This window comes from Taudactylus pleione, unplaced genomic scaffold (assembly GCF_031769625.1).
Source record: "Taudactylus pleione unplaced genomic scaffold, aTauple2 ptg000201l, whole genome shotgun sequence".
In the NCBI taxonomy this organism is placed as follows: domain Eukaryota; kingdom Metazoa; phylum Chordata; class Amphibia; order Anura; family Myobatrachidae; genus Taudactylus; species Taudactylus pleione.
Window position 1 is genome coordinate 45,414,878 of NW_028284603.1, and position 72,089 is coordinate 45,486,966.

General features: G+C 44.0%; 1 protein-coding gene across 1 annotated transcript; it reads right to left on the minus strand.

Moving 5' to 3' along the window:
• Nucleotides 1-6,447: 6,447 nt before the first annotated feature.
• On the minus strand, nucleotides 6,448-35,491 carry DSTN (destrin, actin depolymerizing factor). Its single transcript, XM_088477586.1, has 4 exons — nucleotides 35,311-35,491; nucleotides 13,182-13,453; nucleotides 9,042-9,118; nucleotides 6,448-6,991 (listed from the first exon to the last, which is right to left on the minus strand). The coding sequence occupies exons 1-4, from the start codon at nucleotides 35,311-35,313 to the stop codon at nucleotides 6,882-6,884; spliced, it is 462 nt and encodes a 153-aa protein (XP_088333712.1). The 5' UTR covers nucleotides 35,314-35,491; the 3' UTR covers nucleotides 6,448-6,881.
• Between the last annotated feature and the right edge of the window lie 36,598 nt (nucleotides 35,492-72,089).

Here is a 72,089-nt window from a genome sequence, read left to right on the forward strand (position 1 = left end):
GCGGCTAGTGACGTCATCAGTGGATGCCTAACTTCCGGACCCAGCTGTGCTTGTTTCACACGTGGTGTCTGTGGGCTATAAGGTGGGTGTGTTATTATGCATTTATACCCTGATGATGATATAGTAAATATCAAAACATTGGATTTATAATATGACTATGTCTATACTGAGTGCCACCGCTATTAGATAGTATAGAAGGGCTTCTGTGTGAGCATCTGCAGAGGGCACCAGGACTGTGTTTTAAATTGCATGGGAGTATAACCCGACCAGGAGTGTCGTGTCTTTATTTTGAAATATTGTCTGTATGATTTAACACAGGCACCAGGGCCAGTTGTCTTTAATTTTGGAGTGCCAGCAGTCTTGGAACTATATGGATTGTGCTGATCAATCAGAACCTGTTGCTTGGCACCATTGTTTGTATTGAGGATGATAACGGCATTTCAGTGACATACTTCTTGTGCTCTGTTGTGTAATTTTTACCCACTTTTTACCCACTTTTGGGATTTTATCAATTGGGTCTGAGTGACAATGATTGATTCATGGATACAGCATCCGGGCTAGCAGCCTCACAGGACACTATGGGCTGCCGCATTTGTAATGTGCCTATTGGTGAAACTTTCAGTTATTCGGCTGCAGAAATTGAAGGATCCTACTTAAAGATGCTTTAACCATCACTGACCCCAAACATAGGGCCTGATTCAGACCCGCTTGCGAGCGCTCAGCGCTCGCAAGCGGGTCGATGGTGCCCTAGAGCGCATGCGCACGACGGAGGGAGCTCCGTCGTGCGCATGCGCGTGACCCAGATAGCGACAGCCAAGCTGTCGCTCCGGGTCTCGCACCAAAGGGGGCATGCTGTCGATGTTGAGTGACAGGATGCCCCCTTTGGTGGGCGTGCCGGGGGCGTGGCTGCCAGACGGAGGCGTTCCCACAGGGACAGATCCCAGCACGGAGACGTAGACCGTGGCAACCTAAAAATTCCCAGGTTCGCAATCGCAAACAAACATATACCAGTCAAAGCGATAGCGATTTTCTTGTATCCGAATCTGACGAGGCATCCTTACCACAGTATGCCCCATTAGGTCAGGCAAGCCCTGGAGTGATTTTGGCTCTATCAGAGCCAAAATCACTCCCACTGACATCACTAGTGATGTCAGTGGGGCCGGACCCAGACGGTAGGCGTTCCCATGGGAACGCCTCCGTCTGGCAGAAATCAGCAACTCGGCTGAAGATCTGCCACCTGCCGGAGGGGGTTCATAACCAGAGGGGGCAAAAACCACTTCCCCCACGGAGGAAACGTTGATCTTCAATTTGTCCAAACATTAAGATTCAGGTTTTAAAGAAAGGTTTATCCTTTGTGTCCGCAAACTTTCATGACAAAATTACTTGGAAAAGGGACCACCATAGATTTTTTGCATCTGAAGGAACACTTTCAAAATAAACCAGCGGCACTTGAATCATCTCTTCTGGACAGTTCATTAAAAGAGGCTCTAGATCTAACTATGACCCCATATCTACAAATTCTTTAACCATTAATAGGCTACTGGATGATGCAGTAACTAGATTTACAGCAGCACCTGGCAAAGTACATACAAATTTTATCAAAGCTGAGACAGTGGCATTACAGAGCCTGAGCACATATCAAGACATCAGCATAAGGCCCACTGACAAAGGTGGTGCCATTATGATTCAGGATATTTGTGATTGCTGAGAGGAGATTTCACGTCAGTTGGTGGACGAAAACATCTACAAACGCTTGATGGTGGATCCGACTAAACAATATCAGTTGGAATTAATAAACATCCTAAACAATGCCTTGGAACAAAAGAAAATATCAGCACAATTAGCAAAAGCACTATCTAATGAACACCTCAAGGTTCCAGTTTTGTACACACTCCCGAAGGTTCACACGGACAGTTTGAAGCCATCTAGGAGACCGATTTTATCGGCTCGTGAATCATTATATCAACCGGTTGCTCAGTTTTTAGACTCTTTATTACAACCACTCTTATTGAAGCAAAGTTCTTTTTGAAAGATATCACCAGCTTTTTCAAGCTATTACAAGATGTAGAGGAGGTACCAGAGGGCACCTTATTGTGCTGACTTGACGTGTGTAATCTATATATTTTAATTCTCCATCAAAGTGGTTTAGTTGCCATGAAAAATTTTCTGAACAAGCACGATATGGCCAATGTGTCTGACCTGGATCATTTTATGGTTCTGCTTGAATTGACCATGGTTTGGAATTATTTTCTGCATGATGGCCAGTATTTTGTGCAGTTACGTGGTTGCGCAATGGAGTCGTCAGTGGCGTGCTCATAAGCGAATATTTTTATGTTTTTGAATTGCCCGGAGGTAGATTGTCATATTAAACTGTAACACGTTGTATTGACGATGTCTTCCTATTGTGGACTGGTGGGCTAGATATATTTCAATCACTGATGTACAAGGTCAATGAATTAGATTCAACCATTAAATTTACATAGATGTGTGACACTCTAGCGGCTAATTTTCTGGATGTAAAGATCAGTATTGTGGATGGATTAATTGTGACCAATGTTTATTATAAGGATGTTGACAGGAATACTTTTTTCTTAGCATCCAGTCATCACCCTACAGCCTTGAAAAAAGGTTTGCCACTTTTGCAGATGATGCGAGTGGCAAGGCTTATGAGTGATAGTTTCAAGATATCTGCTCGACTGGATGAACATATTGTTACATTTTTGGCAAGGGGTTATGATAAGAAGTCTTTGTTGGCACATATGCAGAGAGTTCTATAGATGCCTAGAGCTCAGTTGCTGCAACCCAGAACAAGGGAAGATAATAAATCATTCCCTGGTCTAGTAGTTTTACTGTGGCCAGTCCAGTACTTAGACATGCCACTAAGGCATTGTGGCCTATTGTATCATCGGACCCAGATTTACCAGTATTTAAAAATAGTAGACCAGAAGCAGCATTTAGGAGGGGTCGTAACCTGAGAGGAGGGCTGCCGTCAGAAAATATGGGGCCCGGGACAAACAAAATAGGCAGGGCCCCCCGAGCCCTGGCCCCACCACAACCCCAGACACTTGCCTTAGTTACCTCACACACACACGCACTTACACACACACACTTACATGCCCCTCCCCCCGTCTCTAACTGCCACAATGTGTACTTTGCTCCCCTCCACCTGTATGTTCCTGATAGGGCTCTCCTTCCTCCGCCCGCGATTCGTATCATGCTTCCCCAGGGTTCAGGACAGTAGCCTTTTCACCTGCCAAGCATTCCAGTTCATTCTGTAAAAACCCGGGCGGCTCCTATTAGGCATTGTCGTTGCGTCATGATTACATCATGAGCGCAACATTGCCAACTGCCGAGAGCTAGTTGTAGCTGCCTGGTCTGCTGAGAGATCATCGGCGCCGGCTGCTTTTAGGAAGGAGCACCATGCTCCTGTGTAGCTTTAAACACCCCCCCCCGAATGTCCATCAGCGGCATCAGTATCGGTAGGAGGTGGAGCGGGTGGTGTCCCTGGGCTGGGCCTGTCAGCTACTCACTGGAGTCACCGCTATTGTGCGTCAGCAGTGGTAGTGGGGTAGGAGCGGGTGGGTCCCCAGAGTGTCCGGGCCCGGGACTACAGTCCCAGCAGTTTCCCCCTGATGGCGGCCCTGCCTGAGAGATCATTTGATGGTCACTGACATCACAGGTAGGGGCATGAAACATCCACCTAATGTCTATGTAAAACCGCCAGGATGTTATATTTGCCATAATTGCACTACTTGTAAATTCTTGGTGCCGGGTAGATCCTTCAAACATCCTTACTCACATAAAGTATTTGATATCTGACATGTGTTAACATGTACAACGTCTTTTGTAGTATACCTAATAATGTGCTCTTGTGGCCTATACTATGTAGGTCAAACTACGAGGAAGTTCCGTGACAGAATGGCGCTGCATAGGTCTGCCATTAATCTATCCCTATCAGGTAGAGAGATCGATCAGCCGGTGGCACAGCATTTTAAGGAAAAGGGTCATGCCCTATCTACATTAAAACATATGATGATCGACCATTTGCCACAGTGACCTAGAGGTGGGGATAGAGGTAAAGCTTTACTTCTTACTGAAGCCAGGTGGATCTTCAGACTGGACTCTACTAGCCCTAAAGGCCTTAATGAAAAGATCAATTGGAATAGTTTAATATAATATTCTCATGGAGTAATACAGATTGGATATATTTATTTTTGATATATTTCTCCTTAATGTATTTCACCACCAATGCAGATGAGGTGTGATTATTTATGGAATTGTGTACTTTGGATCCTGTTTTTCAATAATGCAATACATGTACTATGTATTGATAGTATATTATAAACAGTGTGTTTTCTCTTGGATCATGTTACACTGTTTATTAGGTATAAACTGTATATTTAGAAAATTACGTGGGTGTATTTATGTATTTGCTGTAGGAGAATTAAAATATATAGATTACACACGTCAAGTCAGCACAATAAGGTGCCGTATAAGGCCCCCGGAATCATTTGATTTGGCCCCCGGAGCTTTTTTCTGCTAGCCTCATCTGGCTAGCAGGGTGGCTAGAATCTATGCAGCAGTGCCGCCTGGAGCGTCCTTAGGATGCTTAAGATGGTCACACCGCTGCCCTAACAGATCCCCAGAGCATCTCAGGATGCTCCAGGCATTGCTGCAATCACCGGCGATTGTGGCCCCGCCCCGTGTGATGTCAAACGGAGGGTCGTGGCCTACATCAGGCCCGCGAATAATGTTATCTATATCAAAATGGCCCTCGGCAGAAAAAAGGTTCCCCACCCCTGACCTAGAGCATTGATGAGCAACAGGTGGTCCTAGTGCCCCTCTAAGCTGTCCCCTGAAATTTATTACATTACCCATCATAGGATGCGGCAAATGCATTATTGGATGTGCATTATAGTGTCTACTAGCACTGAAGTGAAAAGGCAAAATGTCAGAGCAGTGCACAGATGGAAAGGGGAGATGGTTAGGTACAGTACCACTAAGATTTTACTACTACTTGCACCACTGCTTAAATGCCCCCCAGGTTACACCCCCCTGTGATCGTATATATTGTCAGACCAACTGCTAATCCTGTGTGTTCCAGGCAATATGAAACCTCTGTGGTAGAGAGTAACCAGGCAGACAGACAGTGCAGGATTAGACAGAAGAGGATCCCATTGCTACATACAGCCAATGAGTTACAGTAAGATGGTCATACTGTAATTTGCCATTATCAGATGTACAGTATGAAGAAATCTTACACAGATTTATTCTCCAATAGTATTTGCAGGGACTTTAACATAGTTCTGCAACAATAACACATTAGTTTTTAGTGCTTCATGTACATTTGCATCCAAAAAAGTATTTATTCATGTTACTGATATAATGTAATGATACAAGCGTATTCATGCCTATAATTAATTACACATTGCCATAAGCAGTGCATTTAATATATATTAGTAAGTTGTGTAAAATATAAAAGTCTGTCATTTTTATAGTAAAATATTTGAACTAAGATGCTACAGTATACACATGGCCTAAGATGGACCAGAACCCTCACAATATGTTAACATCCTATATAAAAGCAGTTATCCATGTAGTACAACATTGTTAAATTACAGTATACCGGCTGCCACTTACAGTTTCTACTAACTGGGGACTTTCATGATTTAGTTATAAGGTATGTAATGTATATGTGTAAATACAATGCAGTCAGTGGAAGTAATTTATAAATCACACTCGATATCTTTGCAAATTCAAAGTGCACACCTGCCCTCCGTTGTCATGAGACAGTTCCGCAAATTTTAAATTTGCCTAGTTGAGCACAGGATCACCAAGACTTCCAGCGGCCCAGGTGGTGGAGCGTGGGCACAGGAGAGGGTGAGGCAAAACCACTTATTCAGTACCCTCCCCCTCTCCCTACACCCAATCCTCTCTCCCAGGTGCCTAAACCTAACCTCCCCTCCCTGCATCCAAAACATAACCCTCCACCCTTAGTACTTAACCTTAACCCTCCTCCTAGTGCCTAACCCCACACCCTAACCCTCCCCCTAGTGCCTAACCCTGACCACTAACCCTAACCCTCTCCCTAACCGCATTACTTACCATCGGGATGACAGCACCGGCATTCTGACAGGTGTCAGGATTCTGGCACCGGCATTCTAAGCGCCAGCATCCCAACTGTCGGGATTTTGACCGGATCCTAGTTGAGCACAGGGTCGCCAAGACTTGCAGCGGGCGCAGGTGGTGGGGCGTGGCCACAGGAGAGGGCAAGGCAAAACCACTTATTCAGTACCCTACCCCTAACCCTCCCTCCCAGGTGCCTAAACCGAACCTCCCCCTCCCTGCATGCAAAACATAACCCTCCACCCATAGTGCCTTACGTTAACACTCCTACTAGTGTCTGACCCCACACCCTAACCCTCCCCCTAGTGCCTAACCCTGACCACTAACCCTAACCCTCTCCCTAACCGCAATACTTACAGTCGGGTTGCCAGCAGCAGAATTCTGACACCGGCATTCCAACTGTCGGGATTTTGACCGGATTTACCCGCCCCCCCTTTAGCAATGCACTCATTCTGCCCAACTCACCCCTCAGCCCGTGCAGTGATAGAAATCGGAGGGATTTGCACAAATCAAGGTGCACAACAAGACCAAAGCTGCTTTTGCGCTCAGCGGATGCTTTTTGTTTCATAAATGACCTCCAGTGATTTGCACAATATTGGAAAATTTCGATAGAACTGATCTGACGCCTAAGAAAATCCAGCACGTTAACCCTCCATTATACTGCATAGCATATTAACATTTATTTGCAGAAGGTTTAGTTCCACTTTAAGCAGCTCTGCTTAGCTTGCAGGCTGTCCGGTACTGGCACTGAGCATCTATAAAAGGTGACCCTCCAAAGATTTTATTTTGCCATTTGTAAGTTTCTGCGCCAGTTGGTCAACAGTAAGGTCGTCTTGGCTGTGGAGCTCCCATTGTTTGTTGACTCCTAAACAAAGACAGAGATTGTTTTGTTATTGCCGAGCAAACTCTTCTTTCTGCAGAATTAATCAATGCTGATTCCTGTAGCTGAACTATAAACTAAGCAATACAAATGTTGTTGTGATAGCAACCACATGATAAAAAAAACAATAAATAAATTACTTATATATTATAGTATAGTAAAATCGATCCTCATAAAACAGTTCCTTTTCTAAAACCGTCTTGAATGTTCATAGTAATAACACTAAAACTGCATAGATATTATAAGTAATAATTGTACTGGATATATTTAGGAGTCAAGGTCAACTATAATGGTCAGAAAATGGCGACACTCCAATGGTGTTATATAATGTGGTTAAGAAAAGAAATACTTCCATGTGTCTGAAGTTGTCTCTAAGCTTGGAGAGCGATAAAATTGTGAGTTATATAAAATATTAACCAATCAGCTTGTAACTTACATTTTACAGGTTGTGTTTGAAAAAGGACAGTTAGAGCTGTATGGTTGTTACTTTATTGGTCACAATTGTATCTCTCTCTAAGCTTTGCTAAATACCCCCTAAAGTATATGCTTACTAAGGCCTGATTCACTACGGTTCACAATTCTGCTTATATTAATGCACAGTTGCTAATATCAGTGGTGCTGTTTAAGTGTTTGCATTCACATTGCGAAAGCAGCCAGACATAAGGACGCCCACTTCCCCTTACTCACATCTGTATACTAGGGTAACATAGCGAAACCATTGGTAACATTGAGTAACATCGGACCCATAAGCACTAGGGATGTGCGGGCTCAGATTAGTTCTGATTTTTCCCGACAAAAATTGGGTCACAGGAAGAGGCAAAACGTCATCTTTCATGGACAAACATCATCTTTCATGGACTTTTGTCCAGGAATGATGATGTTTGTCCATGAAAGATGACGTCATGCCTCTTTTTGAGACCCGATTTTGGCGGGAAAAATCCAAACTTGGCGGGAAAAATCCAAACTTGGCGGGGAAAATCCAAACTAATCCGAGCCGGCACATCCCTAATAAGCACACTTGCACAAGCCCTGACCTTACTTAGAAATTGCTAACATCCATACACGCTATCAGTGATATGGCTGCTTATGGCCACGCAGTGGATAATTTATGCATGCCTCTGCAGCGGCGTTGCAACGCCCGACCACCCCCCCCTTCACCCCAAACGGTACTTCCTGTCAGTCACTCTGCTCTGGATCTGCGTATTCTGCTATCGCAATTCCCATTGCTATTGCTAGTTCGTGCATGCACAGAATGCAACAATCGACCGATTGCGAAAGGTCTTTGCAACTGCGATCCATGGTGAATCAGGCCCTAAGTTACTACACAGATAATAAGTCTATATGCTGGTCTTTGAAAGGCAGGCTGTTTAGGTGATATCAGATAACAGAAATCCTTGCTACATTGTTATGGACCCCCTGCTTCATCTGAGTATATAGATACTATTTTTACCTTTGGGAACTTCATCTCTATTCTGCTGAGTCTATACTCTATAGTCCCCTAATTCCCAGCTATATCTCTGTAGAGGACATGTGTCTCTGAATAACAGTAATAGAGCAGAGCTGTCAGCCAATAGTAAGCTGACACTGACTTGTCCATATTGCTTTCATACTTACCTACTCGTGTCCACATTTCAGGGAGCTCTCCCGAGATCCTAGGAGCATAGAAAGCCCTCCTTCCTGATGCAAAAGTGGATGGGGTGTAATGACATGATTCATGTCACCATGGCCAAAATGCAGCAAATTCCGCTATTTTGCAGAGAGGATGTGGCCATGATGACGCAATTCAATGCGCTAGGAAGCCCCTCTCCCATGGCAGTTGCCACTAGCACCTCATCCTCCAAAATCTCCAGGACGGGAGGCACAAAGATTGATCTGTAGTTCCATCCAGGACTGGATTCCCTATCATATTTCTTTTCTTTTCCATACACAGGACAGCTTTGGCCCAATCACAATGCTCATATATGTATAAAAAAAATATTATGACACAAATATTATATAGATGTTTAGAAGCCATGTGATTTTACTCCCCACATACCTGAGAACGCTTGTTTTAAATATGGTTTTGAGCTTGCAAATAGTAATTTTTCTTTGATCGGTGCATCCTCCGGGGCCCTAAATAAAAGATATTTCAATGCTCAGCATGTTTATAATTATTATAATTAACACTTAGGACAGACTTGTAAAATAGCTGTTACAGTATATGTGATTAGAGGTAACACTCAACTGAAAAAATTGGACAGCAGAGACACGTCTGTATAGCACATTGGGAATGTGTGCAACATAAAATGCGGGTCTTGTTTGTTTAATGTAAGCATGGTTTTACACAGCCAAATACATATTGGAAATAATAATTATTCAATACTGCTATAGTCTATCAGTTTTATAAGGAGGATATACATGAGCAAGGCAGACGGATAAGCCATGCAGACTACAAAAGACTATAAGGACAGGGCCACAAGCTACAGCACAGGGCTACAGGATAGGCAGAAGCAGGGATGGAACAGTGCATCACTGGGCCCCTAGCAAGATTTGGACAGGTACCCACCAATGTCACTCTTGTGACCCGGAAAACCCGCTTTGCACTGAAAAGAGCAGAAAGGGGGCCTCTTATGAACATGCCTGGCTGGCATATGCACCAAGAGGGGGAGGGGGACCTGCGCTCAATTAATATGGGCTAAAGTATGTGGTAGATGCCTGCTGCTGACCTCTATGGGATTACCCAACCCATATAATAGATATAGCAATAAATAGTGGGGGTCAGCGCTACACCTGATGAATATTAAACCAAGGGGAATCAAATGATTTATGTTATAACTCTATTTATTAGAATACACATATAAAGGGTCACAGTGCCCCTGTAAAACAATAGGAGGAAATGGGGTGAGTGTGTGGAAATGGGGATGCCTATTAAAGTATATATGCCAATACTAAATGTAAATAAGTGCTGGCAAAGTCAAAATAGAGAATGATTAAAAATGAAGATGAGCAAAGTAGCCAGCACTGTAGTGCTAATAGGTCTCTTGATGTATTACACCAATAGTACACAGTGGTGTGGTGATGGCAGGGTATGAATACGCGGGGTGTATAAGTTGTGTCTGGCAGGGCGGCGTCCCGTATCCCACAGGTGCACAGACTTACCCTCGGCGTCCTTTGACGGTCACCTCCAGGTGACCGTGGTCCTCTTCTCCGTCCTCGTCTCGGGTCCTGGCCTCCTGGTCTTCCGCTCCGCTATTCCTGACAGCGCGTGGTGATAGTCGCGTGCTGTCTGGGATGCAGAGACCGCACCGGTGCCCTGCGAGACTCCTGGGTAGCTGTGCTATCGCGAGATAGCACAGTTCTCCGGGCTCAAACAGGTATGACGCGGTGGCTCGACTCGGCGCCGCAAGGAGACTTAGGAGGTGGGATGCAGCAATGTAGGTAGTGGAGATGGTAGGTCTGTAGTGTCTCCAACGCGTTTCGGCTATTAAGCCTTCCTCAGGGATTCCTCAATCGCGTATTCATATCCTGCCATCACCACACCACTGTGTACTATTGGTGTAATACATCAAGAGACCTATTAGCACTACAGTGCTGGCTACTTTGCTCACCTTCATTTTTAATCATTCTCTATTTTGACTTTGCCAGCACTTATTTACATTTAGTATTGGCATATATACTTTAATAGGCATCCCCATTTCCACACACTCACCCCATTTCCTCCTATTGTTTTACAGGGGCACTGTGACCCTTTATATGTGTATTCTAATAAATAGAGTTATAACATAAATCATTTGATTCCCCTTGGTTTAATATTAATCAGGTGTAGCGCTGACCCCCACTATTTATTGGCATATGCACCACTCAGAGTTGGTGTGTGCTCATTTTTCAGAGCAGAGTGGTGGCCTCAGAGGCTAGAGTTGTCACTGTCCAACTTTCCCTCACCTCAAGTTTCTGTAATGGCTGTACCCACTGAAGTTACACCACTGAGCAGAAAGCTGTACTAGGTCCAAAACCCAGGGCCGTAGAGAGCCCTGCCTGGCCAAGTAACAGAGGGGGACGTGGCTAATCGCGGGAGGTGTGACCATGCCCCCTTGAACAAAAATAATAAAAAGAAACACTTTTGCAGCGCCTCGAGAGAGAAGGGAGGGAGGGGTGGTGCCGAACCCGGGCCCCCGCCGGGCCCCTCAGGCAGCCCGGGCCCAGGTAAACAGTACCCGCTCCCCCTCCTTCTTGGCGCCCCTGCCAAAACCTTAGTGAGCAGGAATGTGATTGAAATATCCCGGCGGCATCTCTTCCGGCTGTCTATTAACTACATCCTGAGTGAGCCAGTCAATACTAAGAGAGAGGGATGGGCAGACATATAAAAAAACTGAAGGAAGACAATTAGAAATGAGTTGCAGATTGTTAGTGGTGCAGCTACATGCAAGAGCATAAACACCAGTTCCCTGTACCTTGCACCCGCCTGTGTGAGTGAGGAGAGACAGGGCGGGATGTATCAGGCATCGCATTTTGAATGCAGTACATCCCACCACTTTACCACATGCATAGCTATGTTTAATAACGCCGTCTGCATGTAGATTTGAGTTTAAAACTGCAAAGGACAGTTCTTCCGATAAAAGCTGACCTTTGCGTTGTGAGGACTTCCGAGTTTATGACCTGGGAGTCCTTCTGTACATGCGTTGCCATTATCCAGCAAATGTGCGTGTCACCGGGGACACTGGGAGGGATCCTATTGGATCCCTCTTGGGGAATGATGTGAAAAGAAGCCCATAGGCTTCTATTAGGCAGCTCCATCTATATACTTTATGCCTATCGCCCACAGCCTGACTGCAGAGGGTCTTGGATTAGACAATCAGGGGTTGCGACTATAATCAGCTACTAATGCTAGTATTATTATTATTATCCTTTATTATATAGCGCCACAAGGGGTCCGCAGTGCCTTACAAGGTACATACTGTAGATAGAAACGGATGGGGGAAACAGTGAGCAGGGTGCATGGAGTAGTGGGTTAGGATGAGAGCTGGAACGCTTTGATAAAGAAGTGGGTCTTGAGAGCCCATTTGAAGTTTTGTAGACAGGTGGAGAGTATGATAGGTAGATAGTTGCAGAGGAAAGGAGCAGCTCGGATTTGTCTTGGAGACGAGAGTGGGAAGAAGTAATCAGTTGGGTGGAGCAGCGGCATTTATTTCTGGAATGACGGCGGGTGAAATAGAGATAAGGGAAGATTATCAGCTCAGTCTTACACATGTTAAGTTATAAAAATTCGTTAAGACATCTAAGAGGAAATGGCAGAGAGACAGTTGGAGAAACGAGTGAAGAGAGAGGGGGAAAGGTCAGGGGAGGAGAGGTGGATCATCAGAATAGAGATGATACTGGAGGCCAAAAATGCTGATGAGCTCATCTAAAGAGGATATATAGAGGGAGAATAGGAAAGGTCCAAGAACAGAACCTTGGGGGACACCTACTGGTAGAGGAAGTGGGGGAAAAGTGGAGTCATGAGAGAAGAGAGAGAAAGAACAGTCAGAGAGGTAGGAGGATAGCCAGAAGAGGGCAGTATCATGCAGACTGATGGAATAAAGATTTTGCAGGAGTAGAGGGTAATCCACAATGTCAAAAGTAGCAGAAAGGTCAAGGAGTATGAGGAGGGAGTCATGGCCCTTGGATTTGGCAGCAAGGAGGTCATTGCTGACTTTCGTGAGGGCAGTTTCTGTGGAAAGGACGAAAGCCAGACTAAAATGGGTCAGGCAGGGAGTGAGAGGAGAGAAAGACTGTAAGGTGGTTGTAGACAATCCGCTCAAGGAGTTTGGAGGCAAAGGGAGGAGAAAGATGGGCCTGTAATTAGAAAGAGTGTCAGGGCCAAGGATTGGTTTTTAAGAATGGCGGAGACAAGAGCATGCTTGAATGCAGAGGGGACAGTTCCTAAAGAGAGGGAAATATTGAAGAGATGGGTAAGATGGGAACAGGTATCAGGAGAAAGGGGTAGCGGAGGAGGTGGTAGGGGATAGGGTCAAGGGGGGAGGTGGAGGGGGGTACCGGATTAGGGCCATTACTTCATATCCAGAAACTGGGGAGAATTAAATTAGAGATGGCAAAATGGATGGGGAGGATGGGGATAGGCAGGCTGGGAAAGAAGGGGATGGGGTGGTGAGGGTCTGCTGGGATATGATGTGCTGGCGTATGGTATCCATTAACTTACCACATAACAAATATCAGGTCTTGTTTCTTTGATTCGCCTGTAATGTAATGAATATCCAGCAGGGCATAACAACATTTGTTTTCAGGGAACAGCGCTTTCAAACGGGGGAAAAAATTAGCACAGTCGTCTGACATAATTTCTTTGCCCTCCTCCACAATAATGTATTTCTCATCTCTGCTGAAACCAAAGAAAACTGCTTTCTTCCCAGACTTCTTGAGCTTCATTTCTTGGAACAATAGGATGACAGAGTTATCTACCTGGACACCCGATGCCTGTGTAAACAGTAAGAACAGTTATTGATTAGATTTAGGCACAAAAATCAAATGTCTCATCAAAACATTGTTAAGAAATCTGTAAAAGAAAGTCACAGTTTACTGTAATGCCTTTGTACTGCCAGCAGGTGTCACTTATGCTATTGATGGTGAGATTTTGACACCAGGTAATTAGAACTTGTTCTAGGTAATAAAGCCTTTTTAATTATCACTAAAATACACAAATTTCTAAATCATAATAACTGAGCATTTTGTTGTTAAAATAGAGAAAGACATGCAGGAATTTATGCTACCAAAATGGTAAATGGTTTAGAATAGCTAAAGTGGTTGAATGCCTTCAGTAGGCTAAAATCCATTGGTTTGTATATGTAATCTTGTAACTTGTACTAACATGAACAGTGCTGGCTCCACCACCAGCTTTAAAGTTATGTTTAAGCTATGGGGTCTATGTATTAGTAATTAACAAAAGGTAAACTGTGGAGAATTCATTGACTTCTACGGTCCCTCAATTTTCACACATTACCGCAACCCCTATAGCACTACTAGAGGGGGCATTACCACCGGGGGGCATTACCCCTGGGAGCACTACTACTGGGGGCATTTCCACTGGGGACACTACTACAGGGGGCATTACTAATAGGAGCATTACCACTGGAGGCACTATTACTAGGGCATTACTACTGGGGGCACTACTACAGGGGGCATTACTACTGAGGGTACTACTATAGGGGGCATTACTACTGAGGGTACTACTATAGGGGGCATTACTACTGGGGACACTGCTACAGGGGGCATTACTAATAGGAGCATTACCACTGGGGGAACTATTACTAGGGCATTACTACTGGGGGCACTACTACAGGGGGCATTACTACTGAGGGTACTACTATAGGGGGCATTACTACTGGGGCCACTACTAATAGGGGCATTGCATAGGGGGCACTGCATAAGGGGCAACACTCCTGGGGCACTGCATAAGGGGCACTACTACTGGGGGCACTGCATAATGGCACTACTACTGTGGGCTCTGCATAAGGGGCACTACCACTGTGGGCACTGCATCATGACGTCTCTACCATAGTTCCAAGAAGTGGGTGGCCAGACGGACGGCAGCGGATGCAGGAGTGGGGCTTAAGGTAAGTGTTGTGTGTTTTTTGTGTAAGGGGCACTACTAATGGGGGCACTACTAATATGGGCATTACTACTGAGGGCATTACTACTGGGAGCACTACTACAGGGGGATTACCACTGGGGAGATTACCACTGGGGGCACTACTACAGGGGGCACTACCACTGGGGGCACTACTACAGGGGGTATTACTACTGGGGGCACTAGTAATGGAGGCATTGCATAAGGGGCACCATTCCTGGGGGCACTGCATAAGGAGCACTACTACTGGGGACACTGCATAAGGGGCACTACCACTACAGTGGGCTCTGCATAAGGGGCACTACCACTGTGGGTACTGCATAAGGGGCACTACTGCTGTGGGCATTATGTGTAAGCACTATTGCTGTTGGCATTGTATAAAGGGCACTACTACTGTGGGCATTATGTGTATTAGGGGCACTACTACTGTGGGCATTGTGTAAAAGGGGCACTACTGTGAATAAGAGACACTACTATGTGGTGTAATGTGAATCAGGGGCACTATGGGCCTGATTCAGCAGCAAGTATCGCTGATGTGGTCGCGGCTGCAATCGTGCACGTAGTTCTGCTATGAAAGCATGCTAATAATTGCAATCGCAAAGCACTCACACAGGCAATATGCAGATGCCCACTTCCCCTCCCGCACATCCGTAATACCCTGCAACCCATCCAAAACATCTGCAACATCGAAGTACATCGGAGCCTCTCGCACAATTACGGCAGGTCAGACCTCACTTAGAAATTGCTAACTTTCCTGCACGCAGTGAGTACTCAGGCTGTGTATGCTGTTGCAGGGGCTAATATATGCACGCCCCTGTAACGGCGTTCAAACACACTGGCACATCTGCATTTCTCAGACCGCCCCCTCCCCGTCACCATCCCCAAATGCTCTCTTCCAGTCAATCACTCTGCAATTGCTCTGCGTGATATCCGTGATCGCACTGTGATGCATACGAATAGGCAGTATGCAATAATCGTCCGTCTGCATATGCGATTGCAATAGCGTCATTTAAATTGGGGATATTATTGTGTGACCACGCCCCTTTCACTTTGAAACGACACCCTGTTTTGAGACCACAGTCCCTTTATTAAATCAGGGGAGGGGGGGGGGATGTGAGTTCTGCCACTTATCTAGGACCACTTTAAGCACTGCTTAGACAGCACTACAAAACCTATGCTCTATGTGGAGTATCCTTAGGAGCTATGTATCTCATGTCATGTCTCACATGTCTGTCTTCTACAAATAACTATATTTAATTGTCTAACGGGCTAAGTCAAAAAGTTAGCTTACTGCTCAACTGCCTTTCTTCCATTTATTTTCTTAAACAAACCTTCTCTTTGGTGGGATTTGTATCAAGCCTTGGTGGAGAGAGCAAAGTACCAATCTATCACCTTCTAACTGTCATTTTTCTAGCACAGCCTGTAAAGTGACAGTTAGGAGCTGATTGGTTGGTACTTTATCGCTTTCCACTTTATCTCTTTCCAAGGCTTAGTACATCTCCCCCTTTATATCTCTGAGGCTTGAGCCAACTCCCCCTTTGTCTCATGCCTGAGCAGTTTACAAGATGCATACAGTCATTTTACCTTGAATAATGCACTGACCCCATTCTCCCAACTGACAGATACTTGTGGACTATCACCTACACAATTGCTTGTCTCAGAATATATTGAGGGACATAGGCTTAGAATTAAGGCTGGGGCTACCATTAGGGGAAACTAGTTGGTTGCCAATATCCACAGCAGTCTGGGGAGCTGAGTATTGCCCCAATGTCCTGTAAGAAGCAGTGAGCAGGGCGCCACCTAGGGCACCCCTATGGCTTGTATAAAAGTCCTGCATTGTGGGCCTGATTCAGAGCCGCTCCTAAGCGGCCGCTCGTTCGCTCTGAGCGATGTTCGCACAACTGCGCATGCGTATGGGTCGTAATGCGCATGCGCAAACCAGTCATTGCGGTCGGTAATCGTGCGCTCGCAAAACAGCGAGGGGCTGCTAATGTGATTGACAGAATCTACCGTTTGTGGGTGGTAACAGGGGAAGGTGCTTGAAAACGGGGGAGTGGAGATCCGAACGCAGGCGTGCCTAACAGTCAAAAGGGCGTTTAATGGTTGTGCATAATTAGTAAAGGAGCGTCATCGACTACGTCACTTTGTTGTCTTTTAGCCTGAACTGCTCGCAGTGATTGCGGTAGGAAAAACCTACCACAAGCACTGCGAGCAGTTCAGATGCCTTTCGATGTACCCGATTAATCTACTAAATACCGGAGATGATGTGTGTTGCGAACGGCAAAGGGGCGTCTTTACAAAATAGCGAACGCATTTTTCATTCGCTCGCTCAGACATAGAGGCATCAACAAACCGCAAAGAGCGAGCGCTCAATTTAAATAGCCGGCCCCTTTTTTGGAACGACCGTCCGCAAATAGCGTCCGGCTTTGAATCAGGCCCTGTGTCTCTATGACAGTACAATCTTACAAGATCCTCGTTTGCTAGTGTTATTCCTCTGAACATGTCCACATTCATGTTTTAAACTCCATTTCTCCTTTGGTACCATGGCTGGAGCAACTACTTACTGTACTGGTGTGGAGAATGCAGTTAGCTAAACATTATAGGAATTCTGGTTCTGGGTTGTTCTCTGATGCTTTCATTTTTTTTAACCATTAAACAGAGGTTCAACAAACTATACAGTTTTATCATACAAAAAGCCTTTTTTCCTGTCTGTCCCATAACCTTTGCCTATGCCTGGACTTATTTATGTACATTCCTATAAAATGCATTTTTTCTACTTTTTTATTATTTTCTGTTTCTATACTTGAAATGTAAACTTTCTGTTTATAAACAGTAACCTAACAGTTCAGCCAGTGGTTCTCCGGTTCCCTGCTATGTGCTGACCGAGCCCTTTGTGGAATCGAATTAATCCTGTTTTTCCATGAGTCCCAAATCCGACCAATTCAGGAAGTTCCTTGGTTACTTAAACCCTTGAGTCTCACACAGCCCTTGCTGGTGCTACAGGTTACATTGCCGAGCAAAGGTGCATAGAATTTTATTGACTTCACTTGATATCCACCCGCCCTTAGTTTAGCTTATTCTCGAGTCTATTTCATTGCTGTCTGACCTTTGGCTTGTCTAGTATTTTAGTGTATCTTGTGATTTGGTATTTTACTTGTTTTAAATTCCTCCTTGTAGCCCTTCCCTGTAGCTGTCATCTGACTATGCAACCCAAATGAGCTTGTGCTAATAACTAGTGGCACAATGTTTCCAGTTCTTCATATAGGGGTCTATTCATCGTCACTTAATTTCTACAAAAGCAGGTAAAAATAAAATGTTTTACCTGCTTTTGTAGAAATTAAGTGCCCGGGCCATTCATCAAAAAGGTAAAGCAGGAGATATCACCGGTAGTGCCGATGTGGCCCGCTGTCCCCATACACTGGTATGGGGACAGCAATTCATCAAGCTCTGAAAATACAATATTTTCAGAACTTGACTACAGGAGCATTCACCATCTTCAGATGGCATTTGCTCCCGCTCGCAGCGCACAACCCGCTAGCGAAGAGGGATCCTTTTCGGATCCCTCCGCCCCTGTCCGTCTCCTTCTGCCGACGTCGGGGCTTTGCGCGCCTGCATGAACTCAGCGATGATTTGTTCTGGCACTCATGGCAAGTTAGTATGTTAATTACCGGGGTCCGCTCGGACCCCGATAATTAACATAATGAATAGACCACAATATCTTCTATTATTTCTATCTTTTTGCTCTGGCTCCTTAACAGAGGGACTGGTGACTGGTAAATCAAATTTGTATGCACTTGTTTAACGTTTTTCAAATGATATCACCAAGTTAAATATTTAAATAACAAATAATTCTTCCTATGATATCATATGTCATATATCATATTTCTGGAAAATAGCAAAGAAAGCCATATACTGTATGTTGTGGTTTCATGGGAATCGGTATGATATACCGCTGGACGGGATGCCGGTGGTCAGAAAACTGACAGCGGCATCCAGATCTTCAATATCCCGACATGGGCCGGTAAGTACCCTTACCCTACTCCTCTCCTTCCATCCCTCCCTCGGTGGTGCCTAACCCTAACCTCCACCCAGTGGTGCCTAATCCTAATTCCCCATTCCCGCACCCCAAACCTAACCCTCCCGGGGTGGTGCCTAACCCTAACCTCTCCCTGGTCGTGCCTAACACTAACCTCTCCTCCCCGCAGCCTAAGCCTAATCATCCCCCTAACCCTAACCCACCCCGGGAGGTCACTAGTCCTAACCCCCCCATCCGCGGGCTAACGATAGTATAATTACCTTCGACATCCGGCATCCCGTCTGCCGGCATCTTAACCACATCCTGTTTCATGGACTGGTATGTGCATCATTAAGTGGACACAAGCACAGGGTGATGTAGCAATGTGACCTTAATTGTCAGAGGAGAACATTTTCATTCTTAGTACAGTATGGAAAGAGCTGGTTAGGCAACGACAGTTTGGGGTGTTCCAAGCAGAATAAAGGATAACTGCAATAATGCAGGATGATCTGTACATAAGTACCAAAATCATAGTTGCCTTCTTTCAGCTCCCTCCTTCCGGGAGTGAGCTGTGAGGCTTCCACAAACGGGGGGCGTGATGCTGCAATGATGCTTCAGTGGGGACGGAGTATGGGGCGGGACAGCGTGACTGCGTCATCGTGACCCCGCCCCCTTCACAATAACAGCATTGTGAAGCAGGAGGCGGAGCCATTATGACGCAAAACGCGTCACCCCCCCATTTTCCCGCTGTGGGGGTTTCTAGTGTAACCGTGGAGGGGTGGATGGGTCGACAGCCACCGGGAGTCTTGCCTGCCTTTCCGGGTGGCCGGGAGCGGCACCTGATTTCCAGGAGGCTCCCAGCCGAATCGGGAGGGTAGGTAACTCTGGACCAAAAATGAGATGTAACTTTGTAGAGTGTGATATTCTAATGAATGAGGTAGAGACTGTGCATACTGTACTAGGATGTGCTTTTAATACATTATTATAAATGTATTAATCAGTAGTTCAATTCTTTTCGCTTGCTTACTGCCCCTCATCTATTTAATCCATCAGAACCCTGCCCTTGTGTGAGAAGTACAGCCTGTTCTGCTGACGTTAGTGACTAACAAGACAATGCTAGAGCAGGAAATGAAGATGGTGTCAGTCACATATACATCCTAGTAAAATGAACATGCTGCATCCATCATAATAACAGACTGCAGCCAAACAACTCAATTCCTCTGAGTATTCTAGGAGAGATCTCATACTGTGAGCAAGAGCCCACCCTCTTCTGCAATTATACAAATTAGCACTCAGTGGTTCAGCTTTATTATTAACAACCTGCTCATTGTTCTCATTGCATGTTTGCATGTTAGAACAATACAGTCTTTCTGCCCAACATAGATCATTTAAATAATAACTAATTTAATGGCTAGTTAAACTGTAGATAATCAATACAAATACAAGGGAAATAGATATCGCTACCATCAATTACCTGGTGCATTTTAATCCTGTGTATCTGTTGGTTCTATATGGAAATATTGGGATGGCAGCATAGATGCATTGTGGGTAACATGTCAACCTGACAGCACCAAGGTCATGAATTAAGGGCCTGATTCAGAGGCGCTCGCTGTTTGCGAGCACTCGCTCTGAATCAGGGCAGGGATTTATTTATTTTTTTCGGCCTCCAGGTGACCTCCCACAGCTTTTCCGAGCTTCCTGGCGATGATCGCAATTATCGCGGCCATCGGGCATGTGAGGAAACCCTGTTGTAGGGTCTCAGCTCTCGCAATCCCCAGTGGACTTCCTGCTCTAATAGAGCAGGATGTCCACTACTGACATCACGAGTGATGTCAGTAGGGCCGCCCACAAACGCCAGGCATTCCTAAGGGAACGCCTGCATTTGTGCAGCCACCCCCTTTCCCTGCCTACAAAACAGGGCGAGATGTCAATCAACATCGACAGTCGCCCCGTCTTGTAGCGAGACCCGTTGCAACGGAGCTGCCGTCGCAGTACGGGTCTCGCGCATGCGCACGCTCGGTGGTGCATGAGCAGTCGGGGACCATCGACCCACTTGCGAGCGCTGTGCGCTCGCGAGCGGGTCTGCATCAGGCCCTAAATTCCTAACCAAGGTTCTAATTGTGTGAGGTTTATATGTTCTCCCTGTGTTTGTGAGGGTTTCCTACGGGTGCTTCAGTTTCCTCCTACAATCCAAAGATGTGAATGACTAAATACTTTCTAGTGCTGCAGAATATGCGTGCGCTATATAACTGTTAATATATAATCCAAATAATAAATATTTTGAATGATGGTATATGAATGTATCCTTGACTTAAAATCCCTACAGCAGACTATTTTTTTATAACTATAAGAACCAGTACCGCTTGCTAAAAATACAAACATACAGTAGTAGCAGAATTCCTATGAAGATTTATTATATATTACCTGACTATACTTCAATATCATGTCTCCCTACACAGTGGGCCTGATTCAGGTCGATGGTGGCCCAGTGCGCATGCAAACCGTCGCTCCGGGTCTCGTACCAAAGGGGGCGTGCTGTCGATGTTGAGTGACAGCACGCCCCCTTTGGGGGGCGGGGCGGGGGCGTGGCTGCCCAGACGGAGGCATTCCCATGGGAACGCCTACCGTCTGGGGCCGGCCCCACTGACATCACTTGTGATGTCAATGGGAGTGATTTTGGCTCTGATAGAGCCAAAATCACTCCAGGGCTTGCGGCAACGAGACCCTACCACAAGCTATGCGAGCGGACAGGAGGCTGCTCTGAAAAACAAGAAGGACGGCCCTGATTTAGAGCGAGCGCTCTGTCAGAGTGTCCGGCTCTGAATCAGGCCCAGTGTTTGAAAAGATGTCTAAGGCAGGGGCTCCCAAACTCCATTCCTAAATGCTCCCCAACAGTTCAGGTTTTAGAGATTTCCATGGTTGAGCACAGGTGACTTAGGCCCTGATTCAGAGCCGGACGCTCTGACCAGAGCACTCGCTCTGAATCAGGGCGCACCTCCATAATTATGGAGCGTCCTCCTGGATGCTCGTATAGCTGTGGGTCACCACCCACAGCATATACGAGCGTGCAGGATGATGGTCGCGATGTTCTTGACCATCGCGACCATTGCCACTGCAAGCCGAAGCCTGCAGTTGAGTTTCTCAACCGCAAGGCCCGGAGTGATTTTGGCTCTATCAGAGCCAAAATCACTCCCACTGACATCACTAGTGATGTCAGTGGGGCCGGCTTCTGACGGTAGGCGTTCCCATGGGAACGCCCCCGTCTGGGAGGCACGCCCCCGGCACGCCCACCAAAGGGGGCGTGCTGTCAATCAACATCAACAGCACGCCCCCTTTGATCAGACACAACGAGCGAAGGAAAGTCCTTCGCTCGTCGCGTCTCGCACATGTGCACGACGGAGCTCCCTCCGTCGTGTGCATGCGCAGTGCAGAACATCGACCCACTTGCGAGCGGATAGCCGCTCGCGAGTGGGTCTGAATCAGGCCCTTAATTAGTACCTCAGTCAATTTGATTTAACCACTTGTGCTCATCCATGGATATTTCTTAAACCTGAACTGTTGGGGAGCCTTGAGGACCGCATATGGGAATCTCTGGGCTAGGGAATAGACCGATGTTGATGAAATGAAGAACTTAATGGATTTGAATCCGATGTTGATGAATTGATTAACTTGATCAGTAAGGAACCGATGTTGAAGAATTGAAGAACTTAATTGATATGAGTCCAATGTTGATGAATTGATGAACTTGATCGGTTGGGACCGATGTTGATGAATTAAAGAACTTCATTGATAAAAATCCGATGTTGGAGGCATCGGATGGGACTGATGGTTGGAGGTATCGGCTGGAAATGATGGAGACTGTGGGCCTGATTCAGACCCTCTCGCGAGTGCTCGCAAGCGGGTCGATAGTGCCCTACTGCGCATGCGCACGACGGAGGGAGCTAGCGACGGGCTCTCCGTCGCTCCGGGTCTCGCACCAAAGGGGGCGTGCTGTCAATGGTGACTGACAGCACGCCCCCTTTGGTGGGCATGGCTGCCAGATGGAGGCGTTCCCATGGGAACGCCTACCGTCTGCGGCCGGCCCCACTTACATCACTAGTGATGTCAGTGGGAGTGATTTTGGCTCTGATAGAGCCAAAATCACTCCAGGGCTTGCGGTCAATGAGACCCTACGGCAGGGTCTCGTCGCAAGCCCGATGGTCGCGATGGTCTTGACCATCGCGACCATCATCATGGACGCTCGCATAAGCTGTGGGTGGTAACCCACAGCTATGCGAGCGTCCAGGAGGACGCTCCCAAAAAAAACAAAAAAATGCCCTGATTCAGAGCGGGCGCTCGTTCAGAGCATCCGGCTCTGAATCAGGCCCTGTAAGAGCAAGATTGGTGTGCAAGTTGGTAAAGGGGGCCTATTTACCAGATTTAAGAAGTGGATATAACGGACTGGGACCGTTCAGATACAGAGTACCTGGAAGCTCAGCACAGAGCAGTAACTTCAACAAGAAGCGACATTGTACTGGCAACAGAGGCCAGTCAGGAAATGGAATTTATAGGGGAGGATCCCCAGGGATTGGATGCTGCGATCATCTGGTCTAGGAGCAGCGCTCTGAGTATCAGGTGACAGAGTCCAACATGGCTGTGCCCATACTGTGGTTTATGAGGGAACTCTGGCTTGCAGCTTGTGTGCCATCATGTTGGGAAGACATGCTGTGAGCAAAGAGCTGCGTAGAGCCATCTCCATGCTCAGTGACAGGACACTGAGCGGACGGGGCAGGAGTAGCACAGACAGAATTCAGCACCAGCAGGGAGCGATGTGCAGCGTGAGTGGACCTCTGTGCTATCCAGGAGTGATGCACAGCACGAGCGGACCTCAACGTTAGCCTGGACAGACACCAGAGAGGTAAGAAAGTGGTTTGTAAGGGCCGGAGCATGACAGTGACAATGTGGCTGACAACCCCATGCAGCGGGATGCGGCAAGGGCCGACATATGGAGTGGTCGGGCACTGGATCATCTAATGAGTTCCGGTCGCCCTATATGTCAGCCCGTTGGTGAGGGGGTCGCCCGTCGGATCTCTGGGTACACCCAGCTTAAGTGTGAGACCATCCACCTCCCCAAGATAAAGCTAGACTTTCCCTCACTCCTAGCAGATACGCCAGGGGCTGCTGTTTCTGTAAAACTAAAAAGGCAAATGAGTATATTTCCCCATCTTTATATGGCACTGGAAGGATGTATGTGAGTGGGAGGCTGGTGATTGGTTCTCTCATTCCCCTTCTCTCTGGGCCTGATTCAGACCCGCTCGCGAGCGCTGAGCTCTCACAAGCGGGTCGATGGTGCCCTAGTGTGCATGCGCATGATGGAGGGTGGTGGGCATGCCGGGGGCGTGGCTGCCAGACGGAGGCGTTCCCATGGGGACGCCTACCGTCTGGGTCCGGCCCCACTGACGTCACTAGTGATGTCAGTGGGAGTGATTTTGGCTCTGATAGAGTCAAAATCACTCCAGGGCTTGCGGCAATGAGCGTCCAAAAGGCCAGACGGAAAAAAAAAACACGCCCTGATTCAGAGCGTCCGGCTCTGAATCAGGCCCTCTGTCCTATATTTTGTCCAAGTCTCTGACAGGAATGAAAGTGCCATGGGAAAAGTAGTACATGTAGCATTCCCTTGCACTATGGATAAAAGAGGGGACACATTAGGAAAATATTTTCCTAGCTGGTAAGCAATTTAAATGTGGGTTCTAAATTTACTTTCTTTAAAAACTGCTGCAATAAATCTAGGCAAATAGAGCATATTACTAACCTTTATGGAATGCCATCTATATTTAGGTTGCCAACATACACAATTATAGCAGAAATAGTAACATTTAGAACAGTTTTTCTTTTTATCTAATATGTTAATTATTTTAATTATTACAGGTTGTTTTTTGTTATATATTAAAGAGAACCCAATGAAAAGAATATGGGACAAAGAAGCTCATTCATAAAGATTGGAGAGTAATACAAAACCAATTGACTGGGTCATTCTTCTTGAAGAGTTTGAATAGTTTCCCAGGCTGTAGGCCAATGTTTTCTATTCCTTCAGTCTCACAGTGAATTGGATTACAGTTGCTGTACTTATACTCTCAGCCTTGTTTGATTACAAAATGCTATTTGTGGAAGTGCGAGTATATTATAATGGCACTGATCATATGCAGCCATATTGCACCACCTTAGTTCTAAGACTGCAAGATGTTCCTCGCTCATTGTCTACATCTTTCAGAAATTCTGTCAGCTCTGAGTTAACTACCTGCACATTGTGGAAGCAGGGTTGCACTGGCCCACAGGGGTACAGGGGAAATCCCCGGTGGGCCCCACTGCCTGAGGGCTCACCCCCCTACTCTAGGTGTCAGGTTCCAGACCTCAAATCATACATTGTTACTTAATTATATGGTCAGTTACCTGGTGAAGTAATACCACTGATCAACATGGGTGCTTGGCTCCTTTCTATAGAAACTACAACCAGATTTGCCTATTGGTTAGCCAAGCATCTCTGGTGGCTGGCCATACCCTCTCTGGGGTCTGGCCACACTCCTTAAGCATGGGCCCCTACCACTGCATTCCCCCGGGGGGCCCTTTATGCCCCAGTCCGACACTGTGTGGAAGTGGTTATCGAACAACTCAGATGCAGACTTGATCTTTTGGTAAGCACAGTACTGTTTGTGAAGGTAACAAAATCTCTTAACTCACAGATGACCTCTCAATGAATTAAGAGAAGCAGCTACATCCACAATCAGGTCTTCCAGGGGCGGATTATGAGCGGGGTGGACGCCCCCCCCCCCCCACTGCCGCAAACATTGCCTCAACCTGGCCCACTTTGAAGACTTCCTTCTCTCCCATTCTGAAGGAACATTGTCTCACATCACGCCTGCTTCTGCGCATGGAACTTGGGCGGCTGCCGAGAGATACAGTGAAAGCATCTGCACCTAAGCCAATGGCTCCTGTCATAGAAGAGGAGCTGACAGTCTCGTACGATGCTGGGCTGCCACCGGAGTAAAGTCATCAGGATCCCCGCGAGGTCACGCCCCTCTATTTTAGGGCACATCTCCTATTCGGGTGGGGGCGTGTCTCGTCTCCAGCGCACAGGGATAGTCAGAGTGCATTTCGGGTGTCACCAGACCCGGTGACACCTCTGACGTCAGCATCTGTATAGACAGTACAGATGGCTCCCACAAGTGACCGCTGATCCATCACTGCAGTTACAGTTACATTCTCAGTCTGTCGACATGTGAAATGTGGACAGTGTCAGAATGTCAACATTAGGCTTAGACTGTGTGCGGTTAAGGATAGGCTGCGGGGGTGGATAGGGTTAGGCACTAGAGGGAGGGTTAGGAGTAGGGATTGAGATTTCCGATAGGGGAAGAATACTTACTGATTGGAGGATCACAGGTCTGATCCGGAAGTGACAGTCACATGACTGCCGGGACCTGGAACATGCAGCTGGAGCCGTCAGGAGTAGGTAAGTCACGATGGGCTACCAGGGATGATATCTCAACATTCTAATATGTCGACATCACTTCATATCTCTATGGCACTGTGTTTTGGGTTACAGATAAACTGTCAGAATGTGTGTTCATTCAGATATCCCACAAATATGTAGAAGTTAATCAGTAAAGGAAAAACCCCTAAATGGCTCCCACTGCACAGGATTCACATGCATAGTAAGATTCAAATATACCATTCATACCATGATAGGTGTAACAGTACAAGTAGAAACTAGATTCCATAAGACATTAAAGTACTGAGGTGCTATTTGGAGACTTCAAGTGCTTCCATTGTGCTGTTATGTCTGATTTACCTCCAATGTGCTCGGGATTGCACGGTGTCTTACCCCAGCTGAAGGGAGGGATTCAGTGAAGTCAGGGTGTTCCTTCATAAGTAGGCTCAGATGTACATCTAGTTTTGATTACAAAGATTACTAAAATGTAGGGAATTTTTAGGAGTTTCTTTGCTTTTCTCACTTTTACTTTGCAAAAACACTGAGTGAGGGAAATCACAAGGCCACAAATTATCCCAATGGGCACTGTTGGATCAATTGTGTGTGTGTGTGGGTGTGTGATGTTTGGGGCTGCATTTCAACAAATGGAGTTCGGGATTTATTCAGGATTAATGGTGTCCTCAATGCTGAAAAATACAGGTACTTATCCATCATGCAATACCATCAGGGAGGTGTCTGATTGGCTCCAAATTTATTCTGCAACAGGACAACGACCCCAAACATAGAGCCAATGTCATTAAGAACTATCTTCAGCGTAAAGAAGAACAAGGAGTCCTGGAAGTGATGATATGGCCTCCACAGAGCCCTGATCTCAACATCATCGAGTTTGTCTGGGATTTCATGAAGAGACAGAAGGATATGAGCAAACCTACATCCACAGAAGATCTGTGGTAAGTTCTCCAAGATATTTGGAACAACCTCCCTGTCAAGTTTCTTCAAAAACTGTGTGTAAGTGTACCTAGAAGTATTTATGCTGTTTTAAATGCAAAGGGTGGTCACACCAAATATTGATTTGATTTCATTTTCTCTTCTGTTCATTCACTTTGCATTTTGTCAGTTGATAAAAATAAACTATTAACACTTCTATTTTTTAAAGCATTCTTACTTTGCAGCATTTTTTCCACACCTGCCTAAAACTTTTGCACAGTACTATACATCCGCAGCATTTTCTGCTCCTCTCCTTTTTATTTTCCACCTCCTCCCCCTTTTAAATATGGACATAAGATGGTCATCAAAAAAAGGGACATGGCCTCATAGGAAAGAGGCATGACAAATCTGATTTGTCCCGAACGATGTTGAAGGGGTGTCCCTTTGTTCCACTATTATCCAGGTGTCACTGCCAAATTCAGTGTGAATCCAATGGCTCCAGGGATTATACTGAATTATGCAGTATAACACTAGCTCTAGATATAGGAGTGTGCTGGTGAAGCTGCATCTGCAGCAGGATTTATCCATCAGAACAGCCATGCACAAGCCTGGAGCCAGCAGTCTAGATCACAAATTAAAGGTATAGAGAGAGTGCTGCTTGTAGTGTATATGCATTGTAAAGTGGTTCCAGTGCTTCCTGTGATCTAATGAAAGTGTTTTCTTTTTGGTATTTTTTGCACAAAAATATATGTGAAATAAAAAGATAATACAGGTTGAGTCTCCCATATCCAAATATTCCGAAATACGGAATATTCCGAATTACGGAATATTTTTAGTATGACTGAGAATGTGAAACCTTTGCTTTCTGATGGTTCAATGTACACAAACTTGTTTTAAAGCACAAATTCATTAAAATACAGTATACAATAACCTTCAGGCTGGGTGTATAAGGTGTATATGAAACATAAATGAATTTCATGTATGTACACAATCTTTTTTTGATGCTCAAAATTATAAAAAATATTGTATAAAATGACCTGCAGGCTGTGTGTATAAGGTGTATATAGAACATAAATGCATTCTGTGTTTAGTTTTGGGTCGTATACCCAAGATATTTCATTATAGTATGCAAATATTCCAAAATACGGAATAATCCGATATCCAAAATACAGTACCCCTGGTCCCAAGCATTTTGGATATGGGAGACACAACCTGTATATATAGTGTAAAACCGTAACAATGTTTTATAAATCGTGAAAGATTGATATACACTCACCCTTTAGAAGTGAGTTATAGATGTTGGACCCAATTTTCACCGTGGTCCAAAATGCAACACTGTAGTGTATATGCAGCAACTATCAGTGGCGGGGAGGTCTGCGTATGTACCCTGCGCTAGCCGCTGAACTCACCGTTAAGGGTACATGAAGTGTGCTGGTTACACCTGGGTCAGGAATGGTTGGCTGTGTTCAGGGCTGCCATCAGAATTTGTGGGGCCCAGTATATATATTTATTCAGACTTATTCCCCTTAACCTCCCCCAGCCCGGTCTGTTGAACGCAAAGTTCCAACAAGCCCTGCAAGCTTCCTTTGCAGAAGCAGATAGCTCCATGTGTAAGGTGTCTGACTACCATGTAACAGGTTATGGGTTTGTGTCCTGAGTGCAGCAGTATTTTGAATGTGTGTGTTAAATAAAGGAGGATATGTCTGAAGGTGCTTGGCCATATAGGGGGAGTGTGTCTGAAGGTGCTTGGCCATGGAGGGGGAGTGTGTCTGAAGGTGTTTGGCCATGGAGGGGGAGTGTGTCTGAAGGTGTTTGGCCATGGAGGGGGAGTGTGTCTGAAGGTGTTTGGCCATGGAGGGGGAGTGTGTCTGAAGGTGCTTGGCCATGGAGGGGGAGTGTGTCTGAAGGTGCTTGGCCATGGAGGGGGAGTGTGTCTGAAGGTGCGTGGCCATGGAGGGGGAGTGTGTCTGAAGGTGCTTGGCCATGGAGGGGGAGTTGGCCAAGAAGAGGAAGCTACAATTGAGAATGATTACAAACAGAAAATTGACAGGTGCCGCCGAACAGCGCCCCTGCCCTGCGGTGCCCATGGCACATGTCTCACCACTCGGTCCTATATATATATATATATATATATATATATACATACCGTGTTTCCCCGATAATAAGACACTGTCTTATTTTTTGGGGGGGTCAAAAAAACTCCATAGGGCTTATTTTCCGGCTAGGGCTTATTTTAATTAACATTGACAGCAATTTCAATAATTCAATGCAATTCTTTACTTACCTTTATTATTTTTCCTCTTTTTCTCTCCTCTCCTCCGCGGCACTGCTGTAAATGACGCTGCCACGCCCGCCAGCTGCCGCGCGCTCACTGTGAGAGAGTGAGACGCTGCAGCTGTGATTGGATGCCACTGTTAAATCTTTAACAGCTGCATCCATTTCATGCTGGGGGGCGGAGCTGGGGACATTTTAGTGTAGTGCAGGCAGGGACCGGACAAAATGGGTATTTTGTTAGGGCTTATTTTCGGGGTAGGGCTCATTTTGGACCGTTTTTCAAAAGTAAGGGTAGGGCTTATTTTCGGGGTAGGTCTTATTATCGGGGAAACACGATATATATATATATATATATATAAAATCAAAAACATTTCTTTTTATATCTCGCTAACATACCGGTATATCACGAGCAGCACCTAACAGGTGGACCTCAGCTAGTAAAGGGCACAAAATACAGATACTAGGATTGGGGTACCTTAGGTGCACTAATATTCGTCTGTAGGAAGAATCTCCACTACAAGGGAGTTTTTATAAAAAAATTTAAAAATGTCAGCTGGTAGCTAACTCATACATCCTTTTTTTGTTGAAAACATCACCCAAAAGTAAAAGCCTTATTACAACAAAGAATCTTATATCTGAATATATTATTCTTGGTATAACAACAGAGGTAAAATTGTTTACATAAAATACAATATAGATAAATACATGAGTAGCATAAAATGACTTTATAACCTGCCCCAATACTAAAGAGATGATGTTATGCACCACCTGCACCCGTACGGGTGTGAGCTCTCATGTGATGGGTGCGGTCTATCAAATCGATAACCCTTTTTGTAGGCTTAAGGGACTTCTTCAGGGGTACAAAACTTCAAATAGAATTGGTCTGAATACACACTCAGCTATGTGGCCCTATTTTCCGTCCCTTAACCTGATGGGATTCTTAAATCGACTCTTAAAGGCCAGACAATTCTTTCAACTCTTCACCATGCGATGGTATATCATATATTCCCAACCAATTGGTAAAGCTGAGTTCTTTTAATACCAATTTATGTTTAAATCTCCCTCAGTAAGCAATAAAAAAATCCCTCTGTTTACAGCCTTTTGAAAAAAAAAACTGAGGGGAGAAACGCGTCAAGGGACTTTATACCTACAACTGCTCTGTTCCTGATATCTACAGTATTGGACTGAAGACCTCTTATATCTGCCGTGATTCAATCCATTTGCAGCTCTTAGAGAAGTAGGATAACAGTCATTTACTGCTGACCTGCACAGTTTTAAAGATCCGGATCGTGCATGTGATCATCACACAGCCTATGGCACTGCAGTGTTTCTGCCTAAACGGCTCTCCAAATTGCCAGCGTGCTCTGTGTCAAGCAATTCACTGCTGGTGTAGGAGATATATTGCGGCCACATTTACCACCTATGCCAATTGCTCCTTGAGATTATGACTGCTGTGGGCGGGTAAGCGGTGAGTGACATATTTTCCAAACCACTATACTCATTGGGTATTGGCCTGTGGGAACAGTGAGACATTTGGAGTTCAACTCATGCGGACTGTTTAAACGCTCAGTCTGACAACTCATAGTCATATTTTATCAACTTCTCTTATAAGTGGGACATTACCCATATTTACTATCATTGCTTTGAAAAGTTAATGGTCTCCAGGGGGATCCTAAGGATCCATTGGACTTAACAGTGCACATTTATGCCTATGATTGACAGATTAGCTTATAAAAGCATCTGTTATTGTGTATTCATTATAAGGAACTGCAGTTCTTATTTTTTAACGTGTTAAATGCATTGTTTCATATTAAACCATAATTAACAGCTCTGGAGTGTAAGTGAATATTTTTTAGTGGTTACAAGCGCAGACATATATTTTCTTGCAACAAAAAAAGAGTGTATGAGGAGTTAGTTATCAGCTGACATTTTTAAAACTCTCCTGTAGTGGAGACTCTTCCTACAGACGAATATTAGCGCACCTATGGTACCCCAATCCATATATATATATATATATATATATATATATATATATATATATATATATCTGTGTGTGTGTAGTGAGGTCCTTCTTTTTCATCGCTTCAGTGTTGTCAAAGTTTGACCAGCATATCCGTCTGCTCTTCACTACTCACATAAGGGTATCAAATAACCCATTCCTATGGTTACCTGCACCACGGTGTCATAGACACACAGAGTAAACTAGAGATGCTATAGCAATAGGAAAATCATGTGTACTGTTTACACACAAAATACTTTCTCAGGTCTAGGTTTTACAGTATCTTAATATCATATACTGCATATAGCCCACTCATATTCACTGCCAATAATTACAGTGCCTTCAGGTGTAACATGTATTTCACTTCCAATGAGCTTAAATATGTCAATTATATTTTCCCCTTCTAAATAAAACAGATCCTTTCTGTTATTCTATGGTGCACCTGTCATTCTGATAAATTATTCATTTTGCAGTATGTTCACCTTAGTAAGTCCCATATCGCATATGCTACATTGCTGTTAGCTACAAATATCTATTATATGTTTTTATTCAAAAATCCACAGTTCACAATTAATTATTACTCTGATTTCTAATGTATTTGGGCCATCCAACAATTGTGTCCATTTTGATTCTATGTAAAAGCAATATCTGGTTGAGTAAACCCAGTTCTCTTCCGGCTTTTACCTGTGATGACCTTGTGTTAGTGATGTGTATTTATGAAAGAAGTACTGACTGTGAAAGACCAGAGCAGCCATATAACTGAGAGCATTCTTCATACACATTTTTATTTTATTCTAAACTAAATGATAACACTAACCACTCGCACATCCTGTCATTGCAGATTTCTGTGTCTGCGAATATATGCAGATAGATTAGGTCAAATACACATAATGAAGGAAACATGGCCTTCTGTGAGCTCTTCAAGATTTGGCCTTATAGACCATATTTTAAGCTCTGTTTATTAATACTTATATAGTTATAACATCACAGGCCTATAGAAAGCATGTTCAATACACACAAAAATGGCAGGTTGCCTTGTCGACATTGTGGTGCCAACATTATGAATTCCGAACATAGAGATCTATGTGCTAAGCCTTGGAGAGAAATAAAGTGGCTGGAGATAAAGTCCCAATCAATCAGCTCCTAACTGTCATTTTTCAAACACAGCCTGTATAGTGATAGCTAGGAGCTGATTGGTTTGTACTTTATCTCTATCCACTTTATCTCTTTCCATGGCTTAGTACAGTGGCGTAACTAGAGTATTTGGAGCCCAGGGCAAATTGAAAAATGGAGCCCCCCGCTATGTGCGCACACCAAAGACGTTCTCAGCTAAAAAATGGGCGTGGTCACTTAAAAATGGGGCTTGTCAACATGACACACACCCCTTTCTCATCACTCTGAACATCCTTTACATTCCATATGCACCTTAATGCAGTACCCCTTATACAGTCCCCCCTATGCAGTGCCCCAGTAGTGGTCCCTCTTATGCAGGCCTCCAGTAGTGCCCCTTATACAGTACCCCCAGTAGTGCCCCCCCTATGCAGTTCCCCTTATATAGTGCCCCCAGTAGTAGTCACCCCTATGCAGTGCCCCTTATATAGTGCCCCCAATAGTAGTCTCCCCTATGCAGTGCCCTATATATAGTACCCCCAGTAGTAGTCCCCCCCTATGCAGTGCCCCCATTAGTGGTCCCCCGATGCAGTTCCCCCAGTAGTAGTCCCCCAAGTAGTGCCCCCAGTAGTGGTCCCCTCCCCCAGTAGTGGTCCCCACCCCTGATGCAGTGCCCCCAGTAGCAGTCCCCAGTAGAGGTCCCCCCCAATGCAGTGCCCCCAGTCGTAGTCCCCCCCAGTAGTAGTCCCCATTAGAGATTCCCCCCGAGTAGTGCCCCCAGTAGTGGCCTCCCCGATGCAGTGCTCCCCAGTAGTAGTCCCCAGTAGAGGTCCCCTCCCGATGCAGTGCCCCCAATAGTAGTCCCCCCAGTAGTAGTCCACCCTCCCCAATGCAATGCCCCCAGTAGTAGTCCCCCCAGTAGTAGTCCCCATTAGAGGTCCCCCCTAGTAGTGCCCCCAGTAGTGGCCCCCCCGATGCAGTGCTCCCCAGTAGTAGTCCCCAGTAGAGGTCCCCTCCTGATACAGTGCCCCCAGTAGTAGTCCCCCCAGTAGTAGTCCCCCCTCCCCATTGCAGTTCCCCCAGTAGTAGTCACACCCGATGCAGTGCCCCCAGTAGTAGTCCCCTTCCCCAATAGTAGTCCCCAGTAGAGGTCTTCTCCCAGTAGTGCCACCAGTAGGTCCCCCCAGATGCAGTGCATATGAAGAGGAACGTTCTTGCCAATGTTATCTCAGTACTGTTCAGTATTTTTTAAGGAATGGACAAATCCAATTAGCTTATTGACAAGAACAGAATCACAGTAGTTTTCATAGACAGATTGTGTTATTGTTTTTGCCATAAATATTATGAAAAGGATATTCTTTAACTGACTTATTATTTACTTTACTTATTATGCTGGGACAAATTTGGATCGTTTGTGGTACATTTCAGAAATTGGTCTAATTAACTGAACTGAGAATACTGTAGTTTTCATTCAGATGTAATACTAATTATAATAATAGAAATAAATAAATGATCAACACAAATTATTCTGGGCATCTGTAGATATTGCAGCATCACATGTTTTACAGTAAAATAAAAGGGGACGTTTGATGAAATGAGGCCTCACAGAGGGATTTGAGGCATAAAGCAGTAGAATTATGCAGTAGGACGGGAGTAGGCAACCTGTGTGGCACTCCAGCTGTTGTGGAACTGCAGATCCCAGCATGTACTGCCAAGGAACTGCTGTTAGGGCATGCTAAAACTGTGCCAGGACATGCTGGGATGTGTAGTTCAACTGCAGATGGAGTGCATAATTTAATGTCACTTTTGTATCCACTTTTTAATGTGTGAAAGTAGCCCTTTACATTAGTAATAATAACTCACTTATTTTGTGTTAATCTAAATACATATAAACTTCTGTATATAATTCAGCAGATATACACATGTAAATAAGCATGACATAGCATACAAGACAGCTTTAATTTTTGGTATAGGTATTAAAATCTAAATAGCTGTTCCAAAGAAATAATAATAAAAAATAATAATAGTGACAGGAACACTTGTTGCTATAAGACAGTACTGCTTTGTAAGGATGTTTCTTTTCTCTTTACTTTTCAGCTACTGAACATTTAAAGTAAGTTTAAAGTAACGTGTTTATTTCATAAAATTGATAAATATACAGTACACATAGCACTTTTGTTTACGGTAGGCCTCAATGTAATATTCATATAAAAAAAATACATGATAAACATATTCTTATGGATGATAGATCTACATCCCTAATGAAATAAGAAACTGTATGAAAATGAAATGATAGGACTATAAATTATTTCCATTTTAAATAAATTTACATTTAATAAATTTTTACATCAGCACATTTACAATCTGTTTTCCTTAAGTTTTAGAAAAATTATCCTATTAAAACAGATCAATAAGTCTACAGTATGTTATTATTTAATCTGCCTAATCAGGAAACTGTACACAGTTACTAGTTTATATATATATATATATATATATATATATATATATGTATACACACACATATATATATATATATATATATATATATACAGTATATATACACATATATATATATATATATATATATATATACACACACACACATATATATATATGTATATTAAAAAATACAATTAACTTATTCAACAAATCCAGAAAATAAGTTTTATTTTATTAAATCTAAATACTACCTATTATTTACTACTTGAAGGATAACTAAACATTAGTTAGAATATTTTATTTACTTTTCTCAATTTATGGCTCTTCATCTTTGAGAAGAAATTCTTAGTTTTCAAATAAGAAATGCATATAAGAAACTTGCAGTTAATATTGAAGAATTAGAAATCATATGCACAGGTAAGTGTGGGTTACAGAAGTAGACAATATTTGATGTTGTATTTATTATATAACTACTTACCATTTCTCCTAGTGCCGTAGGTTGCAGTTCAGAGGAAGCTCGCAGACAGTCTCAGATGAAGTTGTAAGTAAATGGAGATGTGAGGCTGTCCTTTGTGTGTGCACCTGCCACCTGCTGATACTGAGCTGTGACTATGTAATACGTCTTACGTTCTTACAGGTGAAGTGCTCTGAAGGGGCAGAGAATACTAGCGACGACAGTCCATTCTGGTGCTTACTGTAGCTCTTAGTCACACAGCGGTGGCAATGGCTTACAGGCTATTCAAAACAAAGGAGGCGGATCAGGACAGTGGAGTGCAAAGGACAATTATGTATTATTTCTCTCTGATGTTTGATGGCTTTTTTTGACAATTGATAGATCCTTTAATATTTTTGTTATTTAGAGCTATTATTAACTCGAGTAACCAAGATGATGTTACTGATGTTGGTTTTTAAAGATGTTTTCAATTGTAGCTACTGCAAAGTCAATAAGTTTTAGGCATCTGTTTTTAAAAAAAAAGATATATAGGACATTTTTAGAGGCTGTTCAAAAAGAAACTTTATTTTTACATTTTATATGTAACAATATGCAACAATGTTTTTTACAACTTTTTAGGGGTCTATGTACTCAGCCTTGGAGAAAGATAAAGTGGACGGAGATAAAGTACCAACCAATCAGCTCCTAACTGTCATTACAGGATGTGTTTGAAAAATGACAGGAGCACTGGCATCACTTATATTTATAAACTGTATTCATAGTAAATTAAATAATTTATGTAATTATCTTCCCATACCCAGTATGCTGCAACCAACTATATTATTTACAGATTGTTATTAAAGAAGCAGGCACTAATAACAAAGGTGGGGGCGGCTTTATATGAAATTGCTGGTAATAACATTAATACATGCAGAAATGAATATATGCAGAAATACTGGATTATGTTTGCTCTGCCCCATGCCAATGTGATGTTTATATTGTAACATTGTTATTTTCCATAAAGCTAATGATCATGGGGCAGCATTTTAGTTTGCCCAACACTAGTCTTCCTTTCTGTAAGTACTAAAGGCCACGGCAGGAATACATGCAGAGCCTAAAGTGCCTAATAACAGAGAACATTCAGCTTAGATCAGTGGTTCTCAAACTCAGTCCTCAGGACCCCACACAGTTCAAGTTTTCCAGGTCACCCAGCAGGTGCACAGGTGTATTCATTAATCACTGACACATTATAAAAGATCCACAGGTAGAGCTAATGATTTCATTTGTGTTTCTGTGAGGAGACCTGGAAAACATGCACTGGTTGAGGTCCTGAGGACTGAGGGCCTGACTCAGAGCCGGACGCAATCAGCCGTTCACTCGTACGCATTCGATTGTTTTAAACCACGCATGCGTCCGGTTCTCATTGCGCATGTGCGGCCGGATCATTGTGGTCATTTTTCGTTTGCTCGTATACACAGCGAACAGAAAGTTTTTTTCATATGCAAATTCCATAAACCCAACTGTTTAAAAAAAACAAAAAACATTGATTGACCTTGTAAGCTAATGTTTGAGTCAATAAATGAGATTTGTTTAAATAAACAGCTTTTATTAACAAAATAAAATAACATAAAAAATTAATTTAGCAAAAAAACAATTAAATTGTCCATTGAGACCAGCAGCTGGACCAAATGGCCCCTCATCGCCATTATTTGGCCCAAAATCGCCTGATCCTGCCTCCTTGGGTCTGTTGAAAGACAAATATGTGTTTTAATTAAATGTGATTTTTTTAAATAAAACATAAAAGAAAAACAGTATGAGTTACACTTAAAAAAAGTTTACATACCATGCTAATTTTTGTGCTAAAATATAGTGGTAACATGAATTTGCCTAAATTACCAATTGGCACAAAAAAAACTTAACAAAACATGAACATGAGAATAGTGGTTTGAACAATCACTTTGGGATCTTAAATAATCTTTACACAATTTGTATATTGATTTTAGTGTAGAAATTTACAAAAGCACAATGAAACTTGTATTTGGCTCTGGCATATGTGGTTATTGTAAAGTTTATTTTGTTATGAAACATGAATAAATTTGGCCAAAATTTAGGAAAACAAACTCCAAAAAACTTAAAAAAAACCCCCAAAAAACGATTTAAAAACAAAAAATTACAGATTAAATTTTAGCCAAAATTTTTCAAAAATTAGCACCCAAAAAAACAACAAAAAACTTTAACCCAAAATAACAAAAAAAAATGGACTGCCCTTAGATTGTAAGCAGGGATACCACAGTGTATGCATATAGGGCACATTTTAACACAATAATTGCAAACATTAAATGCAAAATACCTGCACGTTCAGGGCCAGGTTGGCCCAGATCCTCTTCCTCCAAAGAAGTGGGCCAGTGGATGGCCGAAGAAGGTGGGGAAATGTCCGGGGGGGATAAAGGGGAGGGAGTGCATCAGGGGAGGGTGTGGGAATGTGGATGGGTAGGACAGTCAGGGCTGCCATCAGAAATTGCGGGGCCCGGTACTGACAAGATAGGCAGGACCCCCCGGGGGTGGAGGGGGGCAGAGGTGGGCGGAGCTACACTGAGGGGATCAATTTGTTGCCTTTAAGAATTCACAAACTTTGCGCTGTGGTTGGTGTTAGATTGACATGCTAATATATATATATTGCACTGAAAAGGCTGAATCTACAGAAAAAGCTAGAAGGGTAGAACACAGGACAGGGAAGGCTAGCTGGACGGGGGGGAGGCACAGTGTATGGAAGGCTGGCTGACTAGGGGGCACAGGGAAGGCTGGCTGGACTAGGGTGGGAGGCACAGGGCAGAGAAGGCTGACTGGACTGGGGGGGACTGGGCAGAGGGCTGGCTGACTAGGGAGGCATGGAAGGCTGACTGAACTAGGGGGGGGGAGGTACAGGGCAGGGAAGGCTGGCTGATAATGGGGGAGACAGGGAAGGATGGCTGGACTAGGGGGCAGACAGTGAAGTCTGACTGGGGGGACAGGAAAGGCTGGCTTAACTAGTGGGTAGAAGACTTGCTGACTAGGGAAGTATAGGGAAGGCTGGCTGTCTAGGGAGAAAGCACAGGGCAGCAAAGGCTGTAACAGAGGAGGGGGGGGCAAGGCAGAGAAGGCTGTCTTGAAACAGCGGATGGACAGGGAAGGCTGGCTGCAACTGAGGGGAGAGCACATGGCAAGGTGAGGGAGTACCTGTTTTTCATGAACTTTTCTGCTGGCTGCGCTGGTGCAGCCAGCCAGGTACATTTAGCGCTGACTGCTTTTCAGAGATGGGGACCCGGGTGGCAGCGGTGCTGCAACGGCAGCCAGGAGCATCAGTCCAGGAGAGCTTCTAAACAGCTCTGACGGCATTTCAAAAGCCGGCCGCGAGACAATCACAGCTCCCGGACCAGCAGCCAATCAGGAGCAGCCGCTCCTGATTGGTTGCCGTTCCGCGATCGCAGGCTGGTTCGTGGCCGCAGGCGTTGAATGTATGTAGTTCCATGAACTCGCCTTGCATCCCCTGTCTGCCAGTGTGTGTAGCACCGCTGCAACCCAGGCCCCCCTCTCTATCTCTTTCCTCCGGGCCCGGGACTTGAGGCCCGGCGGTCCCCCCCTGATGGCGGCCCTAAGGACAGGGGAGGGAGGGGTTATTTGGATTTGGGGAGCAGGAGAGGGAGGGGAAATAGGGATGTCCAGGTCAGGGGAGGGTGGAGAAATTTGGGAGGAGTGGGCAGGAGAGGAGATGGTGGGAGTTGGGGAGAGGGGTCGGGCAGGCCTCCGTCTCCTTCTATGGATCCGCTCCTGACCTAAATGATGTATAGTTTGTAATATTAGCAAATATGTATACCAAAAAACATTTAAAATGTAAAACATTAACCCAAAAGAAAATATTAATTAAAAAAAAACATTAACAAGGTCTCATTTAGCCCGAAAAAAACGCATACTGCACACATGCACACCCATTAATGCAAATTTACATTAGCAAAGACAAAAAGTAACAACAGATTGTCATAGTTATATAAACATTCAAATATCCACTTACGCCGACGGATCCTCATCCGAAGATGCGCAAGCAGGTGTGGGGACCGGCGGCGTAAATCTGACCACCGGCGCTCTAATTGGCCGATGGTCCTCCGAAATCCCACCTCCGCGTACGCCCGGCACTTGCGTTGGTTGGTGATGGGGGGCGGCATGTCAGTAATTTGGCGATCCAGCACTTCAGTGAGCATCAGCAGCTCACACCGTGTAAAAGCACTGGCTCTCATGATGGCAATGGTTTTTTTTTTACAGAAATCAGTTTTATTACAGGGACCCCTAAATTTTGATTGGCTAATGTACTTTCATAAATAACATGAAGAATTCTATTGGTTAATGTGTGAGTCATGTGAACAACCCCTAAAAATATATTGTGACTTATGATTGGCTTGCTGCATTTGGATGCGTTAGCAACAAGCCGGAAATAAAACAATTTCTAAATTATAAACCAAAATAAAAGCTATTACAAAATCAAACAAACAGCCTTTGGATTAAAAAAAACAAGTTTGCCGTTAAAAGCAGATGGATTCTACGGACCAAAATGAACACAAAACAAACAATAAAGTTTATTGACATTCAAAAAAGAAACAAGATTGAAAACTTTCGACCAACAATTAAGTAAATTAAGGTAATGATTGGCACCAATCGATTCACGGATGTTTGACGAAGGAGAAACAAGGCAATCGACAAAGGACAGGCCTACTTCCGGTCGCACTTGTGCGAGCCAACACTTCATCCAAAAACGAGTAGTGCGCTCGCTATTTCGGACGCTCGTTAGCTAGAGGAGGGGTTGTGGAAATATGGGGCGGAAGACTCGCTACGAGCGACCACACGTGCGAGCGCTAGGTTTGACATTTGGACGGTCGTACCTACTGCGGGCGAACGGCTGATTGCGTCCGGCTCTGAATCAGGCCCTGAGTTTGAGAACCTGTGGCTTACATCATAAACCAAAAGGACTGCAAAGAGTACCAAGCAGTATATTTACTAAAGGTCGATCAAAATTGATTAAAGTTGACTTTCAGTAAATATACCCACGAAGGTCTTAAACTTTCCTCCTTCTCTACATACAGATGTGTCCTCATACACTGTGGCTCTAGGTGCGCTGAATAGCCAGGATTCTTGCGATTTAGACATGGTGAGCATCCTATTTTTAAAGGTTGTGTCTTATTTGCAATGCTAAAAACTGCAAGTAGCAACAGAACTACATTACTAGCATACACTGACTATTGGGGCTTGCGGTACTTTTACATCTGTGTGCGACTAAGTCACATACTGTATCTGTGTAAAAAGGGTTCCAATACAAGCGGCCATTCCTCAAGCCAGCCTCCATTATGCGAATCTGAGACTCTGTAAATGTGTTGTACTAATTTCTGACATCTTTGGTACACTGTAGGCGGCTTTGTATACAGCTACTGTACAGAAACAGTATTTAGTGAACTGTTCACTGTGACTGCACTACCTGCGTCTGAGTGTCCCAGTGGCGCCAGCCATTATGCGCTGTATGGCATAAAGACGCTAGGTATATGAGGACATATATGTACAGGATCTCATTAAGACTTTGATGCAGTTTGTCCTCTGAACATACGCGTAACAATTATGTCCCATAAATAGCTATACTAAAATGTTTGTGTTGTGTTGCCTGTATCTCAAGATATAATTTTACACTGAAATTTGGTTCTCTGTGATTGAAATGTGACATTGTTATGATTTTATGAGTTGAGCACAGAATTTAATTAGATATATGCATCATTATGACACTGCATGGTCTCTTTGCGGACGCAGATTATTATAAACCTAAATAAAGTAAAGGCCCCCATACATCAGCAATTGATTGCAGCAATTTGCAGTCGATTGTGTATAAAAATCTTTCCCTTTTTCAATCGATAGTGGCAATTCTGCAATCGATTGAAAAAGGGAAAGATTTTTATACACAATCGATTGCAAATTGCACAATTGCTGTAATCAATCTCTGATGTATGGGGGCCTTTATACTACATTACTTGTTGGACAGTGGAGATGTAGTCATGTAGTTATTATTCCGGCTGTCGGGATGTCAGAATCCCAGCGCTGATATGCCAACTGCCGTATCCCCACAGTAAGTATTGGGGTTAGGGGGAGGGTTAGGCACTAGGGGGAGAGTAAGGGTTAGGCACTAGGGGGGCAGGGTTATGTTTAGGCTGCAGGGGAGGGAGATTAGCTTTAGCCACTGGGAGTGAGGGTTAGGGTTAGGCTACAGGGAAAGAGGGTTAGGGGAAGGAGAGTATACTTACCTCCTTCTGTTGGGATTATGACCCTGTCGGCATCCTGTACCCATCCCGGACAGTGATAGGGAAAATAAATGCAAATAAAGTCATTCAGAACATCATTCATACACCACAAAAAGTGCAGACTAGCAATGTATTTCTATTTGCATAAATGTCCCTAGCTAACTGCCTCCCACATAGCTGAGAGCTCCCCCATAGTGTAGTATGGCTTTATTACAGAATTTGGAAGTACACCATAGAATCGGGTTGGGTACGGGATCTCGTATTACCATTTGCTGTGTACTTTAGGACCACACATTTGGTAATTTGAACTTTTCAGTTTGCCTTGTACGGCTGCTTGATGAAGCCTCATTAATGCATTAAATGATTCACGAGAAATAGGGGACACAGGGACTATCTTTATTACATGTGTAATTATTGTGTGTAGATTTATTTTTTCACATTTTTCAGGTTTTTTTCCTATTCACATTTTTCAGTTACCGATATTTTCTTGAAAGGTGCAAAAATCTGAGACCTGATCTCTCCCATACCAGGGATATGTAACTAAACATAAGTGCTAAAAAGGGGCCTGTCATCAAATCATGCAGACATTTGGTTTCTTGAAGATGCTGCCATGTGTTGCACTTAGTCTATAAACTTCCCTGTATAAATATTATAAATTACCTCAAAAATAGTTTATGTGGAATCACAAGACAGCAGTTGCAGTGCTGGTTCTGCAGTTTTGCACTTTGTAAATGACTCTTATATACAGTATAACAATGTAATGTACAGATAATTCCTCCCATCTCTGTCTGAGACTTAAACATTCTGGTGCTTAAGCTGCAGATCTATTTGTCTGCTGTGTCTCTAGGGATGACTTATCCAACTACGTAATGTCATTAACATTTCATGAGTTATTGGAGAGTGTTTTCTTTCTAGTTGCTACAATGCAAGGGGTCTGGACACAAGAGAACACAAGCAAGTACAATGCAAACAAAGGGGAGACTTTTAAGAACATCTTTTGGAATATACTGTACAATATTACACTGGCTTTATGCTGCTCATGAACCAATTGCCACTAATGTGTTTACATGTTCACTCGGTGATGTGAGTAACTTTTACTGACACAAGCGACTGATCCATAAACGAAGGTTTATGAACTAAAGTGAACTGCCCAGCACCGTATTACATGGCACCATGTGTGTGTGTGTGTTGTGTTTTATACACATATATATAATATTATATATATATATATATATTTATATTTATGAATCTCTCTCTCAGTGTGTGAGTATATATATATACTCACACACATGCGCTAAACTAACCTCCTGAGTTGTAGTGAGGGGATAGGTACGCGATGCAGGCGCTCGGTATCCCGGCTGTCAAAATCTCGACGCCAACATCCTGATATTGTTAGGACACTGACAACTGTCAGTCAGTATCCTAACCCTCCCCCTCTCCCTACCCCTAACCTTCCCCCCTCTAGTGCATAACCCTAACACTCTCCCTTAGAGCCTAACCTTGATCCTCCCCCTAGTGCCTAACCCCTAACCCTCTCCCTAATCCCAGTACATACCATCGGGATATTGGCGATTGGATTGCCGGTGCCGGGATTCTGACAGGTGTTGGGATTCCCGCACCGGCATTTCAAGCACTGGCAACCCAACTATCGGTATTATAACTACATCCTGTAGTGAGCGGGTGGGATACAGGAGGCCATTGTGTTGTACCATCCTCAGGGGCCTATTCATCATTACTAAACTTTCCCTGGAGGTAATTAGGTTTAGAACTGGCATGGAGTTCTACCTAATTACCAGAGGAATTCATCATTCCTCCTCCCTATAACTATCTATTCCGAAAAGCTGTCATTTTTGCGATAACAGCTTTTCAGAAATAGATCGTTATCCCTATCTACACTAACTTATCGCAGCTGGAAGCAGTGCTGCGCATGCGCTGTTAAATTCGTTAACCCAGCGCATGAACGGCACTGCCTACACATGCAGTAAGTTTGTGTCCGCCCCCTCCGCTCACCTGCCCCCCTCCCTCCCACTCTCCTCCCCCCCTTCAACACTTACCTGTCTGCGCAGCAGCATCCGGCTCCGTCTTGCTGGTCTGTCATGTGGTCTCCCAGCACACCACAGTACAGATTAGAAAAAAAAAAAGTTTTTTTTTTTTCTCTAATCTTTATTGTGTTCTGCTGGGAGAACACAGTGTCCGACCAGCCTCCGGAGCCAGAGGACGGACCAGAGCGCCGGAGGAAGACGCCGGGGGACCTGTCCAGCTGGAAGCAGGTAAGTTTCACCTGCTATTCGCCACCTCACAGTGGCGGATAGTACCTCCATTGGAATTTGATGAATACCATAATTTCCACATACCCATACTAATGTATAGGGAGTGTGGAAATTAACGCAGGGGGACTTAGCAAGGAGATATTAGTGATATTTCCTGTGCTAAGTGGCTTCATGAATACTAAAATAACATTATTTAAGGAAAATGTCCTTAAAAATTTTAATTTAGTGTTGATGAATAGGCCCCACAGTCACTTACCAATTGTGCTATTAAAGTGCGACATGGAGAAAGTAGACAGTTCCGCAGTGACAAAGGAGAAAAATCCTATTCAGTATAAGATGTTGCTCCTCTTCCATGAAACTGTCCCACTACTTCACTTACATCAGCTCTCCAGCTTTTTGTCTCAATGATACACAGAGCAGCAGTAGAAAGTCACTATTAGTTTCTGCCCTGCTAGATGCAAAAACAGTTGATATCAAAGCAACTCAGTGTATACAGCTTGGCATCAATGTAATATCTGTAATTATCATTTGACAATATTTGTTTTTAATATTTTAGTCTAAGTATTTATGTGCGTTTATGTGTAAGATAAAAAGGGTGCAGTATTACTTTCTACATCAGCAGTGTGGGTAAGCCATCTCTTCTTATAGTGAGTTATAATATACAGGTGGAGCAGGGTTTATTTTAGATCAAGCTCCAATTATACAGTTCATAGATTGTGATTTCCACTTATTCCCATGGCACCCTTACTTATTAGGGCTTCGTGTGTGGCCAGACATAAGGTTGGTAATGAGTCAATTCTCACTTCTCAGATCATTTCCCTATTGATAATTTGGAGTTAGTTCACTGTATCTACAATTCTACATCAATTGTTATATTTTTTTCCTCATGACATAAACATATATATATTACGGGGTTGAGTATGGGTGCCGGCGGTCAGAATCCCAACACCAGAAAGTATACTAGCCCTTCATGGTGTCACAAGGTGGGTACGGGAGGCAGCGTCGTAGCTAGACGGCAGTGCGCCCTGTGCAGCACTGCCGTCCCTCTCCGCCCCCTCCTCCCCCCCCTGAGCTCTTACCCTAACTTCCGAGGGGAGGAGGGAGGGCGGGATCTTGCGCCAACTTTCAGTGACCCCTGTCCGGCGCGCACCACTGCCGGAGGTCTCAATCTGCAGACCTCCGGCACAAAGAAGTATGTGGCCGGTGCCGCTGGAGGATGGCGCCCGGTGCACATGACCCCTCAGCCCCCCCTAGTTACGGCCCTGACGGGAGGTGCAGGCCACACCCGGATGTCACCAGCCGAGGGGTGACACCAAAGTGCTGGCTCTCCCTCAGTGATAAGAGCCGGCACTAGCACAGTGAGGGAGCCAGCACTTGACACAGGCAGCCTGCTCCCCCGGTGTGACCACGCCCCCACCCAGGAGGTCATGTCCATAACCACGAGGTCACACCCCTTTATTTGCCGGCGAGTGGCTGAGTACAAGCTCCCCGCCGCTGCCCGAACCAGGTGCAAAGAGAGGTAGGGACGCCACTGCTAACCCTAACCCCTAATTCTCCCCCTAACCCTAACCCACCTTTCCTGCAGCTTAATCCTAACCCTCCCCCCACAGCCTAACCCTAACCTTCCCCCTGCAGCCTAATTCTCTCCTCCCCTCTGCAGTTTAACCCTAACTCCTAGTGTCTAACCCTACACCTAACCCTAATACTTACCGTCAGGATTCCGGCTGTCGGGATTCTGGCGCCGGGATTCTGATTGCTGTTGGGATTTTGGCGTGCCAGCATCCCAACTACATCTCAAAATAAATGATATGAAATATAAAGCGTTATGTCACATTTTAAATATTTATAGCAAAATTTTGTAGGTATCAGATTAATGCATCTAATTATGAGTTCCGTGTATCCACGGTTACTAAGTAAGGAACATTTCCACCTTGGGAAGATGTACTGAGCTGCCTCATTCTGTCCCTTGTAGATGGTAGGTAGTACGAGTATGAACCTGAGAAATGCCTGGTCCTGACTATACTGTTCTTCTGAGTACACTACACGTAGCACAAACATTTGTATATTTTAGGGGAAGATTTATCAAACAAGGACAAGTATAGATGACTTCCATAGTGACCAATGAGAATCTAGCTATAATTTATGTAATACATCATCAATGCGTCCACATTTGCGGCTGACTTGCGTTCCACACTGAATCAAACCCTCTATATTTGTTGCTGAAGCTGTGGATCTACTTATCTATTGTGTCTCCATGGATGACTTAGCTAACTATGTAATGGTTACATGATTAACATTTCATGAGTTACTGGAGAGTGTTGTCTCTCTAGTTGCTAAATGCAATGGGTGGGAACACAGGAGAACACAACTAATTACAATGCATGCTACAAAGGGAGACTTTAAGAACATCTTTTGGAATATCCTGCACAATATTACACTGACTTTATGCTTCTCAATAATCATTTGCTACTAATCACTCAGGCTACTATTTATCAAGCAGTGAAAATGTGTGGGGAAGTGGACCAGTGGAGAAGTTGCTCATAGCAACCAATCAGCACCTACCTATAATTTATAGACTGTACTTGATAAATGCTACTTCAAAGCTGATTGGTTGCTATAGGCAACTTCTCCACTGGTTCACTTCTCCACACTTTTCACTGCTTGATAAATAGACCCCTATGTAATATGAGTAACTAATGCTTACACGTGACTAATCAATACATTAAAGTGAACTGAAATGCCCAGCAGGGATGTTTTGAGTGGAGAGGGCCTGTGTGCAGACTCAGTACAGGCCCCCTCCTCTCTGGCAGCACAGTAGATTCTGGCGTCATGCCAATATCATACCTCCCAACATGACCCTCTCCAGGAGGGACACAATGCTCTGGTCCTGTACTTCCCTGGTAAGAGTTGGGGCTGCAGCGCAGTTCAAAATTCAGATAGGGGAGTCACACCAACTGTCATTTCACACGCTGCCCAACATCACTGGCTGGGACTCACTGGCAGTTGGTGCGACTCCCCTATTTGAATTTTGGACTGTGCTGCAGCCCCACCTCTGGAGCCTCCACCAATCATAACTTATCAGGGAAGTCCAGGACCAGAGCATTGTGTCCCTCCTGGAGAAGGTCATGTTGGGAGGTATGCAATATCTACTGTGTATGCGCGGGTCCTTGGGAAAATGGCGCCTGCGCCTTCTTCCCGGTGGCATCTCTACTCCGCATGCACAAGTCACCGGGAAAATGGCCACGACCATTTTCCCTGTCATTTTTACTGCTCGCCAGCATTCTGGAGACTGCAGAGAGGTAAGTATAACTATATATGGGTGCAGGGTGTGGGGTGTGGGCCCCACTGGATCCAGTGGCCTGTGTGCACCGCACACACCCTGCATCCATTATAGATACGCCATTGCTGCCCAGTATATTTCAGAAGGCAGTAACAGAGATTTGTAATGTGCAAAGCTACTGTCCCACTATGGGGCTGATTCCAAAGAGCATTGTGTACTTGAAAATAGCTGTGGATTTCTATCTGTGTAAAGAGTCGGCTGCATCTAGTGTATGTGGCTGCATCTCCCCTATACCTCTAGGCGCCCATACATCGATTGTGTATAAAAATCTTTCCCTTTTTCAATCGATTGTGGCAATTCTGCAATCTGCAATCGATTGAAAAAGGGAAAGATTTTTATACACAATCGATTGGAAATTGCACGATTGCTGCAGTCAATCTCTGATGTATGGGGACCTTCGGTTTGTGAGAGCATTTGTCATCAGTATCAGCACACATTTGCACCTTGGTGCAAGATGTCCTCTAATTAGGGCACCATTCTGTCTACAAGCCCACAGCAAATTTATCCTAAATACGAACACCCCATTGCCGCTCAGTAACACCCATTTAGTCATGGGTGGCGATCCAGCTGACTTCTGTGATGCATAGATTTCCTCTGTCTATAAAAGGCTTTTGCTTTTTGGGGGGGATTTGATTATCTAACAAGTTTATTTTAGTAATCATTTATATGCTTTCTAGTGTTTTAGCTTATTTCTTTTTAAAACATTTTCTATGTTTTGTATTCTGCATCATCCACAAATACCGGTGTCAAAGACTTAGAACCACCAGTCCTCAGAAATCAGCAACTTGCAGGCACTATAATATCCAATACACATAGATCATACAGTTATTACACGGTGCACATGTGAGGGATAGCAGACTTTACAACATTTACATATAAGAAAAGTATTAGTTCTGTAATACATTAAGCAGTGTGTTTAGTCTAATGATGCTTATCTACAGTGGTTGTAAGTAATGCATAATACGGTAGTATGGAGATGTGACAGGACACCATGAATATACAATGATACAATTTTGACTACTAATATAAGAGTTAGAGGTCCATTTACAAATGAGTTTCAGCTCTTAAAACTCGTTACTTATGATAAATAACACTTTGTCCTATTTAGTAATGCACATTTAGGGTTTGTGTATAATAGTGCTATTTGTTAGCATTTTAATCATGAAAACAGAAGGCAGACCCTTTATTTAATATCAAACGGTAACAATATCTTACCGTACGTTTATGTAAAATGACATCCCCAGGTGCTGGCGTCTGTTAAACAGCGCTCACAGGTGCTGAGGTCCCAGCAGTCAGCGCTGGCATCCAGAGATTTATCCAGAATTCCTAGCGGGCCGCTGTGTAGCATGTGACCAGCCCGAAAGCTATTAAGGGAGGAGAGGGCCCGTGTGCATTCCTCGTCCGTTGCCCCCTCCTCTCTCCACGGCGGCCAGCAGCAGACTGATGGCTGACCGCAGCAGCAGTAGACTCTGGGCACCAGTAGACACTGCGCCGAGGCTGCCATTTTCCTGTATTTTGTGCAGGGCTGAGACACCTGACGCGGGACCTCGGAGAGGTAATATTAGAAAATGCACCCATTATAAATACGCCCCTGGATCAACCTGATGTGTAGAAGCTTGCTGTGACAAACACGGACCTCTTGACAGGAATTATATTTGTTTCCATTGCTGCATGAAATTTAATACTGACACTGCGCATGTGCAATATATTCACTACAGTGCGCATGTGCCAGACTCAAGTTTTTTTTTTTTTTAAATATATATCGTCAGCGCTATATACATATGAAAAATAACTGACATGACCTTTTTTCATTAGCACTTGCTCCGAACAGGAAGATTATTAAATGATGATGTCAAATGAAAAAAAAACGCGGAGAGGGAAAAATATATTTATCACTATGCTACTGACTTGTTTGTAAATGGAGCCCTTAATAAGTTAATTGGTGATAGCGAGTTGTGTTTATTTGCTAATATGGCCAATTCACGCTACTGTACATGGGCATTTGCATTGTGGGTTAGTTATAGCATAGATGAGAATGGCGTAAATGTTGTGCATTTGTTTCCAATGCAGGGGCGTAGAGCTGTAGATAGTTTTACACTTGGTATAACTCTGGTATATATGCGGAACTGGATACAACTTCAGGTATGTTTGGGCAAATATGTGACAGTTTTGTTTTGTTTTTCCACATAGATTATGACCATTTTGCGAGTAACTCTGCATCAGGCCCTAAATGATAATATGATTGTCACTCATTTAGGGGTCTATGTACTAAGCCTTGGAGAGAGATAAAGTGGATGGAGATAAGGTACCAACCAATCAGCTCCTAACTGTTATTTTTCAAACGCAGCCTGTAATGTGACAGTTAGGAGATGATTGGCTGGTGCTTTATATATCTCTACTTTATCTCCCTCCAAGGCTTAGTACACAGACCCCATAGTGTTTTAGGTGCTTCTGAAATGCAGGTGCTCTAGTCTTGTGTCCTAGATGTGTCCTAATAGTTGCCCCGTTCCTACATATACTGTATATGCAGTTGCACAGAGTATTCAACTGTACTATTTTGTGTTAAAAACACATTTGGGATTATCTCCAGGTTAAAAAAATATTGCCCAAATATGCAAAAAAGTACAGTAAAATTTACTGTATTCAAATTTACTACATTCAAATTGAACAATGTGATCTGTACATTCTAATAGGGCAGGATTCATATATAACAGAAGCAAAGATAACAGTGCAATTAAGATTGGGTTTGCTTTTACAGAAAGACGTTCATACTAGAATGACCTTCGTATACAGTCTAAAAAAATATTTTGCTTTCATCAAAAAATAATCATAAAAATAATATACATACAGATCAATAAATTAAAATATGGTTATCAGATTCTTTGGAACTTAACAGACAGTTGATTAATTGCAGGTAAGCATGGGTAGTATTAGCTATTCATAATGAACGCTAAACTGTGGAGAGAGATAGGTCTCTTATGTAAGACAGTGTCCGAGTCCTGTATTAGAAGGTAAATGTTGATTGTTGTTTTATAATGAAGGTTATTAGTAATGGATCCTCCTATAAGCATAGTTAATTTCCATCCTTGAGAATGTCCATGGTATCTATAATTGCAGTACGTGTGCAGCTCTAATGGAGTGAGAGTTGTGGTGGCTCTGTTCTGGTAGCCGGCTGTATCAACCACAAATGGTATCTCCTGCTGCAGATGCAAGCAAAATGGTATATAGTGCTCCCTCTAGTATTCCCACAAACTGGTCAGGTCTTGTTCCCGGTCATAATCCTGACACCGGCATCTTGACAGGGTTATCAGGGTCCGTATCCTAACCCTCCCCTCTCCCTACCCCTAATCTTCCATCCCCAGTGCTATTATTATTATCCTTTATTTATATGGCGCCACAAAGGTTCCGCAGTGCCTTACACAGTACATAAATGAGCACACAAGAAAAACATTTAATAGTAATATAAAACAATACAGGACAAGGACATGGTTTATACACGTAGCTGCATAACACGAGCAACAGGGCCTCAGCAACCAAATGTTAGGTGCCAATTGGGGAGTTAGGAGTAAATTATAATATAAGTAGGGGGAGGAGAAGCACGTGACAGATGAGGGCCCTGCTCGTGAGAGCTTACATTCTAAAGGGGAGGGGCAGACAGTCAGGGTTGACACAGATGGGATAGATAGTGAGGAAGGAGCATGGAGCAGTGGGTTAGGATATGTGCTGCGGAATGTGTGCGTATAAGATGACCTGATGTTATGTCAAACTTAAATTCTTCATACAGCTATCTCTATGACAGAAAATAGATTTCGTTTATGTGTTATTTACTTGAGAGATTTTTAAAATAAAGCTGTAGTACTTTTTGTGTGTTCCATTTTAGCATCTAAATACATCCTGCTAAAAATGCAGCTATTGTGGGACTGTCCCACCATCCTAATGCAGTAGTGAATACTTTAGTCCCAGCTGCTAGGTAGTGTCAGGGTATTGTTCAGCTGCCAAGCTTAGGAAATTCTGCCTTGAAGACTTCTATCAGTCGGCCGGCGAGAGAAATTGGACTTAACACTGAGAAAAGTACAATTTAGCTCAAGAAGGGCTCTATTTACTACAATCCGCATATTGAATGCGGATTGTAGTGTGATATTACCGAGTGAATTCGCATTGCAAATTCAGGTAATATCACAGGGATTTACTATAAATCCCTTGCAGGGACAGAGCTTGCGATAAAGCTCTGTCCCTGCGGATCCCATCCGCACTCTAGTCGCGGTATTTTCGGAAAAAATACCGCGACTAAGAGCCCGCGCATGCGTCGACCGACCACCGCTACTACCCCCCCACCGACGCTAAGCCCCGCCCCCGGTGCTAAGCCCCTCCCCCCGTGATCGCGGACCCCCGCGTCCCCCCCTCCCCCCCCCCGCGACCCCCCCTCCCTTCATTACACTTACCTGCATCCTCCTGGCCTCCGGTGGTCTTCTCCGGGCTTCCCGATCAGGTGATCTCCCATACTGCACTGGGGCCCGATCACCTGATGACCGGGCCCCAGTGCACTGTGGGAGACCAGCTGACCGGAGAGGAGCCATCACCAGAGGCCCGATCACCGGTCCCTGGATTCAGGTAAGTGAAAAAAAAAAATTTTAATTTTTTTTTTCCTTTTTTTACAGCAATCAGCTTGCGGTCTATTTAGACCACACAGCTGATTACTGGTACCGGCTCCCGCCTCTGCTCTCCCCGTTAGAGCAGAGTGGGAGCCCGGTAACCGGGGGAGACCCTGGATAACGCCACCTCCAGGTGGCGTTATTATCACAGGGCTTCCCCCGGTATTTTTTTACAATTTATTTTTAGTAACTTGCACACAGATCACATTTCCCATTACAATTATGGAAAATGCGATCTGCTTTACTAAAAATAAGTGATACTGGGGGTTGGAGTAGAATTTTACTAATTCTACTCCAATTGCCCTGTAATAAATACAGGTGAAACTAAAATAATGTGAAAAGGGTGTGAAAACACCCTTTTTCACTTTATTTTAGTAAAAATAATGTTAATAAATAGAGCCCTAGAAGTGAGCTGTGACTTCCTGGTCACCTTTATTAATACCTCAAATTGAAGGTGTACATTTAAGCAAGCAACCAATAAAACATATTTCCTGAAGCATACTAATATCCAATCACTTCTTGCCCTAAGGGTGTACATATTAGCAAATTAATTAGCTCGTCATATATGGAAAAAGCAGTTTTAGCTTGTAGCGAGGTAGATTTATAGTTCCTTGACTTTATTCCTCTTCTTGCTCCTGCAGTAACGGTTTCCATTATAAGAATAACTCTGGTTCCCTTATGCTGTAAGCCAGTTCTTCCTGTCAAACAGTCTTGAAGAGAACATATCTGAATTTCTCTTATGTAAGGCAGAAAAACAAGGTTGTCTTAAAGGCATACATTCATTTAAAATCAGCACATGTATTAATCAATAAGTTCAGCATTGCCTTACCCTAATATTCCCCTTTTATTAACACTTGTCCCTATACTTGTGATATGATCGCAATATATCGTTTGATGGTACTTACTTTATCGTACATGACAATCTTAAGGACTGCATGCAGATAGATAATAATCATTCAATACCACGTTATTGCCCCCTATCACAAGTCTAGCTAGAGAGGGGTTCTAATTCTATAACTGCGTTAACACTTATTTAGCCATACAGACAATAACTACAATAAACACAACTGTTCTGTGCTGTGACTGGGTTCTTTTTCTTACATTTAGGACACCAAGTCACCGTGGCATGCAAGGGCATCTTTTCCACGGACATTAAAGTTACTGTGACAGGTTTCTTCTTACATTTCTCAAATAGGCAATTAGTCATTTTATACGTAGCATACAGAACAACTCCTGCAAGTAGTAATTTTCCTATAAGCTCAACTATTCCCATGAACCAGCCACCTACTCCTTTGAGCTGGGTTTAGCCATGAGAACCAGGATGTACCAAACCATGGTTCCACTGTGTGATCCTTGGAAAACTGTCTCTTTAGCTCTTGGACCTTGTCTAAATGTTGCTCGATAGCCTCTTCAATTTCACAAGTCTGATTTATGTAATTGCAGCAAGCCTCCTTCACTATCATGCACATTCCTCCTTCTCGGGCTGTCAGGTAATCTAACACCAGCCTATGTGCTAATAGTTCCTTTGTTATCATTTGGAGTTCTCGTAACATTAATCTGAAATTATCATCATATAAATTGGTTATGTTATCAATAAGGTTAGCTAGATCCATGATATAATAGAATGCCTTTTTAATACAGCACCTATTTATCCATGGTAATGTGATTAAGTCTTGACTGGCCTTTTTAGCTGGCTGTACTTCCCTCCTTATAACTGAATGTTCCTTAAAATCCCATTGTTTCAAGTGGGTGGGGTGTATCTGTTCAACATAATAAGTAGGAGGTAATAGATAACACAGTGTACAATTTCCAAAACCCCCATATGGTAACCATTTATATGCATATCTTCCACACAAATAATATATATTGTCTGGGAGAGTAGTAGGGGCATGTCCCACCATTGTTTGAGTGAGGAAATAGAGGAAAGGCCTCACCATTATCATATTTGGGGTTAACCTGGTGGGATTTCCTGTACAGGTAGATTTATTCCAATACTCCGGTATCTCACCCTGCACCCATGCTCCTATGGTTGGTATACCTTTTTCATCACAGCCATCTATTGCCAAGGGAGGGTTATCTACATAAGGCAAGTCATGATGAGTGGGGTGCCTAAATCTTTAAGCCAGGTCCTTAAACCTGAACATGGCCTCCTTACATTTAACCTGACCAAGGGGCCTTTTTTTGGCTTCACTATAGATCCATCCACCAATTTTATCTGATGGTTCTATCCATGCATTTCTTGCATATAGGTGGTAGGGGGCACTGAAAAACAAAAACTTACATTTCTGCCTAGCAAACCAGTCAGTAAGGGTACAGGCCTAGTAACGTATTTTGCCTTTGTGACTGGCAGCAAGGAAAATAAGTTGACATTTATAACTTCATCTAGTGTCAAGGGCACCGCCACACAGTTCATGGTCTTTGAGGAAAGAGGTGAATGTGTGCATATCCAACAATCTGTTATATTGAGCTGCTGTGCTGCTGTGTAATGCATTTGGACAAGTGAATTGGACCAAGGCTCATGTAGTGTTTTATGGTATTCTCCTGTGAGATTACCCTTACTTTGGGACCATGTACTCATCATAATCAGATTTACAAATAGTGACAACCAGATAAAAGGATTCATTGTGCTGGTTCCAACTTGACTGTGAGTTTCTTGCAATGTGACGTGTGAATCCACGTAGGTCGTCCTCCAAGCTTTACTGAGGTAGGTGTGGTTAATAGGACCTGGAATGGACCTTCGAACCTTGGTTCCAGTGGTCTTCTGACGTGTTTCTTTGTATAGACCCAATCACCTGGTTCAAGGGAGTGTGAACCTGGAACTGTATCTGGATCTGGAAGGGAGGAGAAAACTAGAGAATGGGTGTTAGCTACCTGCTTACATAAAGCAGCTACATATTCAGTTAGGTCTGCATGATTATGTTGGAGCTGCTGTGGAAAATAACACCCTGTCCTTGGTGCATTTAGAAACAATATTTCATGTGGTGACAGTTTGTGCCTCTTACTGGGTGTTGTCCTAACTGAATACAATGCCACTGGTAGACAATCAACCCATGTTTTGCCTGTTTCAGCTATCATCTTCTGGATCTTTAGTTTTAAAGTCCCGTTTAGCCTCTCGACACGCCCACTGGCTTGCGGTCGGTAGGGGGCGTGGAAAGCTTGCTCTATACCCATATCTTTCACTATGTGTTGCATTAGCTCTCCAGTGAAGTGTGATCCTCTATCTGATTCAATGGTCTCTGGTATCCCATATCTACAGATCACTTCACTTATATATGTATCAGTTTCTTCGCTGTCATTTTGGTGGTGGCCTTGGCGACTGGGAAGGCTTCTGGCCAATTACTGAATAAATCCGTACAAACGAGGGCATACTCATATGTCCCCACCCTGGGTAACTGGATGTAGTCAATCTGCAGTCTCTGAAACGGGTACATTGGCCTGGGTGTATGTTTCTGTGGTGTCTTAACTGTCTGTCCTGGATTGTGTTTCCACACACCAAGCAGGCAGCCACATAAGCGGTAGCTGCTGCATTAAAGCCTGGTGCTATCCAGTGCTGGGAGACTGTATTTGACATAGACTCCTTCGAGTTATGCATTGGGCTATGAGCCAGTTGAGCCATAAGGGGATATAAGGCCCTGGGAAGGCACCACCTGTCTCCTTTCCTCCATAACTTCTCCTCACAGGTGGCTCCCTCTTTTATTCAGCCCCTTTTCTCACATGTCAGTGCTTGTTCCTGAAACTGCATCAGGGTCTGAATATCTGTTTGTTCTCTTTTTGCACTATCTGCTGTGTCAGTTTCTATACCATATAGGGCTGGTACTTCTATCAGGGCCGCTTGCTTGGCCACAGCATCAGCTTTGGCATTACCCCTGGCTTCAGCTGTTTTCTCCTTTGTATGTGCCTGTACCTTGATTATCGCCACTCTCTCTTGAATCCTGCATTGGGAGCAGAGTAGCGGAATCAACACTGTGCATCTCTTGATTGTGATGTTTGTAGGACTCAAGAGTGCCACCTCATATTTGGTAAGTCTTGCTGCAGATAAGTGTTTAGTTCTGGCTTGATTTAGAATTTCTGTAATAGAATGTGGGACCTGTACTATTAAGTGGTGGTCCAGGACTAAATCTGCAGCCTTGTCTTTAAGAAGTGCAGCTGCTGCTACAGCTCTGATGCAGGAGGGGGCACCTTTTATTATGCTATCAAGCTGCAGAGAATAATATGCAAGAGGTCTGTGTTTACCTCCATGTTCCTGCACTAGTACTCCCTGTGCATGCCCCTCCCTCTCATGACAGAAAAGCATAAAAGGCTTGTCATACCTTGGTAGGCCCAGGGCCGGTGCCTGGGATACCACGGTCTTGATATTTTGGAAAGCCTGCTTCTGCTGCGCAGTGAGACTAACCTTTTTATCTGCTGAATCTGTCAGGGCATCATATAATGGCTGCATTGGCGGCCCAATCAGGGCAATACCCAATGAGGCCTAAGAAGGCTCTGAGTTGCCGTGTAGTGGTAGGTTCAGGTACTTTTTGTATTGCAGATACCCTGTCTTGTGTAAGGTGTCTAGTGCCTTGTGAGATGCAGTGTTCCAAAAAAGTAACTCACATCTTAGCAACCTGTAGCTTGTCCTTAGACACTCTACAATTCTGTTCACATAGGAATTTCAATAAGGAGACTGTCTCAGCTTGACAAATTTCTTATGTATCTGTACACAGAAGCAAGTAATCTACATACTGCAATAATAGAGTAGATGGTTGCTGAGGTCTCCACCCTTGCAGCACTAGAGACATTGCCTCTGAAAATTCTGAAGGAGATGTGGCCCCTCCCTGTGGGAGTCTGGTCCAGCAATACTGTTTACCCATGCTGGTGAATGCCAGATATAACTGACATTCTGGTGTTATTGGTACAGAGAAGAAAGCATTGGCCAAGTCTATGACTGTAAAGTATTTGGCTGTGGGTGGTATCTGATTTAGTAAGGTATGTGGATTCGGGACAATAGGAACATCCACTACCAATCTCTTATTTACCTCCCTAAGGTCATGAACCATGCGATACTCTTGGATTCCACCAGGAGGTGCTATTTTCTTCTTCACCAGAAATAACGGAGTGTTCCATGGGGCCTACATTCCCTATTACCCCGGTGGCTAGATAAGCCGCTATCTGTTGCTGGATAGCATGTTCTTGTTCTTTGGTGAGGGGATACTGCTTTATCTTAACAGGGATTGTACCTGCCTTCAAATGCAACGTGGCAGGCTGTACTTTTAGTAATCCCACATCTGTTTTTCCCTTTGACCATAATTTGTCTGGGATTACTGACAACCAAGGTGGGATGGACTGGGGTTTGGGGGTTGCATGCTCCAGCAGATAAATTGCTGCTTCAATCTGGTTTTCCAGTGTTTGGCCTGATTTACCCTTGAGTACAACATTTCCATCCCTGTATTCAATTGTGGCCTGTAAAACACTTAAAATATCTGCCCCAAGCAGATTAACAGGACAGGATGTGGAGGTCAGGAACTCCACTGGTACCTTAATTTCCTGATTCTACAGATACCTTTACTGGTTTGCTAATGCGCAAAGGTATGCTATGTCCTGTAAGTCCTGTACCTGGGATGGTTTGGTTTGTTAAATACCCCTTAGGGACATCAGCCACCCTCAAGACCGTACGACTGGCTCCAGTATCTACAATGCATTGTATTTGCTCTCCTTCTGGCAGTGTTAAGGTTACCACTGCTTTTGGGCCAGGGGCCAGGGGCATTTATGGTGTCCAATTGAGGGTGTGATACTGGAGTGCCTATTTCCTATGCAGTGTACATGTGGGCATTGTCTGATCCTGTTGGCCTATTCTCTAGCCACTGTTTATACTTCTGACAATCCCTTTTTATGTGTCCTGCTTTCTGACAAAAGAAACATAGTCCTTTCTTTTTCATCTCTTCTGGGCTAACTTTTTGGTTTGACCTAGGCTGATTTTTGGGTCTGTAACCCCCTTCCTGTACCACGTGGACTGTAACCTTCTGTGGTTGATTCTTAGCTTTTGTCTTTTTTTCTTCATGTTGATCCTCAATTGCTCTCAAAACCTCAAGTACTGCTGACAATGTCATGGTACCTGCCTCTGGTCTTTTCTGATATAGCTCTACTCTGAGGTTCTCTAATAATCCCCCTAAAAAGGAAGTTCTGAACATCCACAGGTGCATTTCATTGCCATCCTCAAACCCCCTGTCTAGGTGTGATTGATGGGTTTGATCATAATATTTCTTAACTGATTGTCCTACTCTTTGCCTTGCTTCTGGCACTGCAGGCATACGTTGCTGCTGCAATTCACACCACACTTTCACTCTTGTTACAAAGAGTGGTCCTGATTCTGGGTTCTGTCTGTCCCCTACTCCAGGAGCGCCTACTACAGGGTCATTGGCTGGCAGAGCCAGTATCTCTGCCAGGCTACTTCTCCCTATAGTCATCCTGCAAATTTCCACCAGATCCACCCATACAGCCCCCCACACAGATACTAATCTTTCCATGAACCTGTGGTAAGCCATGGGGTTCTTTCTAGGGTCTGTGGCTTTAGTGACAATATCATCCAGTTCTCTGGAAGTCCAGGGCTTGTATTGGACTTGTGTTCTTACTACAACATTTTGGTGTGGTGGGGTAGAGGCTGGTTCAAGGACTCTCTGAACCGTCACTGGAAAAAACCCTGCTGGGTCTCTTAGGTATGGTGGTGGTTCAGTGTCCTGCACAAAATAAGATTCTGGTTCTCTACAATATGAGCAGTCACATGGCTCAGAAACCCGGCTGCTTATGGCTTTCTTACAGACTGTATGTCTATGGGAGACCATGTTTCCCACATAAGGCCGTAAAGGACTTGTTAAACTGTTCCAAGGAATTGATCCCAATGCTCTTTGAAAAAGAGACTGACCTTGGGGTGTGGTCGGGGTATATGAGACTCCAGATGTTGTTTGAGGGGAATCTGGATTACATGGTTCCCCTCTCTCTGGATCTTGATTGTGACAATAAGGGCAAATAGTGTAGGCAGGTGGTACATAAGATTCACAGTATGCACATTTCCTACCTGCCCTGGGAGTTGTTCCCATTACTTCTGACATTGTGGGGTACAAAGGCTTATGTGGGACTGGCCCTACCCTCCATTGTCCCTCTCTCCTGATAGAAGGTACTGTGGGTGTAGAAGGTGTGTGTATTCCTGCTGAGGGTGTTGGTGCAGAGGGTGGATTAGGTCCACAATCCTCTAAGAATTCTCCCGCTTCTTCATTTAATGCCTCCTCACCTTTCTGAATCTGCTTAGCTACCCTTGTCCATGAGTTCACCTGATGTTCATATCCCTTATGATGGATCCAAGTTATCTGCTCTCTTGCAAAAGTTTCCCACCTTATTGGATCCAAAGATCCATGCTTGGGCATCCCAGCTTTCTGGAGTATCCTCTGTATATCTTTAAGTGCACTTTTTCCTTCTTTATCTCTGACTAGCTCCACAGGACTTCGTGGTTCTAATTCTGCCATACCTTTACTGCCTTGAGCCCCCATAACTGCGTTACAGCTTGGGTTGCCGGCTCCTAGTCAATACTAGAGATGTCTTGAAGGTTCCTTAATTAATTTACTCCACTGGGGTCCCTCTTTAAAATTTGGAAAATCTTTGCATCAAACTCTCTGCTTGGATCAGGTATTCTTACCCTGGGATAGACTATGGGTGCAGATTCTGAACAAACATTTCTAGGAATCCTCCTGCAGATTAACTGCCAATCTTGGCCCTGAAGTGTCTGTAAATATGACAGATTCCTAGTATGTGTTCCCACTATTATGATAATGGCTTTCTCAAGCATACAATCTGTTTTTTCAATGAAGATTCCTTTGGGGGTACTTTTAGGAAGTACTGCTGATAATTCTGGAAGCGGGCACCACCTAGTGGTCTGTAACACCAACGTTCCTGTGCAGTTTACACAATGTAATCTAAAGGGTATCTGTGTTGTACAGCACCCTTGGTGCTCTCTGTATTTGGCAAAGCAGCTTCCAAAGCTGGGTAGCATGTGGCCTTTGAGGGTCTTTTATGGATATATTAGGGCAGATCACTGGCGCTTGTTTGCTTGCTATATTTCTGGGCAGTGTGGATACTACCTGCTTCCAGTCTTCACCCACCCTCCCCTGTAAATACTCTTTGTCAGTCACGTGTGTACCAATTATGATATAGACACCTACTTTTGGCCTTGTGAGACTGTCCTCACAGTATAGCCCTACTGGGGTTTCTTTGGCTAATACTCCAGTCAGTTTTGGGTATAAGGAAGTCCTATTGTTCTGTAACAACAGGACCCCTGTACAATCCTTACACTTCAACTTGAGCGTGACTGTTTGGGTCATATGGAACTCTTGTGGGAACTCTTGCGGGAACTCTTCTAGTATCCTCAACTACTATCTTCATTTCCCATATACAATACAACAGCAATGCTACTGTCAATAATACAATATACACTATTACAATAATGTCAGGATTTTCTATCATGGCTAGATTCTCTCCTGATGCTTAGAGTGTTATATGGGTGTGGTTGGGTCCTAATTAGATGAAGATGTGTTGTTGAGTGTCTGCTACTTCTTACAATAAGCAGAGTAGTGCTAAAAGAGATGACAAGTCCCGCTTTGCTGGCTAAGACTATCAGCGCTATGTCTATATGCTGACTGTACGGCATTGGAAGTGTTCTAGCAGCATATACAAATAATTAGACAGACATACACCTGACTTAGGCTCCCCCTAGAGGTCAGACACTGAGAACTGCAGGTGCATATAAACACGCAAAGGGGCACGGTTCTCTGGTGCTTACCCACTTCCCTCGTGAGTAAGGCACTCCGTGTCACTTCAAGCAAGAACTGAGAGCTATGAAGTCAATAAATGGTCAGCCCAGGGGTCGCAGCTCCCAAACAACAGGACAAGCCTCTAATAGCAGGTGAGAACTGCAGTCTTTGGCTGTACTTTTAAAGACGTTCATTTATATACATCTCAGTTCTGTACATGTACAAGCACACACCTCTCATCATACACACTTCTGCTGACAACAACTTATACTCTATAGAAAGGCAGAATTTACAAGGATTCAATAAATCCGTTACCTCACACCCACTGATCCCATGCCTTACTTAGGAAGAGCAGAAAGATTAAAGGCAACAAATATGGCACTCACCCGGGTATGATTCTGCTGTTCCCAAGAGTTGGAGTGGTATCTTGATCAGTGCACGTGGAGGAGGCCGGATCCCGGACGAGAAGCCCCCAGAAGAATGTCAGGGTATTGTTCAGCTGCCAAGCTTAGGAAATTCTGCCTTGAAGACTTCTATCAGTCGGCCGGCGAGAGAAATTGGACTTAACACTGAGAAAAGTACAATTTAGCTCAAGAAGTGAGCTGTGACTTCCTGGTCACCTTTATTAATACCTCAAATTGAAGGTGTACATTTAAGCAAGCAACCAATAAAACATATTTCCTGAAGCATACTAATATCCAATCAATTCTTGCCCTAAGGGCGTACATATTAGCAAATTAATTAGCTCGTCATATATGGAAAAAGCAGATTTAGCTTGTAGCGAGGTAGATTTATAGTTCCTTGACTTTGTTCCTCTTCTTGCTCCTGCAGTAACGGTTTCCATTATAAGAATAACTCTGGTTCCCTTATGCTGTAAGCCAGTTCTTCCTGTCAAACAGTCTTGAAGAGAACATATCTGAATTTCTCTTATTTAAGGCAGAAAAACAAGGTTGTCTTAAAGGCATACATTCATTTAAAATCAGCACGTGTTAATCAATAAGTTCAGCATTGCCTTACCCTAATAGTAGTATGCCATGTTCCTGTGAGTGGGTGCATCTCACATGCTAGACCCACCCACAAATGGCTGCAGCCATGCCCAACATGCTGTGTCCCACAGGATGTTGCTGTATCTGGGCCCAGAATTTCTCTTGGCAGCCCTGGAGGTGACAGGCAGAACCAGGAGGGAATGGGGCTTAGTGGTGGGATAGCAAGGCCATGGAGGGAGGGAGGTGGCTGAGAGTGGAGGAACAGGAAAGGCGGGGGAAAGAAGCAGAGGGTTGGAAAGCAGACTGATGAGAGAAAATAGGGGGAACAGGAAGTGAAGGAGACAAGAGGGGGAGGATAGGGATGGATAAAGTAGAGGATTATGTAGACACTGAATAAGGGGGGTGTTTGAAGAAAGGGCATTCATGCTGTGGACGAGGTAATAAGCAAGATGAAAACTGGCTGTGTGATGTAGAGACAGTGTGGATAAAAGTTGTTAAATGTTCAAAAATACAGGTAAAAGAACAGTGCTGCTAATGTATGAGCGCAGCTCCAAAAGTTAAATGTAAAGAGAGGTTTGTGAGTAGTGGGTGCAGGAATTAGTTATTAAAATAAAGAATGTTTAAAGTGAACAGATGTGATGCAATGGAAAAAGGCATTACAGTACAAACAGGATGTTCAGTAGTATGAAGGCAAAAATTACAATGTATAAAGCCAAACCAGTCAGAAGTGTTTTGAACAACAAAGATCCATCAACAAGAGCAGTACGCAGATAGGGGAGTACTTGCAATGTCCAAGCGGCAAGTGCAGTAAGGAGTTGCAGCTGATGGTGAATTTGGTAATTCACATAAGTATGTTGCTTGTTGTCGTTCAAAAAGTGTCCTGGTTTTGAGGATGTTTTCCCTCAGTTTTCCTCCAGTTTAACTCTGGCGTAACTCCGTCTTAGTTATCAAATTTTAATTACACTTATAGTCTAACACTTTGAATCTAACACCTAATCTCCCCCCCAGTGCCTAAACCTATCCACCACCTCCACGCACCCTAAACCTAACCCTTCCCCCTTAGTGCCTAAACCTATCCTTACCCTCCTCACACCCTATATCTAACCTTCCCCCCTTAGTGCCTAACCCTAACCCTCCCCCTAGAGCCTAACCCTAACCCTCCCCCTAGCTTCTAACCCTAACCCCACTACTTATCATTGGGATGCCGGCGGTCAGGATGCTGGCGGTGGGATTTTGACAGGTGTTGTGATTCCGGCAACGGAATCCCCGCGGTAGGTATTATGGCCGCATCCCGTTGTGTGCCTTTGTAACACTAAAATAGCCATAGTTGGCAGGGATAATTTTAATTGGATTCCATTTCACTAAGCCTTCCATTGCTGGGCTCACTTGATTGAATAAAGATAGGATAGGTCCGCTCATAAATAGTTATAAACATAATCATATAAACAGAAATAAAGAACTATAAAATATTATGTTGGAGTAAATTATTCAAACTAATACTAATATAAGCTAGTTTTCATACAACGCACCCATTTTTAAGACTGTTTTGATAGATAGATAGATAGATAGATAGATAGATAGATAGATAGATAGATAGATAGACGAAATTATTATTTGTTGTCATTAGACAATTGAGCTTTTCCCAAACACAATCTTATTATTAGGATATCCTATTGATATAACATTCCCTTAGGAATACATTATACAGAAATAGTACATAACACATACTAAAAAACGAACAACTATATTATTATTATTATTATTATTAGAATAATGTATGCCTTCTTTTAATTATACAGTATATATATATATATAAAATAAAATGAACCCTTATATCACGCTTACACAGGTTCAGCTGCACCAATTAGGTCGACCTGCTAAATTGAAATTGAAGATAGGGGGTACCTTTGGTGCACTACAACTTTGAATATTAATTAAACTGGAGAAATTTTCACCACTTAGGGGGATTTGTTGCAATATTAGCTGTTGGTCAAACACAACCTTCTAGTTACTCTTAAAATCACCCTTTGTTTATTTTTGAGATATTATTGATAAAATAAAAGCCCTATGGCAGCCCAAAATGCTTATACCTGAATATTTTAGAACAAGACAAAAAGGGGGAGTGATATCCGCACAGAAAAATTTATATAAACTTATATATCCATATGTTAGTTACCAATATCTGAAGATAGCGTCCAAGGGAACTTGGATCTAGAAATAGCTCATATTGGTGGTGCTCCCCAGAGCCAAAGTATAACTGTATCCAGAAGAGAAGAGAAAAAGTAGGCTCTTTTTGTGGGGCACTCTTAGATGTACTTATGTAATGATAAAAATTAAACTTTAAACTTTTATTATGGTTCTTTAAAATAGTTCCCAAAATGTATATACAACACAAACAACATATATTGAGTCAAAATGTATGTATTTTTTACTGTGTGTATATATATACATATATATATATATACATATATATGTACAGTATGTATATAATAAAAACAAATAATGATAAAGGCTCTTAATTTTAGTGATCCAAATGAAAAAATAAGTGTCCTTTATGGCAGTCTTCTCTCTCTATGTGCACTCCCCGGAACTTCCAGTGGCTGCCACAGGCCAGTCCCTATATCCCAATAGGTGAAGTTTCTGTGATAAAATAAAGGCAAAAGGTGCCTCCTAGTGCATTAAATTTAGACTTTCCTAGTGTCATATAAATTCTATAGACTTCACACGTACATATATAAAGCCCAGGGAATACCGTTGGGCTAAAAGCGCTTGTGATAGTGATTAATCCTGGAATCAAATCCCAGATCCACCAGTCTTCCCAAGGAATAAAAGAATGTGCACAGAGTTTTAATCAGTGCAAAAACAGCTTATCTGAGCCAGAGAGAACAGCAGCAATCCATAGAGGTCCCAGAGCCGGAGTAAGTTACAGCCTCAACGCGTTTTATCCATCTGTTATAACTTATTACCAGGACTTAATCCTCCTGATGAAGTCCTGGTAATAACAGAAATTGTGACGACATTATGAATCTCGACGGTTACAATATTGACATTACAGGGTTAGGGTTATTTTTATGGTTAGGTGTAGGGTTACGCTGAGGTTAGGGTTAGGGCTATAACAGAAGAAAAATGTTAGGTCGACATTATGACCATGTCAACATTGGACATGTCGGCATGTCATATATATCGGTATAAGTCCTTGACAACATTCTAGTGTCGACATTCAAAGAGACACAAGACAATGAGACCTTAAATTATTCACAGACACTAAAGCTAGAGCTACATTAAGGACTTTTGGAGATAAATATCCATTTTCATTATCCATGATGACTCAGCTAAGCAGAGTTTATTAAATCTTTTACCACCATATTTTTGTATACATTACATGTAATACGCTTTGCAAAAATGAAAAATATTATGTGACTTTTGCCAAAGGGTGGGATGATGACCTTGAAAAATGTGTTTATTCCTGTGATATGTTCCATTCTGCTATAACTTTATCTATATACTGACTTCCCTTCAAAGGCTTGCATTTGTCCCTGTAACGGTATGACATACCGGCACTTCGTTCAAGCACCAAATTTTTTTTTTATAGCTTTAGCTTCCAGACTATAGGAGGGCAGAGGTGTGGTTTGAGTGCTAAGTGGGGAAAACTGTTGCGCACTCTGGAGCCCTGCCGTACCGACGCTCTGGAGCTCTGCTGGCCCACCCCCAGCAATGATGACTTGCAGAGACCTACTGTGCCGCCCATCCCATCAATTCCGATGCTCCAGTGCCCCGCTGTTCCGCCCCCTTGCCCCGGCAATATTACCTTGTGAAACCATGTTGTGCTGTCTGTCCCCAGCAATGCTGTTGCTCCGGAGCCCTGCCGTGCCGCCTGCCCGTCTTTGACAATGCAGAGCCATAGGTAGATGACACACCGCTAGAAAATGTGGGCGGCGCAACCATATGCAGCCCGCCTTCCTCCTCTCCTTGTGTGCCGAGAACCTATGCGAATGGAAGAGGAGCCATACAAAGCAACCTGACAGCCCTGAAGAGAGAAGGTAAGGAGTGGGGGTGGAGCCGGAGGGAGACAGGGTACTAGGGCAGGATGGAGGTGCTGGAGGTTAGACAGGGCATTAGGGAAGTATGGTGGAACTTGAGGGAGACAGGGCAGGATGTAGGTGCTGGAGTGAGACAGGGCACGAGGGCAGGATGGAGGTGCTGGAGGTTAGACAGGGCATGAGGGCAGTAAGGTGGAACTTGAGGGAGATAGGGCAGGATGCAGGTGCTGGACGGAAACAGGACATGAGGGCAGGATGGTGGCACTTGAAGGTGTCTCCTTCAAGTGCCACCATCCTGTTCTCATGCCAGGATGGCAGCACTTGAAGAAGACACCATCCATGCAGGATGGTGGCACTTGAAAGAGACACCTTCAAGTGCCACCATCCTGCCCTCATGCCCTGTTTCCGTCCAGCACCTGCATCCTGCCCTATCTCCCTCAAGTTCCACCATACTGCCCTCATGCCCTGTCTAACCTCCAGCACCTGGCATGAGAACAAGATGGTGGCGCTGGACGGAAACGGCATGAGTGCAGGATGGAGGTACTGAGAGGAGACAGGGCATGAGGGCAGGATGGTGGTGATGGATGGAAACAGGGCATGAGGGCAGGATGGTGGTGCTGGACGGAGACAGGGCATGAGGGCAGGATGGTGGCACTGGAAGGAGACTGCATGAGGGCAGGATGGTGGCGTTGGACAGAAATGGCATGAGGGCCGGATGGTTGTGCTGGACGGAGACAGGGCATGAGGACAGGATGGAGGAACTAGAGGGAGACAGGGCAGGATGGTGGCACTTGATGGAAACAGGGCATAAGGCCAGGATGGTGGTGCTGGATGGAGACAGGGCATGACGGCAGGATGGAGGAGCTATAGGGAGACAGGGCATGAGGGCAGGATGGTGGAACTTGAGGGAGATAGGGCAGGATGTAGGTGCTGGACGGAAACAGGGCATGATGGCAGGATGGTGGCACTTGAAGGTGTCTCCTTCAAGTGCCACCATCCTGTTCTCATGCCAGGATGGTGGTACTTGAAGAAGACACCATCCATGCAGGATGGTGGCACTTGAAAGAGACACTTTCAAGTGCCACCATCCTGCCCTCATGCCCTGTTTCCGTCCAGCACCTGTATCCTGCCCTATCTCCCTCAAGTTCCACCATACTGCCCTTATGCCCTGTCTAACCTCCAGCACCTGGTATGAGAACAGTATGGTGGCGCTGGACGGAAATGGCAGGAGTGCAGGATGGAGGTACTGGGAGGAGACAGGGCATGAGGGCAGGATGGTGGTGCTGGATGGAAACGGCATGAGGGCAGGATGGTGGTGCTGGACGGAGACAGGGCATGAGGGCAGGATGGTGGCACTGGGAGGAGATGGCATGAGGGCAGGATGGTGGCATTGGACAGAAACAGCATGAGGGCAGGATGGTTGTGCTGGACGGAGACAGGGCATGAGGACAGGATGGAGGAATTAGAGGGAGACAGGGCAGGATGGTGGTACTTGATGGAAACAGGGCATAAGGCCAGGATGGTGGTGCTGGATGGAGACAGGGCATGAGGGCAGGATGGAGGAGCTATAGGGAGACAGGGCATGAGGCAGGATGGTGGAACTGGAGGTAGACAGGGCAGGATGGTGGCACTGCAGGAAAGTGGGGCAGGAGGGTGAGTTGGAGGGAGACAGGGCAGGAGAGTGACATTGGAGGGACACAGGGCAGGATGATTGTAATGGAGGCTGGAGGGACCCAGGGGGCAGGAGGTGACACAGGAATCATGAGTCTGGTGCAACTTCTGTTGTACGATGATGACATTGGATATATTTCTACACAAATATAGACATCTTCAGGGACCATGTGATCACCTACATGAATATTTAATACCGGCTGAAGACACTATCTGTCCACAGAGGATAAATTTCACCATATGTTCTCCGTTGCAGAGAAAACCATCCATATAGGTATGGTGTATATGTAATGGAATGGAGAGGAATGCTTCCAGAATGACAAGAAATGAGCTGTGTGTCATACTGACACGCCCCTTGTGACACATGACCACACCTGTTTTTCCTGCACACCTGTGGCGCGCACTGATATTGCCGCTTTCATGTTCTTACTACTTGCACCGCTGCCTCCACTTCGAAATTTTCCATACCCCCACTTCAAAATTACCATTTCGACCACTGGATACAAATTTAATACTAATACTAATGGGAAAGCATTTTCCAAGATCTGTTCTGTATCTACAGACTATACTAGAACGACCAGCATAAGATTAGATTCATCTTACGATTTCCCTTGAACTCTCCGGCAGCTCCCTGGCAGTCCCGACCGCACTTTGGACACACGATGTACATACGATCTCACGGTACGATCGATCGCCTGCCTGCTGAAAAACTGATCATCATTCTTCAAACTGTCACTGAAATGATGCTGGTCGGACACACGATGCATTGCATGCACAAATACACGGCACAATCTGCATACGAATACATTAGATAATATGGGCTGCACGTCTAATCATACGATACATTTTAAGAGCAACGGGAGCGTGCATCGTATCGTATCCTACCTAAATACTACACGATTTCCACACTATTAATCGTACAACATGTCTTAAATCGGGTAATCAGCCCGAAATCGCACTAGTGTATGGCCAGTATTAGTGATGGCAATTTCAGGAATGTCCTTTTCAGAACATGGCATATGTGCTTTGATCCTATCTTTTTTGCATCAGGGAAAACAACACTTTGCACAGTACAGGCTTCTACGTGTTTCTTTCTTTTATACTGTAACATGAAAACAAATCTAAATTTGCAGTTTCCACACATTACTAAATGGTAAAAAAATATACTGATTCGGCATAAAAACTGTTATTACACAGCCTAAAAATGCATTCATTTAATATGCTGCATGTAAGGCATTTGAGACTGTTACTGAGACGAGAAAGATGAGTACCATTTACAGTGAGCTACTCTAAATTATTGTTTCTCCCAAACATCAGACAAACCAGCGCTGTGAGCAGGTTAACACACGTCCGCTTGCAGCATCTAATATTACACCTGCTGCTTGCTTTATGCTGCGGCTTTCATCTGGCTCTCAGCTGAATTATTCATACACTTTGAAACCTATTGTTCATTTATTTGCCACAGAAGAGTAGAATAGTAATGTCATCCCTAGATTTTTTTTTGTATTCATTTATTGAATAAATTTGAGAATACACTGAAAAAATACAACAATCTATGATAAGAAAAAGGTGAAAAGATAAGAGGGAAAAGGGAAAAAAAAGGGGAGAGATAAATAAAGAGAAGGGGAGTAGAGGAAAAAGTAAGGGGGAGCGAGTCGGGGGGGAATTTGAAGTTAAGAGTTACAGTGAAAGTGATCAATATTGGACTAACCAAGACCGGGGAGGGGTACATTTTAATATGAATACCAAGAACTCCAGATAGATTGGAACTTCTGAACAGTGTTGTTCTGTAAACTAGTAATATATTAAATTTTTGAAACAAACCAAATTCTGTTCAAGAGTTCTTGACGGCTGGGAGTGTTCGGGACCTTCCAGTTACGGGCTATCTGATACCTGGCAGCTGAGGATATGTGGAGAGCTAATTTATTGGAGATGTTGGGGACACTGTCCATCTGAGCACAGAGTAGAAGATTAGCAGGAGTGGGAGAAGTCGGGAAGTTAAGGAGTTGAGAGAGCAGGGTGCGAACTATGTTCCAAAATAGGATGATTAAGGGACAGGTCCACCATGTGTGGAAAAATTTACCTATTTGACCGCACCCTCTCCAACATACAGTAGGTTAGAAGAGTTAGGAAACATCTGATGGAGACCTTCTGCTACTAAGTACCACCAGTGCTGAAGTACACCTTTTAAGAGTTCTCTTTGATAGCCACACTGATAGAACACTTTGAGACAGCTAAACATATGGCATCCCAAACTTCTTCTCCAAGGGAAAAGCCCAGATCTGATTCCCAGGCCTGTTCATGTACCTCAAGTGGGGGAGACTTTATAATGCCAGCCGAGGTCCAGAGGCGAGCCATGACATGAGATTGGTCTGGAGGGAATGCAGGATTGTTCCAGATGGGAGTTAGAGGTGAAGGGAGCGAGGAAAGGTTTCGTTTTTTGTTGAGGAGATCCCAGTTATTAAGTGTTGAAGTAATTGGAGACAGGAAGGAGGATTTAGGTCTGTGCTTACGAGGCAACCATGGTAAGTAAGAGGTTGAGTGTATGTCGACAAGATCACTTTCTAGGTCGACCCATCATTTGAAGTGTCGAGGAGAATGCCATGTGGCCATCTGACTCAATCGGGTAGCATTATGGTAACGGCATAGATTAGGTAAACCCAGACCTCCCTCCCACATGTGTTTGACAAGTATATTACGACGAATGCAAGGTTTTTTATTGTCCCAAACAAATTGAACAATATCAACTAGTATTGTCTAGTGCCTGCCTGGATAGGACAAAGCCCACCTGGTCAGGGTGAATTACAGTGGGGAGAAGTAGGTACAACCTGTTTGCAAGTACTTTGGCGAAAAGTTGTATGTCGGTGTTGAGCAGTGAAATGGGACGGTAGTTAGACACTAATAATGGATCCTTATTGGGTTTTAGTAGGACGATAATAGTGGCTTTGGTCGTTTCTGGGTGAAATGATGCTCCTTCTAGGATTTGATTAAAAACCGCAGTTAAATGTGGTATCAGGGAAGATTGGAAGGTTTTATAATAAGACATTGGAAAGCCGTCGGGACCTGGTGCTTTAGAGGTTTTATTCAGCTAAAATAGAGTCGTTGAGAGTGGAGGAACGTGTGGTATTAATATAGGGAGGATTACAGGAGGGTAAATAGTCTGTAATCGAAGTGTCGGCAGGAGAAGGAAGAGGGGAATGTTCGGAGATGTTATAAAGGTGTTCATAATATGTTTTGAATAGTGAATTGATAGTAGTAGGGTTATATTGGTGAGTGCACTGGTCATCTTTTAATACTGGGATCACGGTCCTAGCCTTCCGGAATTTCAGCCTATTGGCTAGTAGGGAGTCTGCTTTATTGCTTTTTTCATAGAATTTTTGGTTAAGCCAACATAAGGATTGTTCAGTTTTTTCAGCCTGAAGGGCATTAAGGGATGCTTTTGCGGATGTTAGTTGGTTGTATAGAGAGCGGGAAGGAAGATGTTTATGAGAGGTTTCCAAACGGTAGACCTCTTCTGTCAGAAAAGACATTTGGGATCTACGTTCTTTGTTTCTGAAAGAGGCATAGCTAATGATGTGCCCCTGAATGACTGCTTTACGAGCTTTCCAGGCCAATGGGGTGCAAGCAGAATCTGTTGTATTCAAAGAAAAATAATCGTCGAGGGCAGTTTTAAGTTTCTCTTGAAATTTTGGTATCTTCAAGAGAGTTTCATTCAGACGCCAAGAAGGTCAAGATGTAGGCACATCAAAAAAATCAAATGATGCAGTGACTATGGAATGGTTAGACCAATGATTAGTGACTATGGATGAATCGGAGAGGTATTTAGATGCTGGGGTGCAACAGAGGAAAAGGTCAATCCTTGAATAAGATTGATGGGGAATTGAGAAAGTCACGGGATGTAGGATGGAGAGCTTGCCAGGTGTCAAAAAGGCCTGATTCACACAGATGTGAGTTCAGAGATCGGGTCAAAGAACAAGGTCGTGAAGTAGTAGGGGCAGGGGATTTGTCAAGTTCATGACTGAGGATGGCATTAAAGTCTCCGCCCACAAGAAGGCAGCCCATCCTATATTTATTTAATTTGGAAAAAAAAGAATTGAAGAATGATATCTGGCCAGAATTGGGAGCATACACATTAGCTATTGTGCATTCCAGGTTGCCCAATTTACCAGTTAAAATAATATATCTTCCATCAGAGTCGGTGTGTACCGAATGTTGGACAAAAGAGACTTTATTGCTAACTAGTATCACCACCCTGTTGTGTTTCGATTGGCTGGAAGAGTAATATGCGGTAGGGAAGTGCTTAGAATGTAGAGAAGGGTGCATATTAGCTTTAAAGTGAGTCTCTTGTATTAGAACGATCCCAGCTTTTAGACTTCAAACAGATCGAAAAAGCGAAGATCGCTTTTGAGGGGTATTCAAACCCTTGTTGTTTAAGGAGATGAAGGTTAGTGGCATAATGATAGGGTACGTTAAAGAAGGTAGATTAAAGTGAGAATGAGGGGAACCCGACTCGCAGGGGAAGAAGGGGAAGGAGTTAAATCAGAGTAAAGGGGGTAATGGGGAAGGATCCAAATGGGAATTCCTCATGTCCTGCAGAGGAAAACACAAACGGAAGTCAGGACAATAAAGTCCAAAAAGGTAGCAGGGAGGGTAGTCCAAGCTACCTTAAGAAAATTTGAAAATATAGATTGTAAAGTAGAATAGTATTCAGTAGGGAGGGGGGTGTGGAAGTAGTCAGAATTAGAGGATGGGAATGTCATAACCCTTCGGTGGTGGGCAT

Bases quoted from the DNA above. Each gene is read 5' to 3' on its own strand.
- DSTN (XM_088477586.1), bottom strand. The intron at 9,119-13,181 runs GTAAGTTAATGG...TCTTTTATTTAG, and splicing joins GACCTGATATTTGTTATGTG to GGCCCCGGAGGATGCACCGA. The intron at 6,992-9,041 runs GTATGTGGGGAG...GTCTTTGTTTAG, and splicing joins TTTAAAACAAGCGTTCTCAG to GAGTCAACAAACAATGGGAG.